The sequence below is a fragment of the Helianthus annuus genome, chromosome 5 (assembly GCF_002127325.2).
Source record: "Helianthus annuus cultivar XRQ/B chromosome 5, HanXRQr2.0-SUNRISE, whole genome shotgun sequence".
NCBI classification, from domain to species: domain Eukaryota; kingdom Viridiplantae; phylum Streptophyta; class Magnoliopsida; order Asterales; family Asteraceae; genus Helianthus; species Helianthus annuus.
This window is the reverse complement of record NC_035437.2, coordinates 27,323,327-27,395,415: the sequence shown is the minus strand read 5'-3', so window position 1 is coordinate 27,395,415 and position 72,089 is coordinate 27,323,327. Positions and strand designations below refer to the sequence as shown.

At 39.3% G+C, this 72,089-nt stretch overlaps 1 protein-coding gene across 2 annotated transcripts; it reads right to left on the bottom strand.

Moving 5' to 3' along the window:
- Positions 1–22,036: 22,036 nt before the first annotated feature.
- LOC110938841 (G-type lectin S-receptor-like serine/threonine-protein kinase SD2-5) lies at positions 22,037–43,905 on the bottom strand. 2 transcript variants are annotated; one of them, XM_022180877.2, is made up of 3 exons: positions 43,628–43,905; positions 42,977–43,521; positions 22,037–22,812 (listed from the first exon to the last, which is right to left on the bottom strand). In XM_022180877.2, the coding sequence occupies exons 1-3, from the start codon at positions 43,749–43,751 to the stop codon at positions 22,699–22,701; spliced, it is 783 nt and encodes a 260-aa protein (XP_022036569.2). In that variant the 5' UTR covers positions 43,752–43,905; the 3' UTR covers positions 22,037–22,698. The 2 variants fall into 2 exon arrangements, with proteins under 2 accessions (XP_022036569.2, XP_035846141.1); XM_035990248.1 differs by lacking the exon at positions 22,037–22,812 and adding an exon at positions 41,596–41,881 and having other exon boundaries at positions 43,187–43,521.
- Between the last annotated feature and the right edge of the window lie 28,184 nt (positions 43,906–72,089).

The following is a 72,089-nucleotide window of genomic DNA, read 5'->3' as shown; positions in this document are numbered from 1 at the left end:
ACTACAAGCACATCATATAAAACTCAGACACTTAATACCTCATTAAAAGTCGGACTACCATGATATAATAAAACTCGGACAATTACACTCATTCACAAACCTCAGACAAACATTCAACCACGCGTTCTTTGTGATTCCAACAGTTACACTTTACACATTCATCAGTTACGTTCTATAATTCATACGATCTGGAAACCCTAGTTCGTGTATTACATGGCAGAAACCAATTCAACAATTAACATCATCATACAACGAATGATTTCACGACTAATCATCATCATAACACGATAATCAAGAATCAATCAAGGCACAGAACCATTATATCAAAGCTAGGGTTTACAAGTATTCTAATAATCAAGGATTGATACAATCAAACAATCAATAAACAATAATCAGTTACCTTGTGTTGATTCTAGAGAAAATGTGGAAATCGAAAGTGATGGATAGCTTGCCAATGATGATGTGATGATTGCCAGAGAATGTGAAGTACGTGCTTTAGATTTTTGTGAGAATGATTAGTGAAAAAGGGATTAGGGTTAAGTATCTCTAAGATTTCACTAATTACCCTCTACCTCCCTAAGTATCATATTTTACACATGCACACCATCTCATAACAATTTCATAGTTTCACCACCAAGTTCATATATTTACCAAGTCTTTCACAATTAACAAACAACCATGCACAATCACACAATACAATTCCTTGCATCAAAATGTATACAATTCCAACGCAATCAATTGTGCAAATAAACAACTAAATAATAAATGAACGTGCAATAAATGCTAAATAGGAAATCTTGGAAATTCGAGTTGTCACATTATCCCCAACTTGAAAGAAATTTCGTCCCGAAATTTAGCATGCGGTTACTGAGGAAGCTAGGTAAGTTGTATCGTTTACTGGTTTTCCTGGGGTGTCACATCATCCCCCCGTTGATTTGGAATTTCGTCCCGAAATTCCGCAGTAGTAGCTTCAGTCTCAGTAGTGGTTGCATTGGTTTCGAATAACTGGGGGTACTTTTCTTTCATTTGATCTTCGCGTTCCCAGGTGTACTCTGGGCAACGTTTGGAGTTCCAACGAACTCGGACAAGAGGGATTCTCTTGTGTTTGAGGACCTTAACATCCCGGTCCGTGATTTCAACTGGTTCCTCGACGAACTGCAACCGCTCGTCGATAGTGAGTTCCTTAAAAGGAACTATGAGGGTCTCATCTGACAGGCACTTCTTCAGATTCGACACGTGGGTTGCCCGCTCGATCGGCCAGCCTGTCCAGCTGTTTTTGATGATTTTTCAAGTGTTCTTCGGTGTTTTTGGTCGAGACGTTGTTGTGACACGTTGAACACTGAAATTCCATCAATTCTGACCTGTTCTATCGGCCGGGAATCACCCCGTTCCATCAGAACTGGCCGTTCTTGGCCGTTTTTCCGTGTTTAACCTGAAATTGGTCGTCTCTTCGGTAGGAATCAGATCCCTGACCAACACGACACTAAGAATGAGAAGAAGGTCGGTCTAAGCTCTGTTTCTACCATTTTTGTGTATAGATCGGATATGAAAACCTTGATTATTCTTGGAAATCCCTGGGTTCTGAGTTGTTCTTGGTGGAATGAGGCCAACACTTGAAGTTCGTAAGAACCTTGTGATGACATCACTCTGAACATCTCAATCCATGGCTTTTTGATTAGAAAACATAGATTTGGGCGAGATTCATGAAGAATCGTATGGAAACCATTCGGATCTGAGCTGTTCTTCATGGGTTGACATCACCTTTGAAGAACTCCATGGTGACATCACCCTAGAACACTCCGAATCCGTTGATTTCATGGTTAAAAGTCGGATTTTGAAAGATAGAAAGATGAAGGATTGCATTTAGATCAAGGAAGTACTAGATTTGAGTTGAAAACTTACAAGAATAGCGAGAAATCGGAAGATTTAGGGGCTGGAACGTCTTGGTCGAGTAACAGCAGCAACAAGTGTTTGAGGGTGATAGAGGGGTATTTATAGGCAAGGGAGGAGGAAAAAGGAGGAAAGGTGGGCCAGATCGGCTGGCCCGTTCGGTCGGCCGGCCCAGCCGATCGGTTGGCCTGTCCGATCGGACGGCCCAGCCGATCGGCCGGTCCGTTCGATCAGATGGGCCCCACCGATTGGCTGTCTGTCCGATCGGCTGGCCCGTTCGATCAGGCGGCCCAGCCGATCGGCTGGCCCGTCCGATCGACTGGCCAGCCGTTTGGCTGGCCCGTCCGTACGGAAGCCCTGGGTCCTCGTTTTTGGCGCGATTTCAACTGTTTGGTCCGTATTTTCATATACTTAAATAATTATTTAATTATTTATTATAATTAATCACAAAAGGGCCGTATATACGTATCTATATATCCAATATTCGGTGCGATGATCGATTTACGCGTGCCTTAGAGTGCGTTCTTCGATGTGATGTGCCACAATGATTATCGGGGAACTACTTGCTCGTGTTGCCGTCATCGTCATGATGGCTGGAGACATGGTACTCACCCGATAGTCGTTGTTAGCATTGCTTGTTTACATTCTTAATGAATGTTATTTAATATATATTCATCATGTTTAGCCTAGGTCACGAAAGACCATCAATGGCATTTAAGGTTTGGACCTAATCCATCATCTTTTTGACAGGGGATCAAAATGTCACATCTGTCTTTATTATATTGATGAATTTTTGGATAGCTTGAAAGCTTGTCATAAGGATATCAGAAAAGAAAGATTCCTAATAGATACAAAATATTAATCTAAGATTTGTTGGAGCGTTTTCTCGAGTATCATCGGCCAATTTCCACCTCGCATTTAAATGACCGGAGTCCTAAACAGGCGGAGACAACAGTTCTCAACATTTATCATTCATTATGGAATCTTATGTGCCAGCATCAAATAAATTTCTGCATAAACTGCTTGATAAGGAAAGGTACCTGCTATATATTTATCATTCTGCACCATCTCCCGGGCGTTCATCCTGAAGACTCATGCGTTTGTTCTCTTGGCCTCTTCGGGCTTCTTCTGATTTCTAGGGCAGTTAGTCTTGATATGCCCCTTTTCGTTGCAACCGTAGCAGGTTGCGTCCTTCAACTTCTTGCATTCCAAGGTTTTATGTTCCTTAGACTTGCAAATCCCACAAGGTAGAGGCTGAGATTCAAATCTGCATTTCCCGAGGTGGTATTTCCTACAGGTTTCGCACCTGGTCTTCTCACCCGACTGCTAGCTGTCTTTCTTAAACCCGGAACTCTTCTTATCCTCAGAGTTCCTCTTTGTCTTCTTATCAAAGCGATGAGAATCCTCACCCTCCCTTTTATGCTTTCCATCTTCAGAGGCTTCGGCAGCCTTGTTTCTGACTACATCGAGTGTAAGAGATAGCGACAGGTCTGCCGCTGACCTGAACGTAGTAGGTCTCGATGCTTTCACACTTGCCTTTATTTATGGGGCTAGACCCCCAATAAAGCGAGCTATACGCTTTGGTTCCGGCGTGATTAAGTAAGGAACCAATCGAGACATAGCATTGAAACTTGTAAGGTATGCTTGACAATTTAAGTTCTCCATGACTAATGTCAAGAATTCAGTCTCAATTTTCTCAACTTCATGTTGAGGACAGTAACTTTCTTTGATAAGAGCAACGAACTGACCCCAAGCCATGTCGTACAAAGGGATCTTCCCTGCAGTTTGGATCAGTGATCTCCACCATGCTAGAGCTTCTCCTTTAAAAGATTGTGAAACAAACTTCGCAATATCTTGCTCTGCACATCCACTGATGTCAACGACAGTGTCCATCTCATCGAGCCACGTCATGCAGTCGATGGCTCCTTCTTCTCCTGTGAAGTCTCTGGGCTTGCAGGAGACAAAATATTTATATGAGCATGTCTTAACTGGTGCCTCTTGATGAAGCACCACCTGTCTAGACGGGACACTCCTTTGATTTGACGAGTTATGAACATCGTCCTCCCTTGACTCATGTGATTTAGATGGGGGCTTACTACGAGCCATAGATAGAGTCTTAGAGTGTGTACCACTTGATTCATCATACTGTCTGTCGAGAGCTCGTGTAACGGCATTATCTATTAATGACTGCAGTTCCGCACCAGTTATATTAACTCTGGTAGCGTCATTATTCTCCCTCGGGTGGCTGTTGACCTCATCCGATCCAGCCATGTAGCTTGATTGCTACATAAATATTGACGATGATTCATTCAGAGGTTATTATGGATTCATCGTTTTCGACGATTCATCAACCATGGTAATATAAACCATATTGGTTAATTTGTTAGTTATATTTAATTAGTATTTTCATTATAATTTATCCTAGTTATAAAACATTAAGGATATTAAAGTGGCGCAAAAGGCCTAGTCACAAGGACTGTTTTAATTTATAAGCCATGATTTTACAGAATCGAGGCATTAAGGTTTGAACATATTTCATTATCTTTTCTTGACAGAGAGTCAAAGACTTCAACTGTCTTTTGTCCCTTAGGATAATAAGTATGGCCCGTAGGCATTTCATCACTTATGGATGTTTATAATATGATCATCTTCATTTGATGATATTAGTCAAGATGGCACTGATCATACAAACTATTATGCTTGGACGTAGTCCAACATCTTTAGACGGGGGTCAAAGACCACCACTGACGTTGTCTTATCGGACAACAAGTTTGGCCCGTAGGCACTTCATCACTAATGGATGTTTATAGTATGATCATCTTCATTTGATGATTTAAGCCATGATTTCTAAATCACTAGGCGAGATAAGGGTTTGGAATTTCCCAATATAAAGATGACAAGTGTGATTTTATCGCATCACTGTTGTCAGGAGTGTTGACATGTTTACGGATGTTAACAAGAATCTGAATCTCTTTTAAACAGGTTTTACCATCATAGCTAGGTCTTTAATGACATTCAAGCTAGGTTTTAACCTTTAAAGATTCTTTCAATATATATACCCGTAGATCAATTATGAAAAGGAATAATAATTTGATTTATTCCATATATTATTTTCATAAAATGATAAAAATGGAATTCAGATAAAGTATTCAAATGATTTTAAAAGGAGTATATAATTGCCCTAAACGGGACTTGAAAGGAATGACGTTGTCCCCGAAGGGACTAAAAGATAGATACGTCCTTATAAGGACTATTAAGGAAACGATCTTCAGCAAAATGAGTTTTCTTCTTTACTTTATTTCTGAATGTTTTCTCCCTGGATGCACGTTTCATCCTAGCCGCGGTACGAAGCTCAGCATTTCAAGGCTCTGGGTGTGGAGAATTTCTAATACGGCTTCTTCGCTTGGCGACGTATCCAATAAAAAAAATTGGAATCAATAATTTCCAAATTAGGATTAAGAGTATTCCTATGTTAAGTCTAGACTCAGAAGGTCAAGGAATGTGCTACTGTGTCATTGAGATTAAACACTAAGGGCTAGTGTTTAATTCACTCAATGTTGGCTCTGATACCAACCTGTCACACCCCGATATTTCCACATTTTACCGGTGGGCCCGGTGGGGAGTATCGTGACGTAATTGATATCATCATAGTCAAACAACACAATATATAAATGCACAGCGGAAGCCAAAGATAAAAATATTACAATCCGAATATAAAGTAATATCAAGTATTACAACGGGAGGTAAAGGATCCACAGGCGAATCAAATAAAAGGAGTAACAGTTCAACAGACTTTAGACGCCTAGAACTTGCAAGATTCCTTATTAACGCCCTGAGCTTCCAGCCAATTTCGTTCAGTACCTGTCACTTAACCTTTTTGGAAAATATGTCAGTTTACACTTGTAAATACAATTAACTGACTCATTTGAAAAGGTTTAATAAAATTGATTTGAATGCACAAGGCACAACATATCTTTTATAACTTGGGACAATTATATAAAAATCTTGTATACAGATTTACATGTTCGTTGTACGTTCAGGGCCCGATGTAGAAACCGAGTCAAGATTAACAGACACGCCATAAGTATAGGCCCACAAGAGAGTGAGATACCGTTTCCCTTATGCACTGTCAGGGGTATGCCTACACCTCGTGTATAAGACGTGGCCATTTTATAATACAATGATGTCAAGGATATCCGGGACATGGTCATTAACCCCTAAAGGCTTTTATTTCAAACAATACAGATTAAAGCGGGTTACCTCAATAATTTAATCACAATACGACTAAACATTCAATACCCGACCAAGCGGTATTATTATAATACAGTATCCCAAGCCCGTATAGGGAAAATAAGTTAAAAGTATTTACCTGAGCTAGCAATGCAATTTATACTCAGCCGTATATCCTAATCAGCAAGCACAAGTACTTCTACTTGGGCTCACAATCTGGAACGAAGGTTTTATTAACCTATTAGATTCCTAACGGGTCTTATTTAAGTCGTAACTTAGACCGGTTAGTTTTAAGGAACGGTTCACGGTTCATAACGCATGATTAAGCGAAGACCGGAATAGAATGTGATTTAGACCCGACAAGTTTAGGGGCTTGTATAATATGGGTACACTAAACACATTCTGGATTTTAAGATAAAAATGTAAACGTTTGACCCGTTTCGGCTAATTTATGCAAACTAGTTACATAAACCGAACCGAACGCGCAAGAAGCGTAACGGGTGACCATAAGGGTCCTAAACAGGTTTCCTAAGTTAATATGCCTTAAATATGTTGTGATATCAGTAGGATATCTTCCATTATGCCCAAAACGAGTTTAATCTCAATATAAGCCCCGTAGGGGTATTTTGGTCATTTTAAAGATTATAAAAGTGATTAAATATGATTCTGAGGTTCAGGTCTGAATTAATTAGTAAAACAACTTAATTTAATAGGTTATATCAGTTGGTGATAAGTCTTATGTGACAAAATGGTTTTAAACCCAAACTATGCGTTTAATACGAGTAAAAAGTCATTTTAAGCGATTTCCGGGTTATACCGGAAATCTGAGTTTTCTGATTAGGCTATTAAATTCAAAATACTCCATTTATTATATAAAATTAGTAGCAATTGGATTTGGTGTCAAAAAATTGGGTTTAGATAGGCTTTATGCTAATTGCGTCGTTTAATTAACAAAAAGCTTTTTAAGTGCGCTATTGAGCATAACTCCTATTCTGGACCTCAAACTGATGTGAAAATTTAGGGACATCTTTATAAATCAGTAATAAGGATTATTGTCCTTTCACATTTCCAAAATTATCGTTTTATGGTCAAAAGGGCATTATGGTCAACATTAAGCAATTAACGGAAACGCGTAAACGAAAGGGGCAATCAACGAACCAACCACAGAGGGTTATACCATCCTGTAACCTGGTCCTTAGGAAGTATTAAGGCATTTCTAAACCCATCTAAATTGGGTCAGAACCGAAGTCAAAGCAAAAGTCAAAGTTTTGCGACTTTCGGTTCCGAACCGGGTCTAAACAGAAAATTGTCTGATCAAACAAGCTTAGACCAGTTATTAATCTTATTACCAAGTTATAAGAGTGATAAAATAGCTTACAAGCCTTCTATATCGCTAATTATGCGTTAATTCGAAAATTAAGCTTCTGTTGACTTTTTATAAACAACTTTGACCCGACATTTGATCTAGTTAGAGTGGGAACCTGAGGGTGCCCTTTTAAGGGTTTTATGCCCACATAATTACCAACTTATAACAACCTTCAATTCGACTAATCACTGGACCATTAATGATTAATCGTTAAGTCAACCGTTGATTATGACGATTTGACTTTTAAGCTATAAACTAAGCAAAACTCAACTAAGGAAGGTCAAGAATACTTACCAAGGTGCTATGAACGACTAAGGATCACAAGGAAGGGGCTTGAGCTCCAGGGGGACTCCAAGAAGTGAGGATGGAATGAATGATAAAAAAATTGGAAAAAATGTGGGTTCTTATATAGTGATCTTGATCCATCAAGATCATGACAAACAAGGCTATACATGATCCTTGATGATTAACAAGTGTCCCTAAGGCCTAAGAATTAATTTAGGCAGCTCTTGGTGGTGATAAAGGGCATATATGACGTTTACATGGGCTGAACAGGCAATAGAAACGAGTTTCTGCATCTAGGCATGCTCACGCGGGCCGCGTAAACTCTTAAGGAGTCTTACGCGGGCCGCCTAGCCCCGGCTGACCTGAAATCCAACTTTCAATAATTGCCATTTTGGTCCCTGGTCCTTCTACACTTGATCTTAACATGATTTCTTGCACTTTGAGCCCTCTAACTTGACTTTTAAGGGCCTTAAGACATAACCAAACTTTGTTAAGTCCTTGGATAACTTAATGGTTACCCGAAAAGTCATAAATTTCAACGTTGACGCTTTTAAGCCCTCGTATACGAATATTGTCATAACTTTCTCATATGATAACGAAACTTGGTGAAATTTTTATCATTTATTCTAGTAAGCATAAATAATCGTTACAAAGCTTCGGGTTTGCTAAAAGGTCACTCAGAGGTATACTTTAAACATGCTGACACATTTAACCCCTGTAGTTTGTAATCTCTCACTTTCTTTCACAATTAGCTTCGTATGATCCATGAATCATTCGTTTAAAGGGTATAAACATCATGTGGGGATATTGTAGGGTATATTTATCCATTATTAACATTTTGAACCCTTATATTCACATATTTTCCATGTTTGTCAACTTTAGTCTTTCTAGAGTATTCTTTCACACGTTCAAGCTCATGACACGTGTCAATACATTATATGGCGTGAATTTTCGAGGTGTTACATCCTCACCCCCTTAAAAGAAATATCGACCTCGAGATTTGTTAAAATAAAGGACGTATTTTCTGTCTTATATTGGGCTTAATCTTCCCCAGTACCTTTGAGCCTCTAAGGCACTCCAATTGACCTTTATAATAGGTACATGTATCTTTTTGGAGCTTCTAATCCTGTCGATCCTTAATCGACACAGGTTGCTCATCATATCATAAATCTGTATATCATTATGTGATAGTGCTCTTCGACTTATTGGTGACACGTCCTTAAATCATCAGTGTGGGGCACATTGCGCGTTCTACCAAGCTCCTTAATTAGGTCTTAGCTCGTAAGTTATTTAATCTTGATACATTCGAATCTTTCGAATGACTTTATATATTCAGAGCTTAACTAACCTGATAATTACAACTTGGCACACCCTTCCTGGGTGATATCTTTTGTTGAACCTTATTCCTTAACAAGAATTTAGGAGGTTTGATATTTTCATTAATCCTTGATTTTCTGTCGAATACTGGCATCTTACAGATGATTAGGGATTTGTATGATCTTATTTGTTGTTTCCAATGCAACTTTCAGATCCTGAATATTGGACTTACCAATCTATTGTCCTAACAATAGATGTTTAACATTCCATCTATACAAGGTCTCCAAAGGAGCAGCCTTGATGCTTATATATCAACCATTATAGAAAAGCTTATCTTCAGGTGAGATGATTATTCCAACCACTGCTTAATTAATTTTAAGGAATAGCTAATCCTTGTCGTTAGTTGAACAAATCGACGATCCTGGGCAGCTGATGGCAAATTCTTAATTGTTGCCTAAATGGGGTTGCGGTAATCATTACATAAGCAAAATGATCCGCCTTTCTTAATTAATTATACCAAACTCTCAGAATGTTGAGTTAGGCTACATGAATCCTCTGTTTTAAAACTTATCCTCTGTTTCAAAACTTACTTAATCAGGGTTTTCGAATCCTCTGTTTCAAAACTTACTTAATCAGGGTTTTCGACTCTTCCAATAATGGTACTAGCTGTCTTGGAGATTTCATAATAATGCAGCCCTAAATGGGATATAAATATTAACTCTACTCGCCTCTCGGGAGGTAAACAGGGTAGTCTTAGGAGAAGATAATCAAGATACAAGAAGATTACAGAGATTTTCCAAATCTCAGGCTCCAGTTCATCCCTCCTTGCTTGTGTCAAATGAGTGACACATTTACGAGTCCACAGATTTAATCAAAGACACTTACTTGGAAAATTCCATTCTGGATATCTTCTTTGAATATCACTAGTTGACTTTGAGTACCATATGACCATTTGAATATCCTTGTGGTTCCATGCATTAAACCTCCATACTGATCAGGCATGGAAGCAATCTATGGAACATATTAAGATACACCAATCCTCATATGGCGCTTTTGTCATACCATTTGGTATTCGAAATCAATAGAGATCAAAGGGATATCAATTTCATATGACGGTGTACTTTATCTGGAGAGAGGGTACATTAGGACTTTATGATTGAAGATTTCTGACAGAAAATAGTTCCTGTGAATTTTCTACCTGTAAGTTTTACCTTACACTTAATATATAGGGTTTTTATGGAACGTTTTAAAAACTTGCTATACTTATAGTTTATGAAGGATTTATTGGTATCCGAACCAAAATAAAAACTCTTAGCATGTAAATCTCCGATAAAATGTTAAGGAATGTACCTGAGGCCATTATTTATGAACTAACTCAGGTATTTTAGGCGCTTTCATTCTTAGGCTTTCCTTCCTTAGCCGCATTTCCTTTGACAGATTTAGGGCACGTGGTCTTGATGTGGCCTTTCTCATTACAGCCGAAGCAGACTGCATTCTTCATGTCCTTGCAGTCCAACGTTTTATGTTCCCTTGATTTGCAGATCCCACAAGCCCTTGGCTACGATTGGGATTTTGGTTCGAACCTGCACTTCCCATAATGGCGCTTCTTGCAGGTCTTGCATACTGGTTTCTGGTTGGACTTTTGTTTGATCTTCTTCATAGAGCTCTGGGAGTTATTTTCCTCCCTTTTCCTTTTTAGCTCATCTTTTGCATTTGAGGCATGAACAAGATCCTCCTTATGAGTAGGGAAATGTGGTCCTAGATAAAATTTGGAGCGAGTAGCATGGGGCTCCTCTAACTTTTTCACAGCCTTCTTCACAACCTTCCCAACAGCTGTGTCTATCATAGTTTGAAGAACATCTTCGGAAATTCTAAGGTTCACAATCGTAGCGTCATTGGCATGTGTCGCATCATTCATAACACGATCAACGGCTGTTTTATCTGGGTTTGCCATACACGATATTGGTTCCTAACACCAATAAAACAATTTCTTAGTTGCAATCCAACAACTGCTATTCTTCATCCTGGTGGCCTTAACATATACTAACCATGGTATCTATAGACCATACAGGCTAATGCAGTACTAACATTCTTAATGAATGTTATTTAATATATATTCATCATGTTTAGCCTAGGTCACGAAAGACCATCAATGGCATTTAAGGTTTGGACCTAATCCATCATCTTTTTGACAGGGGATCAAAATGTCACATCTGTCTTTATTATATTGATGAATTTTTGGATAGCTTGAAAGCTTGTCATAAGGATATCAGAAAAGAGTGATTCCTAATAGATACAAAATATCAATCTAAGATTTGTTGGAGCGTTTTCTCGAGTATCATCGGCCAATTTCCACCTCGCATTTAAATGACCGGAGTCCTAAACAGGCGGAGACAACAGTTCTCAACATTTATCATTCATTATGGAAGCTTATGTGCCAGCATTAAATAAATTTCTGCATAAACTGCTTGATAAGGAAAGGTACCTGCTATATATTTATCATTCTGCACCATCTCCCGGGCGTTCATCCTGAAGACTCATGCGTTTGTTCTCTTGGCCTCTTCGGGCTTCTTCTGATTTCTAGGGCAGTTAGTCTTGATATGCCCCTTTTCGTTGCAACCGTAGCAGGTTGCGTCCTTCAACTTCTTGCATTCCAAGGTTTTATGTTCCTTAGACTTGCAAATCCCACAAGGTAGAGGCTGAGATTCAAATCTGCATTTCCCGAGGTGGTATTTCCTACAGGTTTCGCACCTGGTCTTCTCACCCGACTGCTAGCTGTCTTTCTTAAACCCGGAACTCTTCTTATCCTCAGAGTTCCTCTTTGTCTTCTTATCAAAGTGATGAGAATCCTCACCCTCCCTTTTACGCTTTCCATCTTTAGAGGCTTCGGCAGCCTTGTTTCTGACTACATCGAGTGTAAGAGATAGCAACAGGTCTGCCGCTGACCTGAACGTAGTAGGTCTCGATGCTTTCACACTTGCCTTTATTTATGGGGCTAGACCCCCAATAAAGCGAGCTATACGCTTTGGTTCCGGCGTGATTAAGTAAGGAACCAATCGAGACATAGTATTGAACTTGTAAGGTATGCTTGACAATCTAAGTTCTCCATGACTAATGTCAAGAATTCAGTCTCAATTTTCTCAACTTCATGGGGACAGTAACTTTCTTTGATAAGAGCAACGAACTGACCCTAAGCCATGTCGTACAAAGGGATCTTCCCTGCAGTTTGGATCAGTGATCTCCACCATGCTAGAGCTTCTCCTTTAAAAGATTGTGAAACAAACTTCACAATATCTTGCTCTGCACATCCACTGATGTCAACGACAGTGTCCATCTCATCGAGCCACGTCATGCAGTCGATGGCTCCTTCTTCTCCTGTGAAGTCTCTGGGCTTGCAGGAGACAAAATATTTATATGAGCATGTCTTAACTGGTGCCTCTTGATGAAGCACCACCTGTCTAGACGGGACACTCCTTTGATTTGACGAGTTATGAACATCGTCCTCCCTTGACTCATGTGATTTAGAAGGGGGCTTACTACGAGCCATAGATAGAGTCTTAGAGTGTGTACCACTTGATTCATCATACTGTCTGTCGAGAGCTCGTGTAACGGCATTATCTATTAATGACTGCAGTTCCGCACCAGTTATATTAACTCTGGTAGCGTCATTATTCTCCCTCGGGTGGCTGTTGACCTCATCCGATCCAGCCATGTAGCTTGATTGCTACATAAATATTGACGATGATTCATTCAGAGGTTATTATGGATTCATCGTTTTCGACGATTCATCAACCATGGTAATATAAACCATATTGGTTAATTTGTTAGTTATATTTAATTAGTATTTTCATTATAATTTATCCTAGTTATAAAACATTAAGGATATTAAAGTGGCGCAAAAGGCCTAGTCACAAGGATTGTTTTAATTTATAAGCCATGATTTTAGAGAATCGAGGCATTAAGGTTTGAACATATTTCATTATCTTTTCTTGACAGAGAGTCAAAGACTTCAACTGTCTTTTGTCCCTTAGGATAATAAGTATGGCCCGTAGGCATTTCATCACTTATGGATGTTTATAATATGATCATCTTCATTTGATGATATTAGTCAAGATCGCACTAATCATACAAACTATTATGCTTGGACGTAGTCCAACATCTTTAGACGGAGGTCAAAGACCACCACTGACGTTGTCTTATCGGACAACAAGTTTGGCCCGTAGGCACTTCATCACTAATGGATGTTTATAATATGATCATCTTCATTTGATGATTTAATCCATGATTTCTAAATCACTAGGCGAGATAAGGGTTTGGAATTTCCCAATATAAAGATGACAAGTGTGATTTTATCGCATCACTGTTGTCAGGAGTGTTGACATGTTTACGGATGTTAACAAGAATCTGAATCTCTTTTAAACAGGTTTTACCATCATAGCTAGGTCTTTAATGACATTCAAGCTAGGTTTTACCCTTTAAGATTCTTTCAATATATATACCGATAGATCAATTATGAAAAGGAATAATAATTTGATTTATTTCATATATTATTTTCATAAAATGATAAAAATGGAATTCAGATAAAATATTCAAATGATTTTAAAAGGAGTATATAATTGCCCTAAACGGGACTTGAAAGGAATGACGTTGTCCCCGAAGGGACTAAAAGATAGATACGTCCTTATAAGGACTACTAAGGAAACGATCTTCAGCAAAAGGAGTTTTCTTCTTTACTTTATTTCTGAATGTTTTCTCCCTGGATGCACGTTTCATCCTAGCCGCGGTACGAAGCTCAGCATTTCAAGGCTCCGGGTGTGGAGAATTTCTAGTAGGGCTTCTTCGCTTGGCGACGTATCCAATAAAAAATTGGAATCAATAATTTCCAGATTAGGATTAAGAGTATTCCTATGTTAAGTCTAGACTCAGAAGGTCAAGGAATGTGCTACTGTGTCATTGAGATTAAACACTAAGGGCTAGTGTTTAATTCACTCAATGTTGGCTCTGATACCAACCTGTCACACCCCGATATTTCCACATTTTACCGGTGGGCCCGGTGGGGAGTATCGTGACGTAATTGATATCATCACAGTCAAACAACGCAATATATAAATGCACAGCGGAAGCAAAAGATAAAAATATTACAATCCGAATATAAAGTAATATCAAGTATTACAACGGGAGGTAAAGGATCCACAGGCGGATCAAATAAAATGAGCAACTGTTCAACAGACTTTAGACGCCTAGAACTTGCAAGATTCCTTATTAACGCCCTCAGCTTCCAGCCAATTTCGTTCAGTAGCTGTCACTTAACCTTTTTGGAAAATACGTCAGTTTACACTAGTAAATACAATTAACCGACTCATTTGAAAAGGTTTAATAAAATTGATTTGAATGCACAAGGCACAACATATCTTTTATAACTTGGGACAATTATATAAAAATCTTGTATACAAATTTAGATGTTCGTTGTACGTTCAGGGCCCGATGTAGAAACCGAGTCTAGATTAACAGACACGCCACAAGTATAGGCCCACAAGAGAGTGAGATACCGTTTCCCTTATGCACTGTCAGGGGTATGCCTACACCTCGTGCATAAGACGTGGCCATTTTATAATACAATGATGTCAAGGATATCCGGGACATGGTCATTAACCCCTAAAGGCTTTTATTTCAAACAATACAGATTAAAGCGGGTTACCTCAATAATTTAATCACAATACGACTAAACATTCAATACCCGACCAAGCGGTATTATTATAATACCGTATCCTAAGCCCGTATAGGGAAAATAAGTTAAAAGTATTTACCTGAGCTAGCAATGCAATTTATACTCAGTCGTATATCCTAATCAGCAAGCACAAGTACTTCTACTGGGGCTCACAATCTGGAATGAAGGTTTTATTAACCTATTAGATTCCTAACGGGTCTTATTTAAGTCGTAACTTAGACCGGTTAGTTTTAAGGAACGGTTCACGGTTCATAACGCATGATTAAGCGAAGACCGGAATAGAATGTGATTTAGACCCGACAAGTTTGGGGGCTTGTATAATATGGGTACACTAAACACATTCTAGATTTTAAGATAAAAATGTAAACGTTTGACCCGTTTCGGCTAATTTATGCAAACTAGTTATATAAACCGAACCGAACGCGCAAGAAGCGTAACGGGTGACCATAAGGGTCCTAAACAGGTTTCCTAAGTTAATATGCCTTAAATATGTTGTGATATCAGTAGGATATCTTCCATTATGCCCAAAACGAGTTTAATCTCAATATAAGCCCCGTAGGGGTATTTTGGTCATTTTAAAGATTATAAAAGTGATTAAATATGATTCTGAGGTTCGGGTCTGAATTAATCAGTAAAACAACTTAATTTAATAGGTTATATCAGTTGGTGATAAGTCTTATGTGACAAATTGGTTTTAAACCCAAACTATGCGTTTAATACGAGTAAAAAGTCATTTTAAGCGATTTCCGGGTTATACCGGAAATATGAGTTTTCTGATCAGGTTATTGAGTTCAAAATACTCCATTTATTATATAAAATCAGTAGCAATTGGATTTGGTGTCAAAAAATTGGGTTTAGATAGGCTTTATGCTAATTGCGTCGTTTACTTAACAAAAAGCTTTTTAAGTGCGCTATTGAGCATAACTCCTATTCTGGACCTCAAACTGATGTGAATATTTAGGGACATCTTTATAAATCAGTAATAAGGATTATTGTCCTTTCACATTTCCAAAATTATCGTTTTATGGTCAAAAGGGCATTATGGTCAACATTAAGCAATTAACGGAAACGCGTAAACGAAAGGGGCAATCAACGAACCAACCACAGAGGGTTATACCATCATGTAACCTGGTCCTTAGGAAGTCTTAAGGCATTTCTAAACCCATCTAAATCGGGTCAGAACCGAACTCAAAGCAAAAGTCAAAGTTTTGCGACTTTCGGTTCCGAACCGGGTCTAAACAGAAAATTGTCGGATCAAACAAGCTTAGACCAGTTATTATACTTATTACCAAGTTATAAGAGTGATAAAATAGCTTACAAGCCTTCTATATCGCTAATTATGCGTTAATTCGAAAATTAAGCTTCTGTTGACTTTTTATAAACAACGTTGACCCGACATTTGATCTAGTTAGAGTGGGAACCTGAGGGTGCCCTTTTAAGGGTTTTATGCCCACATAATTACCAACTTATAACTACCTTCAATTCGACTAACCACTGGACCATTAATGATTAATCGTTAAGTCAACCATTAATTACGACGGTTTGACTTTTAAGCTATAAACTAAGCAAAACTCAACTAAGGAAGGTCAAGAATACTTACCAAGGTCCTATGAACGACTAAGGATCACAAGGAAGGGGCTTAAGCTCCAGGGGACTCCAAGAAGTGAGGATGGAATGAATGATCAAAAAATTGGAAAAAATGTGGGTTCTTATATAGTGATCTTGATGCATCAAGATCATGACAAACAAGGCTATACATGATCCTTGATGATTAACAAGTGTCCCTAAGGCCTAAGAATTAATTTAGGCAGCTCTTGGTGGTGATAAAGGGCATATATGACGTTTACATGGGCTGAACAGGAAATAGAAACGAGTTTCTGCATCTGCGCATGCTCACGCGGGCCGCGTAGACTCTTAAGAAGTCTTACGCGAGCCGCCTAGCCCCGGCTGACCTGAAATCCAACTTTCAATAATTGACATTTTGGTCCCTGGTCCTTCTACACTTGATCTTAACATGATTTCTTGCACTTTGAGCCCTCTACTTGACTTTTAAGGGCCTTAAGACATAACCAAACTTTGTTAAGTCCTTGGGTAACTTTATGGTTACCCGAAAAGTCATAAATTTCAACTTTGACGCTTTTAACCCCTCGTATACGAATATTGTCATAACTTTCTCATATGATAACGAAACTTGGTGAAATTTTTATCATGTATTCTAATGAGCATAAATAATCATTACAAAGCTTCGGGTTTGCTAAAAGGTCACTCAGAGGTATACTTTAAACATGCTGACACATTTAACCCCTGTAGTTTGTAATCTCTCACTTTCTTTCACAATTAGCTTCGTATGATCCATGAATCATTCGTTTAAAGGGGTATAAACATCATGTAGGGATATTGTAGGGTATATTTATCCATTGTTGACATTTTGAACCCTTATATTCACATATTTTCCATGTTTGTCAACTTTAGTCTTTCTAGAGTATTCTTTCACACGTTCAAGCTCATGACACGTGTCAATACATTATAGGGCGTGAATTTTCGAGGTATTACATGGCAAGATACCAAGGTCGTCTAAGGACAAGAGCTTTTAATACCGGCTTATTGTTAACGTCTAATCTAACCAAATTTTGATAAAAAAGTTTTAAAGCTATAAAAAGATAAACTAAAGAAAATAAAATGTAAGGAAAAATACATAGACAAGAAGGAATCACTTGGTTCCAACTCCTCTTTTATGTATCCTTTTAATAATTTCCGCACTTTGGGCATTTTAAGAGATTATCTTTAAGTTATAGTAGTAGGCCCCCTTCCAGGCAGCGTTACCCTCAGCCTATTGGTCTGAGTCAGCAGGGATACAGTCCCGCAAGGTCGGATTATGAAAGATAATTAAGTAAGTTATTAATGCGAAAAGTGGTAGGCCCCATTCTAGGCAGCGTTACTCTCAACCCTTTGGTCTGAGTCAGCAAGGATACAGTCCTCGCAGGGTTGGTTTAATGTTTTAATAGTAGTTTATAGATAAGGGATTCAAGCGGTTTCTTACTCTCAGTCGGGCCAGTCATTCCCGGCCAATCCATGGAGTAGTACTAAGCTTGAACCAGGTTCTCGCAGGATTTATACACTAAACGAGACATTGAATTACCCAACCACCCTTCTAACCCCCTTCCAAGTAGTTAATGCACTTTATATCGACCATAAAGACACGAATATGTGAATCAATGACATATGAAGAATGGTTAGATAAATTCGCCTTCAATATAAAAAAACTAGTTATTAAAGTCATTAATACATACCCAAATAAAAAGGAGCCAAAGATTGGAAATAAAAAAGTAATACATAAAAGATTTGTCTTCACCAAGTGATGTAAGAGTTTAGCCAAGCATGGCCTTTGTTTGACAAAGACTCTTACGATCGATCTTGGATCCCGAGACTACTAGTCTACTACACACTCTAAATGATGGAAGATGGATGATGGTGGCGGATGATGGTGTTGTAGTGGTGGTGGAGTGGTGGCAAGTTGAGTAAAGTGGTTTGCCAAGGGATGGATTTGAATGAAACCAAGCACCCCTATTTATAGCTGAAATCAGAACTTCCAACATGGCCCGTGCCCGCCTTGCACTGCCCCGTGGCCTTCAGTCTCTCTCCTCGTTAACTGTAGTGTCAGACCCTGTACTAACACGACCCCATGTGTCAACGGCACGCCCCGAGTTGCCTTAGCACGGCCCCGTGTTGAGCTTCAGATTTGTCATTTGTTGTTGTCTTTTCTTCTGCAGAGAATCCTCACTGAGCACGGCCCATGCCTGGTGGGCACGACCCCATGTCAGGTATTCTGATCTTGTTATTTCCTTGGTTTGGATGTAGATAAGGGTTTGGCGAGTTGTGTCAATCCTCCTTCATTGTATTTTATATTGGTTTTTGCTGTTATTTTGCTCCTTTCGTGCAATTGAGCTATTTTTGTCACACTCCAACCGATGGCGGAAACATCGGGGCGCGGCACTAGGCGAACCAGATTGCTAAAGAGAATCCATAACAACTATTAAATGAAATATTTAAAAGGTTCATTGTCCCATACCAATAAACAAACATTCCACAAACAGTTATCACAGAGTCACATCTCTTAAACAAAACAAGGCCGACAACCTAGATTTTTATTAGATGAGTTTCTAGACTGCCTATCTTGATTTCTGCATAACATTCCATCAACCTGCCACATACGTTAAAATAAAAGTCAGTACATAATATAAAGGTGACTACACAAGTTTGCATAACTAATAGTATAAAAAGTGTTTACGCATAACCAACATGTAACTCGTAACGGGCGAAGCATGTAACTATCAACAATGATACAACCTAACCACAAGACTGCGTTGTAGAGTATGCGCGAAACATGTTCACCGAAGCGAACACGTGAAGTAAAATAATGTGATCCATAGAAACCCCTGTCACACAGGTGCTGAGTCCATACTATAGTACTATCGTTGCTAGAGGCGGTCTAGTGTAACACTGTATAAGCATAGTAACAAGCATTCAACAAATCACGTATAGCATGCGGGAGCGATTAGCGTTTATAAAGTGTTTGCATTGAGTGTTGTGTTTTGATATAGAACATATGTAACACCCAAAAGTGCGTTAAACGAAAATGGGTTCGAGTATACTCACAGTGTGTGTTTATCAAGTAAACATAAGATGGATTGGATTGAAGGGAACGCGTCGGGTTAGCCTGTGCATGGAAACAGAAGCATAAGTCTTCCTCAGGGCTGAATGGTTGCAAACAAAATGTAGGCCGGGTTAAGTGTTCAACAGTCTATCCGAATGGATGAGTCCCATCCGAACGGATGGTCATTCGGATGGATGGTCATCCGGGCGGATGGCCATTCGGATGGATGGCCATTCGAACAGGCTGTGGTTGTTTGTGAACCGTTTAAAATTCGAAGTTTGACTTTTTAAGCAATGGAGTTTATAAGGGTCAGGTCATCCGAATGGTCATTCGAAATATAATGTACGTGTGCGTTAGTTTACATAACATGATTTTGGAAGATGAGAGACGTGCAATTTGCAAATACTATAAGGAGGAGAGTCAAGCAAATACTATAGAAATAAATGATAAAGAGAGAGAAGCGAACTCAAACGAAATTTATGAAATATAAAACATCACAACTTTCAAGTAGATTTGGTTCAACGTATTTAGAGCGTTCTAATAAACAACCCGACGAAGACGATGATTAAAGTTTATGTAAAATTTTAATTTTAAGTTTATGTATTTTTATTTTATGTCTATGTAATTTTTTTTAATTTATGTTAAGTCTATGTAATTTTTTAATTTATGCAATTAATATTAATGTTTTGTATTTAAATTTATTAGATTTATATAATTTTAATGTATAAAATAATAATAATAAGTGTGTGTCATGTTTCGAATAACGCCACCCTTTCACGCCTCGTCTCACTTTCCTTTTTTTGCACCACACCACTTTTCTGACACGTGCTGATATGGATGTCACATGTCACATAACACCCACTTTTCAAGCCCCTCCACTTCGAATGGTCTTAGAACATTCATGATGGATCCTCTATATTTATGTTAGTGAATTCTCTATATTATATAAGAGTGGTTGTGAGTGAAGGAGAGAAAAAGAATTACAGTTCATCAATAAATTTGGAGAAAACTCTATTCATCCTCTATAATTTTTTAATATTTTTAAAAATGATTGTGGGTGGGGAAGAGAAAAAAGGTAATGAAGAAATTATAAAAATATATTATTTAATTAAAAAGAAAAAAGAAAAAAATTGTGTTTTTAATGTAATTATAGGGATGAAATACGAGAATCCATAGTAAATGCTCTTGTAAAAGCATTCATAAAAATATGTTTTTAATGTAATTATAAAGATAGAATAAGAGAATCCGTAAATGACCTCTAGCTCAAGTGGTAGGAGAACTTGAGTTCTTCTTTGAAGACTCAAGTTTAATTTCCATTTGGTGCAAAAAAGGAGTGAGGCACTGGTGGGCAGTGATAGGAGACCCAGGAAAACCTGGGTTTGATCCTTGAGCCAAATGGGTTTTATTGGTAATTTACCGTCGTGTCTACGAGCGGGTGGGTTACCGGGTTTTCCCCGGAATTGGTGGTGGACCACTCGAGTTACCATCGGAGTACTCCGTTTGTCTAGTGGGTGTCCCGAGAGTGCTCGGGTTTGATTTGTTGCCCGTTCAAAAAAAAAAAGAGAATCCATTGTAAATGTAAGAGCATTCAGAATCAAATGACTTATTCTATCTCTATAATTACACTAAAAACACTATTTTTTCTCCTCCATTTTCAATTAAATAAATTTTTTATACTTTTATTATTACATTTTCTCTCTCTTCCACTCACAACTAATTTCAAAAAATATTAAAAAATTATAGAAGTGAACAGTATCTCCTCCAAATTTATTGATGAACAGTAACTTTTTCTCCTTTTTTTTCTCATACACACAACAATTTACAACTACTCTCACAAATATAGAGGTCACACTCATATAAACATGGAGGATCCATTGAGAATTCCCTATAAAATCTTTTTCTCTATCTCTATAATTACAATAAAAAAAAGTACATTATCTCATTCATTTTCAATTAAATAATATTTTTTTATATTGAGTTAATTACTCTTTTCGTCCCTATGGTTTGCCAAAATTAATATTTCAGTCCATTTGTTTAAAAATTGCGATTTCAATCCCTGTGGTTTCATTTTCGTAACCATTTCAATCTATTTATTTTGTTAGTATAGGGACTGAAATGGTTACGAGGTGGACTGTAATGGTTACGAAAGTGAAACCACGGGGACTGAAATCGTAATTTTAAACTAATAGACTGAAATAGTGATTTTTGACAAACCCACAGGGACGAAAACAGTAATTAACTCTTTTATATTTTTATCATTACCCTTTCTATCTTCTCCACTCACAACCACTTTCAGAAAAAATATTAAAAAATTATAGAGGTGAACAATATTTTCTTCAAATTTACTGATGAACAATAAATTTTTTTTCCTTCTGCACTCACAATAATTTACAGTCATTCTCACAAGTATAGAGGTTACATATACATAATTATGGAGAATCCATTGTGAACGCTCTAAGGAATATAAACGGGCAGAAGAAACTTTTATATAGAAAAGTAATATGTCAACACAAACAAAATTTAATAAATTTTAAAACAAGATGTAAAGTTATCGAAGCTTAAAAAATACTACTATGCAAAGAGCTAATTTCATTGAAACTATATCATCCGAAATAAAATATTATGGATTCAAACGAAGAGAGAAGTAGTTTGACTCTAAAAAGAAAATATGCAATGTAACACTTGATACAACTAACCATGTGACTAGAGCATATCTTGTTACAACTTCAGAGAGATGAAGACCAATTTGAACCATAGAAATTCCACGGCATTCGAGTAAAAGATAAATTAGGTTGATTACTACTCCTTGAAAACAAATGTGTAAAAGGATTTAAAGGCTTAGGTACCTCTATGACACCTTCCAACATTTTAACAACTGTGCTCATCATTGGCCTAGTCTCGGCCCTATACTGAACACAACAAAGAGCCACCTTTAGCAATCTCTCCACAACCTCATGATCCTTCTCTTCAATCTCACAAGCTATCATCAAATCTCTCATTTGGTTTGTTTCGTACTTGTCCCAAGCCCATACCGGGAACCACTGTCGGATATCACTAGAGTTATTAATGTCAGTATTCCTCCTCCTCCGGCCAATGATCTCAAAAAGTAACATTCCGAAACTATAAACATCACATTTGTGTATCGGGAAGAGGCAACCAGAGCTCAGGAGCTGCGTAGCCTGGGGTACCTCGTCCCCCTGTCATGGTTATATGGGTGTTTTCCCTGTTTCAAAGTTTAGCTAAACCGAAATCGGCCACCTTTGCACAAAAATTTGAATCCAAAAGTATGTTCCCTAGTTTAATATCATAGTGAACTATTCTTTGAGCGCATTCTTCATGTAAGTATTGTTATGGGTGAAATTCTGAGCCCATATCCTCACTTTGTATCTTGATTTTTTATTAGTTGTATATGATCAGGATACCGGGCCAGGATATTGGTAATATCCTGAGGCAGTATCCTGACTATTACTAACGATTGGCTTGTAAAACGTTGGTTGCAAGGTACCAACGTTAAAAGACTTGATCTACCTGAAGATTCGCTCAAGGTGGTTGAAAAATGGACGTTGATGGTGGAAGAATGGGTCTTGTAACGGTCAGAAAGGCATATTCCGCGAGAATATCGGATGTTGGTCAATGTTATTGACATTGTAACGGTTATATGAGCTAAAGACCCGGTTTTGTAGTCAATAAGCACGTGGAAAACGAGTAGAAGCAGCCCCCAACGTTCAGAATGGAATATTCCAAAGTATCCCGGAATAATAGGATAGTTTGTTGGTTTCTTTTACTATAAATATGGATGGCCAGATCTCGTAGGACACTTCACTTCAACTCACTCCACTTCTAACTCTCGAATTCATACACAATTCACTTGTAATCGCACACTAACACTCATCACTTGCAATCATTGTAACACTTAGTAGAGATCTGAGCTTTATCCTGCACTGTATCCTGGTTATTCAAGCAATAAGAAGAACAAGGCAGCTGCGATTGTCAGCTCCCGAGGTTTTATGCCGGCGATCTAGATTGATCAAGGGCTTTCCTCGTACATCTCGTGTCATTTACTTTACTTTTTTGCTCATTGTTTGATCGTAGATACAGCTCAATATCCTGAGCCGTATCCTGAAACTGTTTTAGCAAATAACTTAACTTGAATATTTTTCACACATATTTCTAGCACACTACCTCACTTAACTAATTTGATCACTTAATTACTTCGGTAATTTTTGACCAAAACAATTTGGCGCCCACCGTGGGGCAAGTGGTGCTCTCTTTACTAAAAATCTTTATGAAATCGTTAATCGGTTTTCTGTTTTCAAAACTTTTTGCCACATTGTTTACAATGGCCTCAAGATCAAACATGAGCTCTTCTACTGTGTCTGCTACAACTTCTGCAACAGTTGGTTCGGTGCCTCCCTCACCTTCACAAGTTCAGACTTTTCAAAGGAGAAATGAAAGCCACACACCGAGAGAAATTTCTGCTGCTCAGAATGTTTCTAGATCCGGAAATTCAGGGAGAACCCATATCCTTGCTTCTAATAACGAAATTCTGTCTTTGTTTGGTAGTATACAGGAACAAATGAAGAGGCAGCAAGAAACTAACCAGACAATCATGAAGGATATACAACTCTTGAAGTCAAACTCCAGGAAACCTATGGAGTATACAACTACTCCTCTATAGCCCAGGATGCTAATCTACAGTTCATCAACATTTACCGAGGATAATCAAGGCAACATGATACCGAGTCAGTCCCGGAGCAACATGCTGGAGATACCATCATCCGCCAGGATATCGACCGTGAGGGATCCAGGATATGGCCCAGGATATGGTCCAGGATATGGCGAAAGCCGACAGGCTGGTAACATGTTTGCCAATATCAGTATCCCTGCTACTAATAATTCTGATTCTTTGCAGGATATAGGTGTAACACCAGTATTAACCAGGGAACTTAAAAAATTGAAGGATATGATATCAAGTGTTCCTGGAGCAGTGCAGCCTATACCGAAAGTATCCCAGGATAGTCACAGGATATCCCGATTTGCTCATCCAATTTGTGATGCTGAAATTCCAAAAAGATTCCAGACTCCCAGCATAAAGTTGTATGATGGGACGACATATCCTGAGGAGCATATTGCCCAGTATAGGGAAAGGATGGAAACAAATCCAATCCTACCAGAACCTAAGGAAGCATGCTTATGCAAAGGCTTCGGTTCAATTTTAATAGGACCGGCCTTAAAATGGCTTTTAAACGTTCCACCTTATTCAATTACATCATTTTCTCATTTAGTTAATTTGTTTATCGGTTAATTTTCTTATAGCAGGAGCTTTGAGAAACTAACAAGTGATCTTTACAGGATAACACAAGGATCACAAAAATCCCTAAGGGATTACGTTAAAAAATTTAGTAGAGAATCCTTGGATATCCCGAATCTTGATATTGCTATGGCAGTACAAGCGTTCAAAATGGGGTTATAGAAGGATCGTCAATTTTATCAGGATCTTGTAATGAATCCTTGCAGAAACTTGGACGAAGCTCGAAACAGGGCCTTGAGATATATCAGGCTGAAAGATGATAAGAAAATGCAAGAGAGGATGAATGCATCCTCAACATATGAATCAACTAACAGGAAGTCAGAATCCTCGTACAAACCATACCGCTCTAAGCCATATGGTAGAAATGATAACAAGAAAGTGAATGCTGTCGAAGACGAGGATCCTGAGGAGTATCCTGAGTTATCTGAATATTGTTTTTCTGAACTAATGTATGCTATGCAGGGTTTAGGAGACAAAGCCAGGTGGCCTCGGAAGAATCAACAAAAGGCTGATTGGAAGGATAAGTCCAAGTGGTGTGCCTTCCACGAGGATTTCGGACATGTTACTGAGGATCGCATTGCTTTAAGGAAAGAAATAAGCTATCTCTTGAGCAAGGGATATCTGAAGGATCTCCCGGGAAGAAAGAAGAATAAGGGTCAGGATACTGAGAAGGATCCTGAACGAGCAGCGTCACCTCCTGCGGATGCCAAGATAATCAACTTCATTTCGGGAGGATCCGACATTTGTGGGACTTCGTATTCGGCAGCAAAGAGACATGCAAAGGAAGCTAAGGCCGAAAGGGGAGACAAACCTGTCAGGATGACTACCCTCACAACTGACAAAGTGATCACTTTTGATGCAGATGACAGGGATACTGTCCAGGATCCTCACCATGATGCTCTGGTAATAACGTTATTGTTTTGGTCAAAAATCACACAAGGATAATGTAACCAAACTTTATGAAAACGGGGTATGATGCTTGGTTAATTATGAAAGTAAAGGATCACTTCTGTGATAAAGATGCAAAGACACAATGATTTATACGAGGAAAAAGCCCTTGATCAATGTATGATCTCCGGCATAAAAAACCTCGGGTGATGGCAACTACCGATCACCAACTTCAATATAAGAAAAATATGATTACAACGTTGGATGATAATGAGCTGAGTACAAGGATCACTGAGTGTCTAAGTGTTTGAGAGTTGTGTCGTATGCCGTGTGTGTTCTTCCGAATGAGGAAGAGTGGTATTTATACATGTGTAGGTGACCTATTTTAGGTAAAATGACTAATTATCAGCTCATTACCCCTTTAGAAATAAAGACAATCTAGCCTAAATTGCTGCCCATGAATCAAGCCATGTTTCCATATCCTGTGCAACGTCTTTCTTCAATTAAGCTCTTGCCATAATTGTGAAGACGCGTCCCTGGATCATGACGTTAAGAGCATATCCTGCTAGATGTTCCTGCAAAATAATGTTGTATTACACGAAGGTAACTATTAGCATGAGGATCCTTCCAATGGTCCATGATCCTGATCCTGAAGTCCTGCTGAGGATCACTGTCTGCCAAAGAAACAAGGATCACTGGTTAGGATCACGTGTAAGGATCACATATGATAAAAATCCAGCCCTAACAATTGCCCCCAAAATATAAGGAGTTAATTGTAAATAGACGAGTTATGTTTTGTTTTGATCTTATCTCTAACGGGCGATTCCGAATAACTAGCCGTTACACATGGACTAGCCGTTGTGATAATTACGTCACAGATGTGACAATCCCTGCAAATCATCATTATAAATAGGAGATAGGGTTAGGATCATTCTGTATTTAAATTCGAGGTATCTTCCCTTTATAATCACTACCGAAGACTTGATCAGGTATCCTCTTCTTCTCTCTTTCCCTTCTTACTTCTCTTTGCTCTTTTTTTTGCTTCTACTCTGTTTCCGTCTTGTCATAAACATGCAGCTCCGGAATTCTCCACACAAGGATTCTAAGAAGGATAGTCCCTTAAAAAGCCAGGGGATTATCAAGGATTCTCCTACGGAGAGGTGTTGCTTTAGTGATGCTCACGTAGACAAAATTCGTCATTGCTTTCCGGCGAATGCCGTTTTTAAATCCTTTGATCCTACTGCCTTGAGCGACTTTGTCTCGGATGTCTGGGTGGCTTTTCCTGCTACCCTGTTTGCTATAGGGTACTCGTATCCTTTTCCAGACTTTACCCAGTCTTTCTTTTCCTTAACCGGCATCTCTTACATCCAAGCTATGCCGATGATCTGGAGGGTTCTTTATACCTTCGAGAGGATCATCGAGCAGGAAGGGATTGATCTGGGGATGGCGGAGTTAGCTGAGTTTTACGATCTCACCACCTTCGGTTCTCACCGATATTTGTTGAAACGGAAAGCTGGGGAGGATCACCCAATCTTCAAAGTTACTAAGAATGATACAAACTGGAAACGTCGGTTTTTCTTTGTTAAGAGGGATTCCATCCCGGATGGGAAGGATCTGCCCAAGGAATGGGCCACTCATGGTAGGGTAGAGGATCCTCGAAGGATCACTATCAGTCCTGTCTCATATGATGAGGATCACTGATGTCTTTTTTCCTTTGTCTTTTATGCAGCTATTTCCATTGCTCGTCTGAAATTAACCCCCGCTGCAAAAGAGAGAGTGTTAGCTTTTAAAAAGCTTGATCCTGAAGTTAGAAGCTTCCAAATCACTATCCAAGATTCTCAAGAGATATCCTCTGCATCTGCCACAATGTCAAGTAAGTATCCTTACAGAAAATAAATTATATGTAGGATTGTTTGATTAATAAAGCAACTTATCTTGTTTTTTGATTGTGTAGGTGCCGGAAAGTCTGCCAGGTCTGTCAAATCTGCCTCTAAATTTGGGTTAAGTGATCTTGCCAATGTTACGTCTTCAAAGAAGAAGGCTCCTGCTGCCAGTCCTTCAGCATCAGCTCCCAAAGCGTCTATCCGGGGCAAGGGAAAAAAGAGGAAAACCTCTGAAGATCTCCAAGGATTTCCCCTCCTCCGTCAGCAATTCCTTGACTACGTGAATGAGGTAAGGATCACTGCCCCTGTTGGTCATCCGTTTCGAATATCCTGTTTGTGTATCCTGTTTCTTCGAGGATCATCCGGTTCTGAACTTACCTTATTTCCCTCTTTGCAGAAACTTGCCGAGATCGAGACCTATCTTGGCCATGTTGAGGATCAAGAGAGCCAGATTGCTGACCTTCAACAAATGGGCGTGCTTAAGGATCTCAAGATAGCAGATCTTGAGAAGGAACTCCGGGCCACGAAGGCTGAGGCTGCTCAGAGGTTGATTGATATGGATAACGAGAAGCAGGAGATCACCCAAGATGCTAAGGTCTCCGCGGCAATTGCTATGTATAAGATACAACTTCAGATGGCCGAGGAGGCTCAGGATCCTACCTTTGACAAAAACTCGTGGGATGTTGAAGGTTGGAAGGCAAGGCTGGCAGACCTGGAGGACGAGGATGAGGCTGAGGAGATCCCCATGCTGGAAGGTGGTGGTGCTGAGAAGGATCAAGGTGGAGATGCTGGTGGTGACGAAGCAGCGAAGGAGTAGGCTGCATGATTGGGCGATGATGGATATTGTTGACTAGGCCGGAGCCCAATTTTTTAGGTTTGGTAGTGGTTTTTTGTGGTTGTTGATGGTTTGAAACAATTATGGTCTGTAATCTCTGAACAATAGTTTCTTAGGGTTAAGGATCCTGGATCCTTTGAACAATAGGTAGGATTGCAAAAGGTGGAGGGATCCTCTGTTTGGGGGATGAAGCCTTTGTGATCCTGCCGCTTTAATTTTCCTGCACAATGCTAAGACCGCATAGACAATGGACACCCTTTGCCAACCCATGTGGACGGGCCACGTTTTGCTGGTAGAAATGTGGGTTGGCAATTTTGACAACTTTTTGAAAGGGTTAATGATCCTTTTGTTTAATAATATAACTTAACTTTTCTGGCTTATCTCGTGTTGTTATCCTTATCTTCTTGTTTCTTAGTTGTCTTTGTAATATATTTGCAAGAGTTGAAAATATATTTAATAAATTTAGGATATGATCCTAGATCAAATATCCTGATATTGAAAATATTCAAAGTATTTTAGTTCAAGGATCATAGGTTTGGTTGTCAAAGTATAAGGGTCGGTTAGGATAATGAATATAATCAAAATAGTCAAGGATCATACCTGAGGATCCAAGTCAGGATCCTAACCTTCAATCGAGACAATCGTGGATAAGACTTTGATGGATAATAAGGATTAAGGATCCTTATGTGTTTTACCTTTGACAAACCCGAAAAACGAAGCACAACTTGGGACTAAGCCAATGTAAGAAGTAAATTAGTAACTGGGGTCATGCCCAAAGGATAACTGAGAATGATCCCAGAGGATCACTGGGGACAAGCCCAAAGGATAACTGGGGACAAGCCCAAAGGATCGTATGTAAACTGGAGTATGGCCCTTTCTGGCGACTATCCAAACTTAGTGACATGAAAATGTCAAAACCTTAGCTAACGTGAAAACGTTAGAAACCTTAGGAACGGATGTATGGTACGTCTACCATTATACGTAGGATCCTAAGTATAGCCAGTACGATGAGGTTGTCAGCCCCGAAAGTGGGTACTGGTCCCAAAGACGTGAACTATACCAGGATCATCGTGCGCTGCTGGCGGAAACTGGGGATAATCCCAAGGATAACTGGGGTTGGACCCAAGGATCTGTGGTGCTTTTGGAGATCTTTGACGATTTGCTGAAGATACCTGAACTATCATAACTCAAATGGTTTGTGAGTAGAGGATGAAGGATACATGATCCTTATCCTTAGGTAAAAAGTAAGAAAATGCAATAGTTTTAGGGTAAGCATATTACCAGAGTAAGGATCACTGATATCTCCGGGATCCTTCAAGGATACTTCAATGTAAGGATCACATGCATGAAGGATCATGTTCACATGAAATATTTCTTTAAGTGAACAGCATTCCAGGCTCTTGGTAACAAGTTTCCTTCCATGGTTAGCAACCTGTATGCCCCCTTTCCTGCTTCAGCTTCAATCAAGTAGGGACCTTCCCATTTTGGTGCTAGCTTCCCGTTAGCAGGATTGATAGTATTTTGAAATGCTTTTCTCAACACCATATCTCCGACTTGGAACTTCCTTATCCTGACATTTTTGTTGTAGGTACCAGCCATTCTTTGTTGGTAGCTTGCCATCCTTATTCTAGCTAGATCCCTGATTTCCTCAATAGTATCCAAATCCTGAGCTAGGATTGCAGCATTTTCTTCAGGATCACGAGCAATTGTTCTAGCAGTTGGGATCACCATCTCTGTTGGGATCACTGCTTCTGCCCCAAATACTAAAGAGAAAGGTGTTTGACCAGTGGCATTCTTGGGAGTTGTCCTATCAGCCCATAGCACATAAGGTAACTCCTCTGCCCATTTTCCTTTCTTGGATCCTAGCTTCTTCTTCAGATTGTTGATGATGATCTTGTTGGATGATTCTGCTTGACCGTTGGCTTGTGGGTGAACTGGTGTTGATGTTATCATCTTGATTCCCCAACTGTCACAAAAGTTAGTGGTTCTGCTTCCAATGAATTGGGAGCCATTATCACATACAATTTCAGAGGGAATGCCAAATCTAGTTATAATGTTTCTTTTAATGAAGGATATGACTTCCTTTTCTCTGACTTGAGCGAAGGCTTCAGCTTCTATCCACTTGGAAAAATAGTCAGTCATGGCAAGCATAAATACTTTTCCACCAGGTGCTTTAGGGAGCTTGCCAACTATATCCATTCCCCATCTCATGAATGGCCAAGAGGATGGTATGGGGTGTAGTAATTCAGCTGGTTGGTGAAGGATATTGCTATGTCTTTGGCAAGGATCACACCTCTTAGCATACTCTATAGCATCCCTTTTCATGGTTGGCCAGTAGTATCCTGTTCTAAGGATCCTTGAGAATAATGCCCTGCCCCCAGTGTGGTTTCTACAATCTCCTTCATGGAAATCTTTCAACACTTCCTCGATTTCAGGATCCTCGATACATCTCAAATATGGTCCTGCAAGAGATCGCTTATATAATACATTATTCAAAGTTGTAAATTGAGATACCTTAATCCTGAAAGCTCTAGGATTTTCTCCCGTCGGAATCTCCCCATGTTGCAAGTATCTCATGATTGGTGAGATCCATGATCCTGAATAAGATTGGGCTTCTTCACTAGGGATCATTGCAGTATCCTCTTCTATTTCCATGGCCACCTGATTTTCAATAGCAGGAGCCAGGATATGGATGATAGGGATACTTATGTCTTCTGGAATTTTTAAGGATGATCCTAGGTTGGCCAATGCATCAGCTTCCGTGTTATCCTCCCTTGGTACCTGTGTCAAGCTGAAAGAAACAAAAGAGAGTGCCAATTCTTTGACTATCTCTAAATATTTGGTTAGTTTTTCACCTTTAACAGCATAGGATCCGTTAAAGTGATTAGTGATCAATAATGAGTCTACATATACTTTAAGATACTTTACCCCCATATCCTTAGCAATTTGTAAGCCAGCAATTAAGGCTTCATATTCAGCCTCATTGTTAGTTGCTTGGAACTCACAGGCTATGGAGTGGGGTATTATGTCCCCCTGTGGCGATTTTAGTAGGATCCCTAGCCCTGTGCCTTTGATATTTGAGGATCCGTCAGTGTGTAGTATCCAAGGATCCTTGGTCTCATCCAGCTGCTGAACCTCCAATTCTGCTTCTTTTTGTAGATCACTACTGAAATCAGCCACAAAGTCAGCCAGTGCTTGAGATTTAATAGCTGTTCTTGGTTCGTATCTTATATCATGGGCACTAAGCTTTACTGCCCACTTAGCCATTCTCCCTGACATATCTGGTTTCCTGAGGACATTCTTAATTGGAAAATTAGTTCTAACAACAATAGTATGGGTTTCAAAATAATGTCTTAACTTAGTCGATGCCATGATTAATGCAAGGATAAGTTTTTCGAGGTGTGAGTACCTGGATTCGGCATCAAGTAGACTTTTACTTACATAGTAGATAGGATATTGTGTACCTTCGTGATCCTTAACAAGGACAGCACTTACAGCGGTTGAGGATACCGCCAGATATAAGGATAACACATCTCCTTTTTCCGGTTTTGCTAATGCTGGTGCTGAGGACATATACTCTTTTAGGGCTTGTAAAGCATTCTCATGCTTCTCAGTCCATTCGAACTTCTTATTCTTCCTTAGGATATCGTAAAATTCTCTGCATTTCTCTGAGGATTTCGATATGAACCTGTTCAAAGCTGCTATCCTGCCTGTCAGTCTTTGAACATCCTTAGCATTGGCAGGAGATTTGATATTTATTAATGCTTTGATTTGTTCCGGGCTTGCTTCAATGCCCCTCTGGGTTACCATGTATCCTAAGAACTTTCCTGCCTTAACACCAAAATGGCATTTTGAAGGATTAAGTTTCATGTTGTAACTATCAAGGATATCGAATGCTTCTTCCAAGTCCCTTAGGTGATCCTCAGCTTTCTTTGACTTGACCACCATATCATCTATGTACACCTCCATAGTTTTTCCAATTTGATCCTTGAACATCATATTTACCAGCCTTTGATATGTTGCACCTGCATTTCTTAGTCCAAAAGGCATGGCGATATAACAATATAAACCGGTTGGGGTCATAAAGGCTGTATCCTCTTGGTCAGATGGTTCCATCTGGATTTGTTGGAACCCAGACGATGCATCCATAAAGGTTAACAGTTCATGCCCCGCTGTTGCATCCACCATGGAGTCAATGTGGGGTAATGGGAAAGGATCCTTGGGACATGCCTTGTTCAGATCAGTGAAGTCGACACATACCCTCCACTTTCCGTTTTTCTTTTGGACAACAACCACATTGGCTAACCATTTTGGATACTTTACCTCTCTGATCATACCTGCTCGAAGTAGTCTCTCTACTTCTTCTTGGATAATGGCATTCCTTTCTGGTGCAAACTTCCTCCTTTTTTGATGGATTGGTTTGATAGACCTGTCAATGCCAAGTTTGTGAGTAATAATATCCTTAGATATACCTGTCATATCTTCATGTTTCCAAGCAAAGGTAGATTTTCTTCTTTTGAGGAAGGATATTAAGTCTTCTTTCATCTTGCCAAGGATCCCTAATCCGATATAGATTTTTGATTCAGGATCACTAGGATCCAAGAGGATTTCGTCCACATCTTGTTCTCTTGCCTCCAAGATATTCCTCGGAGGATACTGTAATTGCTATTGCTCCCTTGGCTTCGAGGTTGGCTTCATGGATGAGGTATAGCAATCCTTAGCCTCTTGCTGATCACTGTCGATCTTGATTATTCCCCATGGGCTAGGGAGCTTCACACATTGATGGTAGGTAGATGGAACTGCTTTCATGTCATGTATCCAAGGCCTGCCAAGGATAACGTTGCAACAAGATAAACAGTCAATAACACAAAATTTTTGGTAATTATGTAATCCTTCCACGTAGATTGGGAGTTTGATGTCCCCCAGAGTTTTCTTCGTTTCCCCACTGAATCCTACAAGCACGGAGGATCTCGGTGTGATGTCTGATTCTGGGATTCCCATCTTCTTCAGGACATCAAGCTGGATAATGTTCACTGAGCTCCCTCCGTCAATAAGGATCCTGCGGACAAAATGGTTAGAGATAAAGAGAGTGATAATTAAACTATCATGGTGAGGATCCTGAATGTTAATGCGATCATCCTCATCAAAAGTTATCATCTTCCCTTCTGAGACACTTGAGGTTCTAATAGGCCTTTCTCCATTATCCATTTTTGATTCTTTTGCATGTCTTTTGGCCGCTGAAAAGGATGTACCACAAATATCTGATCCTCCGGATATAAAGTTAATCACTTGTGCGTTTGCCGGAGGTGCTGGAGCCTTTTCAGGGATCCTTTCAGGATCCTGGGTCCTTTGCTTTTTTCTCCCCAACAATTCTTTTAGATGCCCCTTGCTTAGCAGGTATCCAATTTCTTTTCTTAAGGCTATGCAATCTTCAGTTAAATGCCCGAAATCCTCATGGTATGCACACCATTTGGACTTATCTTTAGTCCCAGATGGTTTATCATTCTTCCTGGGCCATCTAGCTTTTTCACCTAGATTCTGCATTGCAAGGATTAGTTCATGATTATCAACGGAGAAACAATATTCTGAGATTGGAGGATAATCTTCATCATCCTCTTCCTGGTCAACAGCATGCACATTCTTGTTCTCATTCCTATGGTAGGATTTGAATTTGTTGCTCTTGAAGGAGGATCCTTGCTTCTCCGGTTTTGAGGATCCCACCTGTCTCTCCTGGATCCTCTTGTCATCCTCTAGCCGGATAAACCTGAGTGCTCGAGTTCTTACTTCATCTAAATTCCTGCATGGTGTCATAACAAGATCATCATAGAATAATGAATCCTTAAGCAGTCCCATTTTGAAGGCTTCAACAGCCGTAGCCATATCCAAGTTGGGAATGTCCAAGGATTCTTTACTAAATTTAGTTATATAATCCCTTAATGATTCATTATGATTTTGAGTTATCCTGTACAAATCACTAGTTAATTTTTCAAATTTTCTGCTACAAGAGAATTGGTTATTGAATAAATTAACTAAATTAGCAAATGAAGTAATAGAGTAGGGGGGAAGACTTAGCAGCCACTTAAGAGCTGATCCAGTTAGAGTGGATCCAAATCCTTTACATAGGCATGCTTCCTTCAACTTTTCTGGGATAGGATTGATTTCCATCCTTTCCCTGTATTGTGCTATATGCTCCTCTGGATCCGTTGTGCCATCATACAGCTTCATGGTAGGGATATGGAACCTTTTGGGTACCTCTGCATCACAAATTGGTGGTGCAAAACGGGATACCTTGTGGCTTCCATCCGCAATCTCTGGGATAGGCTTGACTACCCCCGGGACACTTGAGATCATGTCCTTTAGTTTCTGTAATTCCCTGGCCATAGCATGATTGGTACCTGTATCCTGCATGAATCCAAGGTTAGTAGTAGGATAATTATTTAAAGTGTTACCTCCCATTGGGTTCAAGTTAGGGAATCCATATTGCTGGGATTCTGGAACAACGGAGGGACCAGTGGAAGCAATGGTCTGCATTGGAATGAAGTCCCCTTGATGGACATCTAGACTTCCTGTTTGCAGACTTTTTAGGGATCCTGGCATTTGTAAGGATCCTGGTGTCTGGGATGATCCTGGAACAAAGGAGGATCCGTGAACCTGGGATGATCCTGGAACAAAGGAGGATCCTTGGCCTTGGAATGATCCTGGAACAAAGTAGGATCCTTGAAACTGCTGTGCCCCCGGATAGGCTCCCGGATTCATGAAGGATCCCATGTATTGAGGATAGGATCCTATTGGCTGAAAATGTGAATCTGATGTCTGAGTCATTGCTGCCGAGTTGAGACGTGATCCACTTGACTCCCCTATGATTTGCACGTCGGGGATCCCTGATGGCTGGGAAGTGATTATTGGAGTATCGAAGCTCAAGGATTTGGGCATCAGTGGAGAATGATCCTCTGCCGCTTTCTTTTGTCTTTTGAGATCTCCAATTTCCCTGAGGATCCTTTCGTTAGTTTCATCTTGCCGCTGTATACGATCCTTCATCTGCAAAATTAAAGCAAATACTTCACTAGTACTGGGAATAGAAGAATTCATAGCAGAAGAAGATAGAGGTTTAGAGAAAGTGGGTGTTGATCTCTTCTCAGTATTTTTCTGAGATCCTGCCGGTGGAGGAGGCAAGGTGATCTGTGATGAGGTGACCGCAGACATCGCCGTGGACGTGTTCTTCAATGATGAAGCCATGTAACTCTTTGAAATGATTTCGAACAAAAGATTTTCTTATGAATGAAGCACCAATTGCCCCACGGTGGGCGCCAAACTGTTTTGGTCAAAAATCACACAAGGATAATGTAACCAAACTTTATGAAAACGGGGTATGATGCTTGGTTAATTATGAAAGTAAAGGATCACTTCTGTGATAAAGATGCAAAGACACAATGATTTATACGAGGAAAAAGCCCTTGATCAATGTATGATCTCCGGCATAAAAAACCTCGGGTGATGGCAACTACCGATCACCAACTTCAATATAAGAAAAATATGATTACAACGTTGGATGATAATGAGCTGAGTACAAGGATCACTGAGTGTCTAAGTGTTTGAGAGTTGTGTCGTATGCCGTGTGTGTTCTTCCGAATGAGGAAGAGTGGTATTTATACATGTGTAGGTGACCTATTTTAGGTAAAATGACTAATTATCAGCTCATTACCCCTTTAGAAATAAAGACAATCTAGCCTAAATTGCTGCCCATGAATCAAGCCATGTTTCCATATCCTGTGCAACGTCTTTCTTCAATTAAGCTCTTGCCATAATTGTGAAGACGCGTCCCTGGATCATGACGTTAAGAGCATATCCTGCTAGATGTTCCTGCAAAATAATGTTGTATTACACGAAGGTAACTATTAGCATGAGGATCCTTCCAATGGTCCATGATCCTGATCCTGAAGTCCTGCTGAGGATCACTGTCTGCCAAAGAAACAAGGATCACTGGTTAGGATCACGTGTAAGGATCACATATGATAAAAATCCAGCCCTAACAGTTATATGTGGCTAACCATTTTGTACGCAGGATACTGGTTGATAATGGCAGCTCCGTCAACATAATCCAACTAGAAACTCTGAAGAGAATGAATGTATCTCCAATGGATATCACTTCAAAGTCTACCGTGCTTGTTGGGTTCAGTGGAGAGGCTAGAAACACAGTGGGAGAGATAAAGTTGCCAGTATACGTTGAAGGAGTCAACTCGATACAACGTTTCTGTGTGATGGATTCTCTATCCTGCTATAACATCATACTGGGAAGACCGTGGATTCACGATATGAAGGCCGTGTCATCAACATATCACCAATGCATCAAGATACCTACCCCTTGGGGAGTTGTCAAAGTTGATAGTGATCAGCAAGAGGCGAAAGAATGCTACTCATCCTCGATGAAATCCTCAACCAAACCTAGTGCAGCATAGCAATTAAAGACGCGGGCCCAGGATATCGTGGAGGATCCGGAGCAGGATGTGAAGAAAATTATCCTAGACCAGGATAATCCTGATATTTCGGTGCTCGTGGGAACCAATATCCCTCAGGATATTGAAGAACAATTAATTAACTTTTTGAAATGCAGGATGTCAACGTTTGCATGGAAGCATGAGGATATGACAGGCATATCCAAAGATATTATCACTCACAAGCTTGGAATTGACAGGTCATACAAGCCTATACAACAAAAGAGAAGGAAATTCGCCCCTGAACGGAATGCAATTATCCAAGAGGAAGTTGAAAGATTATTGAAGTCTAGAATGATTAGAGAAGTCAAATTCCCTAGATGGCTAGCGAATGTGGTAGTGGTTCAAAAGAAGAATGGGAAGTGGAGAGTTTGTGTAGACTACACAGACCTGAACAAAGCTTGTCCAAAAGACCCATTCCTTCTGCCTCATATAGACTCGATGGTGGACGCCACTGCCGGCCATGAAATGTTAACCTTCATGGATGCATCCTCAGGATTCCAGCAGATTCAAATGGAACCTTCAGACCAGGAGGATACTGCTTTCATGACACCAACAGGTATTTACTGTTATACTGCTATGTCCTTTGGTTTAAAAAATACAGGTGCCACGTACCAGAGATTGGTGAATATGATGTTCAAAGACAAACTGGGGGACACCATGGAAGTCTATATCGATGATATGGTGGTGAAATGTAAAAAGGCCGAGGATCACCTCCGGGATATCAAGGGAGCATTTGATATCCTGGATCAATACAACATGAAGCTGAACCCTGCTAAATGCCATTTCGGAGTGGGGGCAGGAAAGTTTCTTGGATACATGGTGACAAAAAGAGGGATAGAGGCGAGCCCGGAGCAGATTAAAGTTATCTTGAATATAAAGTCACCCTCGAATATGAAGGATGTTCAGCGGCTAACAGGACGAGTGGCAGCCTTGAATAGGTTTATTTCAAGATCCTCGGAAAAGTGTAAAGAATTCTATGATATCCTGAAAAAGAATAAGAAATTTGAATGGGGCGAGAAGCATGAAGCAGCCCTACAGGATTTGAAGCAGTATCTCTCAACCGCGCCTCTATTGATGAAGCCTGAAGATGGTGAACCATTATCCCTGTATCTTGCAGTATCGGGGAATGCAGTAAGTGCAGTACTCGTAAAAGATCATGAAGGTCAGCATTATCCTATTTATTATGTTAGCAAAAGTTTGTTAAATGCTGAAACTAGCTATTCTCACCTAGAAAAGCTAATATTGGCTCTAGTAATGGCATCAACAAAGCTTAGACATTATTTCGAGACACATAGGATACATGTTAAGACAAATTATCCTGTCAAAAATGTGCTTAGGAAACCAGAAATGTCGGGCAGGATGGCCAAGTGGTCAGTAAAGTTGAGTGCTTATGATTTAGTATATGAACCTAGAAATGCCATAAAGTCTCAGGCTTTAGCTGACTTTGTGGCTGATTTTAGTAGTGACATTCAGGACGAGGTAGACCTAGAAGTTCAACAGTTAGGAGAATCCTCAGGATCCTGGACATTATATACTGATGGTGCATCTAATGTAAGAGGAGTAGGATTAGGAATACTACTAAAATCGCCACAGGGGGACATATTACCCCAGGCTATTAGGTGTGAATTTCCTGCTACTAACAATAAGGCAGAACATGAAGCTTTAATTGCAGGATTAGAATTGGCTAAGAGTATGAGTATCAAAACTTTGCAAGTATATGTTGACTCTTTGTTAATTACTAACCATTTTAATGGATCCTATGCAGTTAAGGGTGAGAAATTAATCGAATATCTCGATATTCTAAAAAAATTAGCAGGATATTTCGATGTTTTTATACTTGAACAGGTACCAAGGGAGGATAATGCTGAAGCGGGTGCCTTAGCAAATTTGGGATCATCGATCAGGATACCTGAAGGGACCCAAATACCAATATTACATGTCTTATATCCTGCAACGAATCCTCAGGATAAAGAAGTAGTGGATATTCAGGATCCTGGAGCAGAGCATCCTAAAGAAGATCCTATATCCTGGACGGCTCCAATCATGAGATATCTCAAAGAAGGACACATCCCTGGAGATGAAAATCCTAAGGCATTTAGGATGAAGGTATCATGATTCACTATTATAAATAATATTTTATACAAGAAATCTCTTGCAGGACCGTATTTGAGGTGCTTGGAGGATCCTGAAGCCAAAGAAGTACTTCAGGATATACATGAAGGGGATTGTGGTAACCATACTGGGGGCAGGTCGTTATTCTCAAAAGTATTAAGGACAGGATATTATCGGCCAACAATGAGAAAAGATGCCGCAGAATATGCTCGAAGATGCGACGCATGTCAGAGACATAGTAACATACTACATCAACCAGCTGAACCACTATATCCTGTAGCGTCCCCTTGGCCGTTCATGAAATGGGAGATGGATATAGTAGGGAAGTTACCAAAAGCTCCGGGAGGAAAAGTCTTTATGCTGGCAATGACGGATTATTTCTCTAAGTGGGTTGAAGCTGAAGCATTTGTTCAAGTTAGAGACCAAGAAGTAGTATCCTTCATAAAGAGGAATACCCTGACCAGGTTTGGAGTACCAGCTGAAATTATTTGTGACAATGGATCTCAGTTTATAAGCAAGAGGACTACTGACTTTTGCAAGAGTTGGGGAATCAAAATGATCAAGTCTACTCCGGTACATCCTCAAGCAAATGGACAAGCAGAATCCTCAAACAAGATAATTGTCAATAACTTAAAGAAGAGACTTGGAGCCAAAAAAGGAAGATGGGCAGAAGAATTACCCTTTGTTTTGTGGGCCGATAGAACAACAATAAAGAGTGCAACTGGCCAAACCCCTTTCTCCTTAGTATTTGGAGCAGAAGTTGTGATCCCAACAGAAATGGTGATACCTACAGCAAGATCCAATCTTCAGGATCCTGGGCAGAATCCTGAAGCAATGTGTGAAGAATTAGATACTGTGGATGAAACAAGGGATGCAGCAAAGCTAAGGATGGCAGCATATCAACAGTGGATATCCAGGGCATATAACAAGAATCTAAGGACTAGAAGGTTCCAATTCGGAGATTGGGTGTTAAGGAAAGCTTTTCAGAATACTACGAATCCTGCTGATGGAAAGTTGGCTCCAAAGTGGGAAGGACCCTATGAGATTGAATCAGAATCCGGAAAAGGAGCATACCAGCTTAAGAATATGGAGGGGGATATACTATAAAGATCCTGGAATGTTATACATCTCAAAGCCTATTTCAAGTGAGTTTAGAATTTAATTTCTAACTCGGGATGGTATGAATTCTATCTCTTTTAGATATAATTCTATTGTATTTGAACCCAACACTGACTTAAGCATCGGAGAGGTGCTAGCCAGGCTAACACCCACTTTAGTTTAAAGTTGTTTTGCAGTATATGCCTCGGGATATAGCTCCAGGATACACACTCAGGATACTTCGGAAGATTAGAGGATTGGCCCCCTCTCTCACGTTTAAGGGATCCTGATCCCTTCAAAGGTTTAAAGGTATTCACCTTTCTCACGAATTGGGTTTAAACACCCCGCCTGGAGCGCAAGTTATCCAGGGATAGTTCAAGGTGGCGGGACCAGTTCATGTAAAAGTGGCTGACAATTTCGTTACTGTTGGCTATACCCTGGATCCTCAAGGTATATGAGGATTGATCACCCTCTCTCACGAAAGGGTATTTTCATACTCTCTAAGGTTTAAAGGTTTTACCTTTCTAAGTCTTGGAGTTTATACACTCCCGCCTGTAGCGCACGGAAACAAGAGTGTTTTCACACTCTTCCAAGGTTTAAAGGTTTTCACCTTTCTAAGTTTTGGGGTTTCCACACCCTCGCCTGTAGCGCACGAAACGTGGGTAAAATCCCCAGTAAAACTCAAAGACTTAAAGGTTTTCACCTTTTCAAGTCTTGAGGTTCTTATACTCCGGCTTAAATGCGTGGAAAATGGGTTTAGTCCCAATAAAATACAAAGTTTTTGGATAAACCCAAAGTATATTTTCAAAAAAAAAACATAATCATTTACGAGTCTACATAAATTTTTGAAAAAAGATTACTAAGTTTAAACAACTGGTTGAAGAATTGCTAAAGGATCATATCCCGGTACAACATACTAGTCTTGCACAGACAGGGGACATCCGTGATGGAACATGACGTATGCTGATACTATATCCTACTGGGGACATTTATGCTGGAGCGAGAAGGAAACCTATGCCAACATTATATCCCACTGGGGACATTGCGAATGATTCAAAGGTTTAAGAATGAAGATTATTGCCTAGGTGTTTCTGGTATGGATTCTTACTGTTCCTAAGTTTGAAGGCCTTATCTAAGTAAGTTAAGTTTTTATGAAAATTTGTATTTAACTAAGTTTTTGTCAAACATTTTGAACAAAGGTGACAAAGCAATTAAGTGTCATACCAGTATCCTGATCAGGATATTCAGCACAAATTTTTCAAAATAACATATAACACGGAGATAAGGTCGAAAAGGTTAGTTTATTGTTATTGGTCCAAAAAATTGTATTCTTGGTTTCGTCTCAAAAAGCGACCCATTCACCAAGAACACAATAAGTTTTTAAAACATATTTACATAAACAGTTGAAGGCTTCGTCCTGAAAATACAGGATCCCTCCACCTTCAACTGTCAAACTATTCTACTTGCAGGAAATTAGAATTGTTCTAAGTGCAGGACGACCAGATAATTTAGACCCTACAAAATATAAGTATCACTAAAGACAAACTAACCAGGATACATGTTCAGTATATGTGTACGGGATACAGGATCTGGATACTTACCTTATTAGGGAAGGAGATCATGGGCTCGATGGATTCCATGAAGCCAAGGTCACCATTAGAGAAACCTTCGGCAGCAGCAGCAGAGGGCTTAGAGCTGATGGCAACATGTGGCTCCTTTTTCACCAAGGCAGGCTTAGAAAAGCTGCCAAGCTCCTCTGGATCAAAAGTAGCAGGGTCCTTGATGGAATCTGCGTAAAAGGGAGTAATTCTAATTCCATTACATGATAGTATTCTGAAGTAACCAAACCTATGCAGGAATATTTAAAACAGATATCCTTACCAGACATGTTGGAATGACTAAAAAATATACCCGTTGGAATCAGGATATCCAACAGTTATATTTTTGGGGACAATTGTTATGGGTGAAATTCTGAGCCCATATCCTCACTTTGTATCTTGATTTTTTATTAGTTGTATATGATCAGGATACCGGATCAGGATACCGGATCAGGATACCGTATCAGGATACCGGGCCAGGATATTGGTAATATCCTGAGGCAGTATCCTGACTATTACTAACGATTGGCTTGTAAAACGTCGGTTGCAAGGTACCAACGTTAAAAGACTTGATCTACCTGAAGATTCGCTCAAGGTGGTTGAAAAATGGACGTTGATGGTGGAAGAATGGGTCTTGTAACGGTCAGAAAGGCATATTCCGCGAGAATATCGGATGTTGGTCAATGTTATTGACATTGTAACGGTTATATGAGCTAAAGACCCGGTTTTGTAGTCAATAAGCAGGTGGAAAACGAGTAGAAGCAGCCCCCAACATTCAGAATGGAATATTCCAAAGTATCCCGGAATAATAGGATAGTTTGTTGGTTTCTTTTACTATAAATATGGATGGCCAGATCTCGTAGGACACTTCACTTCAACTCACTCCACTTCTAACTCTCGAATTCATACACAATTCACTTGTAATCGCACACTAACACTCATCACTTGCAATCATTGTAACACTCAGTAGAGATCTGAGCTTTATCCTGCACTGTATCCTGGTTATTCAAGCAATAAGAAGAACAAGGCAGCTGCGATTGTCAGCTCCCGAGGTTTTATGCCGGCGATCTAGATTGATCAAGGGCTTTCCTCGTACATCTCGTGTCATTTACTTTACTTTTTTGCTCATTGTTTGATCGTAGATACAGCTCAATATCCTGAGCCGTATCCTGAAACTGTTTTAGCAAATAACTTAACTTGAATATTTTTCACACATATTTCTAGCACACTACCTCACTTAACTAATTTGATCACTTAATTACTTCGGTAATTTTTTACCAAAACAAGTATCTGATGGCTCTTGCGGTTCCCATTGCAATCTCGTGAAGCTTGTCAAACCCTATCAAATCCCCTTTGCTTTTGCTTGCTTTAAACAAGTGATTATCTAATGATCCATTGGCCATGAACTCATATACAAGAGCTATTAAATTGGATTCAAAGCAAAACCCATAAAGCCTAACAAGATTAAAGTGATGGGTTCTTCCTATAGTACTTACTTCGGCCATGAATTGCTCCTTTATCCGCTTGCTAGAGGTCCCATTTAATACTTTCACGGCTACAGACTTGTTGTTGCTGATGAGTCCCTTGTAAACTTTTCCAAAGCCGCCTGAACCTAATAAGATACTGAAATTGTCTGTGGCTATTCTTAGTGTCCGAGACGTGAATCGGATGGGCTTTTCCCTTTCCATGTCATCGAGGAATTGGACCATGGCTAGGGGAATAAGCTGAGAGTCGTCATCCTCAGATGCCTCAGCCTTCTTTACATCAACCTTTTCTTCATCCTCTTTCTTTGCAATATATTTTTGATATCTATACGTTCCCACACAAATTACTGCAAAACGAGAAAGTATTAATATCTAGAATCCGTTGGAAGTTAAATTATAAATGGTATATGGTTGCCTCAAGATCTTTTTACTTGATGGTTCAATACAACTTACCAATTAGAATAACAATAGCACCAACCACAAAAAGAATAATGAGGCCAGCACTAGGAGAAGCAAAAACAATGATAAATGGGAGAAGAAAAAGAAAGAAAATAAGGAGGGTGATAATGAAAATCATCAGGAGAATGAGCCAAAATAACGAGGAGGAAAAGAATCAGGGAAAGGAGAAGCAAAATTAACAAGACATAAATGGAGAAGTTTTAATTATTGAACATTAAAGTCTAGCACATAAAATTCACTGATTGGAGACCATGCATTGCCAAGAACCATAGACTTTTTGATAATCTTTTAATTCATTAATTAAGACGCGTTCACTTGTTGGACACTGGAATAATGCCAAAACTTATCCACAACTTGGTAGAATGATTCAAATCGAAGGAGCGCATTTAGCACGCTATAAACATATCACAATCTATAGTATAGGGTTGAGTTATAATAAAAAAGATTTTAAAATAAGAAGGGTAATTTTGTCCAAGAGAATAAAAAAATATGCATATGCAAATCGCATGCTATTCCTCCTCCCCATTTTTAAAAGTCCGTAACTTTTTTATACGTAACTTGTTTAAAAAAAAAATTATACCATAAAATCGAGTGTTTTTATCTTTAATATGAGTACTCTATTGTTATAATTTCAAAAAAAAATTCGAAAACCCAGTTGCGTATTACACAATGAACATAACGTAAAACACAATGAAAAGTAAAACAAAAACACTATCGATGACAACAGATAAAAGACACAATGGATAATAGACATTACATAAAACACAATGAGTATCAAACTAAAAAACCATGAAAGCAGACTAAAAACACAATGAAAAAAGTAATAACAAAAAATATTATTTGTCAAAGTAAAAAATAACTAGAAATATATGTTATTATTAGCATGGGTATGACTTACTTTAGAATGAATATTCTACCACATGTTAGTATAAATACTATAACAAACCTTCTATCAAAAAGGGTGGCAAAAAACTAAGTGAAAAATAATTTTTAAAATTTATAAAGTATAGTGCTTTACCCTAAAAGTACATGGTAATGTACATCTATATTGCTAAATTATGTTAGGCAAGGACCCGAATTAAATTCAAATATTGAAGCTTCTAAGGTTAGTTCTTTTGTTAGTTTATGGTTTTTCATGTCCATTTTATAGATGATGTTTTTATATTCATATGTAAACGTCCACATATTTTGTTATGCTGATTCATTCGGATAATAAATATACTGATCTAATAAATCAATAACTCTACAAGTGTCTAAAGTTGCGTCTAAGGTTGTATTTTTTAAGGTGTGACATTTTTTTTTATATATTTTTATATTAGCATGCGTGATATGTTATATGGTTATTGCAAGATGATGGTGATATAGTGTTGAGGGGTAAATTACACTTTTCGTCCTTCATGTTTGTATCGAATTGCAATGGATAGCCTTTAACTTCAATAACTACAGTCACAATCCTTTATTTATAAAACTTGTTACACCTTAGCTCCTTTGACCCTAACCTGGTTAATTTTTTTAGAAGTAAATTACAAGTTTTGTCCTTTATGTTTACACCAAATTGCAGGCGCTGTCCTTTAGCGCAAAAGTTGACATGTTTTGTACTTAATGTTCCAAAATCTTGCACGTTACGTCCTTTAGACCAAACCCAATTAATTTTTTTGGTTAAATCTAGTCACTCAAGGGCATTTTTGTCTTTTTACCTATATATTTAATATTATTATTATTATTACAAAAATACTATTACTATTACTATTATATTTATATATAAATCATACATACATCAGATTCTCCTCTCTCTCTCTCTCTCTCTCTCTCTCTCTGCAACACTCTCTAGCTCTCTGCTTCTCTATCTCTACCACCGTCAACCACCGCCTCAGCCACTATCCACAACTGCAACCACCATCCCCACCGGCCAACCCTGCAACCACCATCCACCACCCCACTCTATCTCTCTCTCTCTCTCTCTATACCCAACCATCACCGGCGCCACCACCGCCCCCACCTACCACCGCCACTTCAACACCAGCCACCACCGCCCCCACCTACCACCGCCACTTCAACACCACCATATGCTGCCACAACCACCACCATTTTCACCTCCTCCCCTATAATTTACTCTTGATTTAATCAAAAGGAACCATTTTGTGTCAAATCCTGCCTATCAAATCTGCAACAACCAAAAAGAAAAAAAATGGGGAGATGGTTCGAGGATCAATCGGGATGCTAGGTATTACCTAATTGATTCTGGGAACAAAGGGAACAACCTTGCATCTATCGATGTTGATAAAGATACCAAATTGACAGGAACAAGAGGGCAAAGTATAGCCAAAGCCCCAAAATTGTTCAAGATGGGGTCATGGGAATTGATAGCGAAGATAAAGGCGAGCAATGATTAAATCTGAAGTAACAACCCAATGTTAGTTCGAATCCAAGCAGCAGTGCATTTTATTTTTTCATTTTTTTAATTGGCCAGCCCCCAATGTTGGTTCGAATCCAAGCAGCAGTGGGGAATCTTTATTTTCCTTCATGTTTGATGCCCAGTTTGGATATGAAATTTGGATATGAAATTGGAGAGAGAGTGTGTAGACATAAGTAATTTGTTGGTTGGACATTGTGAATGATGATGTCTTGTGTTTTGTGTGCATCAGTTTTTTGTGTGATGATGATGAGGGTGGTGGCTTGTGGTGGTTGTTAGCACTAGGGAGAGAGGGACTTCAACTTGGTTACTGGTTATGTTAGAGAGAGAGAGAAGAAGAGATAGATGATATATTATATATTTTTTATTTTTTAATTTATTGCAAACTAGTCCCTAAACATATGTTTTTTACACAATAGTCCCTGAAGAAATGAAATGACAACAATACCCTCATATGCATTGCACATGACCAGATTTAACTAAAAAATCTAACTGAGTTTGGCCTAAAGGACAAAACGTGCAAGATTTTGAAAACACAAAGGACACCGCCTGTCAAGTTTTGGTTTAAAGGACAGCGCCTGCAATTTGGGACATACATAAAGGACAAAACTTGTAATTTACTCTTTTTTTAGTTAAGTATGGCATGTTCCTTGCACATGAGGGTAAATTAGTAATTTTACTAATATATTTAAATTAAACAAATAAACAAAAAAAAAATCTCTTTGTCTCATATCTCTCTCTCCCCTCTCTATCTCCCCCGAACCAATCCCCACCCCCACCATCACTGTGAGAGCTACCACCACCGTTTTCGGCAAGGTTCACCACGCTCACCATCAACAACCCACAACCACCACTCACCACACAGCTTTAGATTCACATGTTGCTTGTTATGGGTGTGCAATAACTGAACCGTTAACCGAACCGAAAACCGACAAAACCGAACCGAAATTAACTGAAACCGAATTAACCGGAAGTCGGTTAACGGATATTTTTTTTACCATTGGTTAACCAAAATTAACCGAATCGAATCATTTATTTCTTTATATATTTCTAACTTTTATACCTCTATTTCATGTTTTATACTTTCATTTCATGTAATAATATCTCTATTTCATTTATATATGCCTTCATTTCATTTATTTATACCTCCATTTTATGTATTTAAACATCTATTCATGCATTTATACCTCCATTTCATTTATTTATACATCCATTTCATGTATTTATACATATATATTTCATATATTTATACCTCCATTACATGTATTTCTAACAAAAAATAGCCCTTGTTTGAATTGGTTATTAACCGAAAATTAACCGAACCGAACTGAAAACCGACAAATTAACCGAATTAACCGAACCGATTAACCGATGACTTCGGTTACGGTTACGGATAATGCTAATAACCGAACCGTGCACACCCCTATTGCTTGTGTCTAATCAAACGCGTTGTTTACATTCGAATCCACTTCTCAGAAATTCACCTGTTGCAGCTTTAGAATCACCTGAAACGCACTGTTTACATATACCGTCTCATCCGTGGCAGGAGTGGTCCAGACTACTTGAAAGTTTATCTATTGCAGGTTATTTTAACGGAAACAGTAATATTGAGGATGAATTTGTGGAGTGAAAAGTTATTGAAGGAGTTTGTGGTTGCTGTGAATTCATGTTTGGCGTTTACTCGTGATAGATAACATTATTTAAATTTAATGGAATTATAAACCCTAGATTACTAGTTCATTTGTTACTCTGTAAATTGCAAAAACTGAATTAATCAGATTTACAATGAGGTCCTAAGGATGGCAAAGAGATTTGTTTTGTTTATTTGTTTAATTTAAATATATTAGTAAAATTACTAATTTACCCTCATGTGCAAGACACATGTCATATTTAACTAAAAAGTTTAACCAGGTTAGGGTCAAAGGACCTAAGATGTAACGAGTTTTACAAATAAAGAATTGTGACTGTAATTATTGAAGTTAAAGGCTATCCATTGCAATCCGATACAAACATAAAGGACGAAAAATGTAATTTATCCTAGTGTTTAAATTATTTATTGCAATGTTTAATCCTACAAGTCGAATCATTACTGTAAATTTAGTTAAGAGGTAATAATAATGTTTATTACATCTTTTTTAACTTGTGTTGATGTTTTGCACTTTTTTTTAAAGATCGGATGTTTGAAACTCTAAGAAAGAGATCCAAGAAACTCTATGAATGGAAATGGGGTCGATTTATTGATCTTGACGGTTCTAATGATAACAAGAAAGAAGATGTCCTTGAAGATACCTCAGATTCAAGCACAAATTTGAAAATTCAATTTAAGATACCTCGGGTGTCAATTAAAAAACGCAACAGATTTCATGCAGTTTAATTTTTAGATTTTTTTGAACGTTGTTTTTTTTTCAATCATATTTTAACTAGTTCATTTTAATAACTATTAGTCTCATGTGTACCAGGTATTTATATCAAATCATCCAAAATGCATAATCTGAATTCTTATTATCAAAACTTCTTAACATTGCACACAACAACGAATTAATGAAGATGATAACAATTTTAAACGGAAAAAAAATTATTTACTGGTTTGAAAGTAAAACATGTCTTTGAAAAGTCAAAGATTCTAATGTTTGAAAGTAAAAAAGTCAAAGATTCTAATAAAAGCATTTTTATAGGATGTTCTATTTTCACACCCGTATAATCTTATTTTCACACCCTTATTTGTATACGGGCTGTATAGAATGTTTATGCGTAGAATTTAATGCGGTGGAATGTTTTTTTTGTTTTTATATGTATACGGGTCGTATAGTTATATACGAGCCGTATAAATATTTGTATAATTTTGTTTCGAAGGTTTGATAAGGGTTATTAGTTTTGAAATCTGTATACGAGCCGTATAATGTTATACGGCCCGTATAGAAAAGTTAATTTTTTGTTGTAATCGGGAAACCGTTTAATAAATTTTGTAAATTTTAAAATAGTGTTGTGTATATCGGATTATGTTACGAGTTTGTAGTTAAACACTTAAACGTATTTATTATGTTTTATAAGTTTCCACTTTGTAAAACGATAAATATGTATAGAAAAGTTAATTTTTTGTTGTAATCGGGAAACCGTTTAATAAGTTTTGTAAATTTTAAAATAGTGTTGTATATACGGATTATGTTACGAGTTTGTTATTAAACGTATTTATTATTTTTAATAAGTTTCCACTTTTTTAAAACGATAAATATGTATGTATAGAAAAGTTAATTTTTTGTTGCAATCGGGAAACCGTTTAATAAGTTTTGTAAATTTAAAATAGTGTTGTATATATCGGATTATGTTACGAGTTTGTAATTAAACGTATTTATTATTTTTAATAAGTTTCCACTTTTTAAAACGATAAATATGTATGTATAGAAAAGTTAATTTTTTGTTGCAATCGGGAAACCGTTTAATAAGTTTTGTAAATTTTAAAATAGTGTTGTATATATCGGATTATGTTACGAGTTTGTAATTAAACGTATTTATTATTTTTAATAAGTTTCCACTTTTTAAAACGATAAATATGTATGTATAGAAAAGTTAATTTTTTGTTGCAATCGGGAAATCGTTTAATAAGTTTTGTAAATTTTAAAATAATGTTGTATATATCAGATTATGTTATGAGTTTGTAGTTAAACGTATTTATAATGTTTAATAAGTTTCCACTTTGTAAAACGATAAATATGTGATATGATTATGATAAACTACGACAACAGTTATCAAACAAACAACATAACATCTAAACATAAGATTAATATTTAGAATGTTTACATCTAAAACAAATAAAAATATAAAGTTTTACAATGTTTCAAACGTAAAATAAGAAAAAAAATACAATAAGCAGCTACGGCGGTGGTGGTGGTGCAGCGCCAGCTCGTGGAGGTAGGGACGCGCCAGAATGCATAGCCAGAATCGCCTCGACCATCCACTGTACATCCCCTCTCACTGCAGCTAAATCCCCTCTGACTGCAGCTACATCCGACTCGACCAGACCGAGTCTCGACTCGATCTGAACGAGTCTCTCCTCCATCTGAACGGCTCTCTCCTCCACCCCTGGTGCAGGCATCACACGCTGTCTCACGCTCCGTCGAATGTACGGCCGATCACCCTGTAAATCCGTCACAGCTACCTGTGATCGATCGACAGTATGATCGCCTCCCTCTCCCTCGCCCTCGCCTCCCTCTCCCTCGCCCTCGCCTCCCTCTCCCTCGCCCTCCCTCCCCCTCGCCTCCCTCTCCACGGGGTCCCTCACCCACACCATACGCCCAAACCAGCCGCCCTCCCTCTCCCTCGCGAGCCAAACCCATCGATTGGGCTTTGTCCCTCCCAACCCTGTCAAGCTGGAGTGTCAGAGTCATACCACTTGCCACCTGCGGGGACAAGAGGCGAAAGAAATGCTTCGCCAGACGGGTGGCCCCACAGCTGATGTGGGTAGAGGTACGCTTAAAAGCGTACTCGGCGAGATATGCGGCCAACCTGTACGCCAAGTTGGCCCCCCTGCCGGTAAGTAAGTCGTGCAAGTAGAATAGGTCATTTTGGGTGACCCATTCCCTGCTATCATGACGACCGGCGATCGTCATGGCGATACACCGATGTAGGTATCGGTGTAACGGGTCGAAAAGATCAGTCGCTCGTGCCTTCAGGGATCGCTGGTTCGGTTTCGCGACCTCCCCGAACCCAATAGTGCCCCACCAAGGCCACAACACGTCATTGGACGTGGTGATGTGCGCATCATAAAATGCCTGGGACACTGAGTACTCCTGTGAGTACAGACCCAAGGCAACGGCGAACTGAGGAAGTGTCATCCTCTGAGTCTTGCCGCAAATAGTAAAAGCTACGGCGTCTGTCGTCAAAAAATGCTGAAAACCCCCACCCCGGGTGTCCGTAAATGAAAAAGTAGATAAAAAATCTAAAGTAATCTCCCTGTGGGCCCGCTCTGCGACGGCATGAAATAAGCGGTCCCACGCGGAGTTAACTGGCATAAGCTCCCGGACCCGATCGATCGCTCCAATATCGGTCAAAAACTGAATATCAATGGTCCGAGGCGCATCCAGCACCATCTCTCGTAATCTGCCCAAAATCTTATAGGCAGCCGTACCTCGGGGGATATCTCTAAGAAACTGCGTCGTCTCAGTAAAATCGGGCACAATCTCCTCCGCCTGTCCACGTCCACGTCCCCGTCCCCGTCCCCGTCCGCGTCCACGTCCATGGCCCCGATCCTGACCCTGACCTCGACCTCTACGGGCCGCACCAACTGCTGATGACTCAGCCATATCGTCTGTAAAAATAACAATTACCACTTAGCAATCACTATACGTTCATGTACGCTCTGTACATATCATATACGCTTTGTACACATCAAGTATAGGTTTCGTATAATCACGTGTTATACATCTCGTACACGATATGTAAACATGAAGTATACGATCGTACGCGCAAGTATTATACGCACGTATACGCTACATACACCTTAGATATACGTTTCTTATACACACGTATTATACGTCGCAGATACGCAAACAATATCACAAATTGGGAATAACATATAAGTTCATAAGATCGTATACAACGTTTATGATCGTATACAGCTTGAACATTTAACCAGTATACGACCGTATATACCGTATACGATCGTATATAGGTTGAATATTCAAACACTATACGAGCGTATATAGTGTATACGATCGTATACAGTTTGAATATTCATTTGCTATGCGAGCGTATATAGTGTATATGCTCGTATAACATTTGAATATTCAAGTGTATACAATCGTATAAAATGTATACAACCGTATACATTTAAATAATCAGTTACAATTTTCAGTTTCAATTTTTTTTTCAAATTCAATTATACAATCATAATCGTTACGCCTATCTACGATATTCGATCCTTTACTATACAAGACCATAATCTAACATGTTACGGAATTTGAAATTTTACTATACGAAACGTACCGTGTAGGAAGAACGAGAAGAAAACGCCAAAAACGCCGAAGAACGCTATCCAAGAATGATCCGAGAGAAAACTGAGAGAATTTTTGATGTAATATTGAGGCCGTATGGTGGAAATGAGGTCGTATAAAGCTTATATGATCTTTTTTTCCTTTGTATACGGGCCGTATAATTGTATACGACCCGTATACAATAATTTAATGTCTTTTAATTCCCTTGTATACTTAATATACGATCACTGTATACGAGGCGTATACGTTTATACGGCCCGTATACAATTGAGTATTTTTCATTTTTCTTAAATTACTATATGCGGAAGTGACGAAGATACAGTCGGTATGTGTTAACGTTGATTCGTTTAAACGTTTTTTCAAATTCAATTTCAACAAGTTGGCAAAACATTTATATAACGCATATGTTCATCATTAAAAATTGTTAAAACATGCAAATTGATTCGTTTAAACGTTTTTTCAATTTCAAAAAGTTGGCAAAACATTTATATAACGTGTATGTTCATCATTACAAATTGTCAAAACATGCAAATAACATTTTATATTCATAGGGAACCTAAATCCACGTAATCCCTGGTCCTGTATTCATCAACGATCCTATTATATTGGTCAATACGTTCCTTGTAATAGTGATACCAACTTTCTGCTGGCGTATTCCATGTCGATTGTCGCCAGTATCCTGATGGGGTTGGCATTGGATATTCCCCTTCTAATCTGACGTGAATAAAATGGTTCCTGTTTACATGTACAAGCGCGACTGTTCGATGCGGAATACTTTCTTCGGCTGTTCTGAACATGGGAAAAAATGAAGCACAACCAAGGTCACTTAATAAGAGACAAACGACATTCCATCGGTTTGCTATCAGAAGCCCCGTGAAAGGCATTTGTAGCCACTTATGTTCAGGTGCTCCGCTTATACCATTCCAATCTAATGAATCCAGAACATTTTGATAACCAGGTCCATTTATCCTTTTCCATAATTCGTGGAACCGGTTGCACTCATCATGAAGTTGCGCCCGTATGAACGACCAGTCCCACTCTTTAAGCGATAAGCCGACCGCTATAGATCGAAACCCATAATTACCACCACCCTGCACATTTTGTATGTGACTGAGGTGTGGATAGAAGCAAGGTGGAATGAACTTTTTGAAGTGCATGAACATATTAACTAGTCCGACAGGCAGCAAAGGTAAGTCTGGTTGCTCGTCCTTTGATTTTGCGACCTTCTTTTTCGTTTTCGATTTCTTAGCGCCTTTCGCAATCTCGCCGAAGAACATAGGTGTTTCAGCACAATAACTTTGTGACTCGACAAACGAGTTGTGCCTGGAAGGTTCGATGATTGACTCTTGTGTGCCTAACCCAACGGGTGAATCACTATACTCGCCCTGCGTTGTAAACAAGTTGTGTCTTGAAGGCTCCGTAAACGAATCATCATTCCTTTGTTGCTGAGCTTTTAAAGTTGGACGACCCTGTGTGTTTTTTTGCACAACTGGTTGTTTGAGCTTCGTCTTATTGAGTTGTACCAAGTCCTTCATCTTTTGAAGCAGGTTTTTCTTGACTTCTCTCGGCTGGGCACTTAAATGTTGTTTGAGAAGCACAAATTCGTCGTCTAAGTCGAAAGAGTCCACCTCGCTCAGTTTCAGTATGGGGTCCAAATTTGACTTTCTCCAAAAAGGGTCTATCAACTCCAACGGGATCATTTGACCTAAGAAACATATCAACAAACAACATAAAACGTCAATAAGATTTTGCGTGATGAAATGCTATGATTATAAAATGTGGTTGGTCGAATAATCTATTACCATTTGTTGTATACGGTTCCAACCGACATGCGCACGGCAACCCAGAGCTTGTATACAAACGGCACGCGCATGTACTGTTATATAACTTTAATTTTTCTATTTTATTTAATTCGTCGGATATCAACTCTAGGCAGGTATGAGAAACCTTCTTTCGTAGGAGATTAAATATTGGTTTGTTATGTTGACCAATGTTCGGCTCCTGCTTGTTTCAATGCTGCCTTTGATTTCTGTCACCTGGTTTCTTATGAGCTTATCAATAAGTGGTACCACTTTCTCCAGGGTGTAATTAGAGTCGCCTAGGTATTGCTTCAAAAGGGCATGTTGACCCTCTGCCCTGTTCGTTGTACGTTGACCGAAGTTCAGATGTTGGTCGCTCCAGAACGAAACAAACCGGTCTCTATATGGTTGTAACCAAATTGAATCCAAATAGTCCATAATCTCTGTAATCAAAGTAAAGTGCAGTTAAGACAAGTCAAATAAATACGATTATTAAACAAAAATAATATAAAACTTACCGTCGGTTTTTTTGCGTGGCAACCTTTATCGTATTCGCTCGTACCAGTAGTTGTAGTCATGATCGGTCGTTGAGTTAATTAGCTCGCCCCACTTGTAAAGAAACCTGCTCCAGCTATCATCTGTTTGAAAGCTTTGCCTGCAATGTTTGAATATGTTTTGCTGTATGTGCCATCTACACAATGAATGTTTAGCCTTGGGAAACACGGTTGCACATGCGTTCATTAGGGCGCGATCTCTATCGGTTACTATTACACGGGGTTCCATAACACTGTCTAATGAGTGTTTCAACCTCTGTAGAACCCATGTGAAGTTTTCCTGTTTCTCGTTGCTTACGAACGCATGAGCAATGCAAAACGACATCAACGTGGATGTAACACCGATAATCTGGACTAGCGGCATTTTGTACCGATTCGTCTTGTAGGTGGAGTCTATAAGCAACACATGCGGGAAGGCGCGCCACAACATGTTCGACTTCGGGTGGATGAAGAAAACATCCTCGACCCATTCGCCGTTTTGAGATGTTCTATGGTAAAAAACAAACCCAACCTTCTCCAACCGGTCGAAAAGTATCTGCATTGGAGTCTCGCCGACTTGTTCCATTCGACCCAATTTGGCCCGAGCATTGTATATGGTGTTTCTTGTTGAGACATTATGGGGGTTCTGTTCTTTAATGGCAGCAAGAATGTCGTGAGGTTTTATGTTCTGATGCGTCATTTGCTCCACCGTCCTCTCTTCCGATGGAGTCAGCCTCATTAGGGACGGATGACCCTCTGGATACAGAAATGGTTCGTGGTTATGTTTAACTTCCTCAACCCTTAGATCCCAATAACCTAACCTCTTTTTGTATGCCCCGATCAGTTGGAACTTGCAACCGGTTTTCCTGGTCCCGCTGCGTCTGACCGTGGCTGTTGATTTGTACTCGCCGGCACAATCGCACGTAAGCCAAATTTTTAACGGCTGACCGCTGCCCTGTTTATCGTAGATGGTGCGTTTGGTGATGAAGGCGTAGCCATTTACGCGTCCAATGTCTCTACACCACTCTACCAATTCATCCATGCTAGCGAATTTCTAACGAAAACACTTATATGTGTCAATTAATGATTAACTCAAATGATTAACCCATCGGTTTAGTTTTAGTATAAACGGGTTCGGGTCAGTTTTAGGTTGAACCTACGAACCCGTTTGGGTTAACGGGTCGAGTTCGAGTCAACATGGTCGGGTTGGCGGGTTGGCCCGTTACAATATATTTTACGTCATAAATTAAATGGAGTGCGTATAAGTTAAAAAGAGAAATTAACATAGATTTCATAATTTAAATATGATATTATATATATATATATATATATTTGTGTTTTTTAAGTAAATTTTAACTTTAATATATTAATTTCAGTAAAAAATAAAAAAAATCGGGTTTAATGGGTCGTGTTCGGGTCAACCCATGAAACTTCGGGTCATGTTCGGGTTCTTATGTATGATACGATTTTCGGGTTCGGGTCGAGTTCGGGTTTATGTAAAATTTTCAGGTTCAGGTCGGGTTGAACCCACCAACCCGCGAACACGACCCGTTGAGCAACCCTAATCTAAGATTTTAATAAAAACAACATCAAACGTAAAAACACTAAAATAGTTAACGTACAACAAATAAACGTATAATTAAATGTTATACCTGCTTGTTTTGAAACTCACTACGTTCCTGGTCAGCATTTGGACCCTCCGGCGGTCCATCACTTATGGAAGGAGAATGAGAACTATCAGTCGGCGGTCCAACACTAACAGGAGGGGCTTCAAAATTAACCGGGTGTTGCGATAGATAATAACCAGCATAATTAGGCTGAAAGGCATCCAAACCCCAAGTATCCTGACCTGCATCAGACGCAAGAATGGGATCAAACGGAGCATTCAGATCAAACATGCCCGCTTTGTTATCTTCATTGTTATCATAACTCCCTTGATTCCCCTCGTTATCAAACACATTAAAAAAGTTACCCCATTCCGACATTATAGCGTAAGTAATTTGAATACAGGGAAAAATAGAAGAAACGAATATAAGTTGAATGAAAATGAATGAAATTAGTATCGTTTATATATAATATTACAGCGTTTCAAATGATTAACATGCGAATCGAGGAATCTAACGTCGAATCAAATAACTCACACGAATATCGAGGAATCTAACGTCTAATCACATAACTCGCATGAGAATCGAGGAATATAACATTGAATCTTACGTCTACTCGCACGTGAATCGAGGAATAATACGTCACGTCAAATAGTAATAAAACATTAAAATAAACGTTGTATACGGGCCGTATAGGTATATACGACCCGTATAACGTAGTCGTATAATATATATACGACCACTGTATAATCTTATTCTAACATGGTTGATACGGGCCGTATAAGGTTATACAGCCCGTATAGAATAAAGTAAATTGACAAAGGCTGCTGGCACAGCCTTTGTCGGTTCACTTTATTCTATACGGGCCGTATAACCTTATACGACCCGTATCAACCATGTTAAAATAAGATGATATCATGTGGATTTATTAGGACCCTTTTTATACTACTTTAAATTTAGTTTGTATGTGTGTGAAACTTAAAGAATTTTGGATTTTCTTATATGAAAAAAGAATCATGCATGTTTATTATTTAATCAGTAATGAAATTAGATTTCCTATAATAATAAAACATATACGCAACATATAGAACCCAAAGTTTCAAAACTTAATTGTTTTTGTTTTTTAAATATACTTCAATATCAAATATATTATTTATAATGTTAACATGATTTTTTTCAGTGCTCGAACCTGTCCCAACTACTGATGTGTGAGTTAAAGAGAAGATAGAAGATATCCGCCCTCCAAAAGATGCTACAGCCAAACTAGAAGAGATAAAAATAAATCCTGGGATCCCTCTTGATGACGCCGAATGATAGCATAATAATATAGATGAGATAATTAAGATGCATAATGCGTATGTCTAAATTGATCATCATGATCCAAGTAGTTCACATTTGAACTTTTAGTTTTCAACTTTTATGCTTAAGACTTATTTTTTTCTTATTATTTGTGTGTTACTTTTACAATACTGGTTTCATAAAGTACTTATTTTCCCTTATTCGTTAGTTCTCATTTGAGCTATATTTTAATTGTATGACGTATATCCACCACAATAATGTTACAATATATATATATATAGGTACGAGATCAGGAGAAAACGCCGTAAAGTGTGAGAACGGTGAGAACGGATCCTAGCGTAACACTTGTCATGCGACATAGTGAAGGGCGGAGGGACTTTTTTGTCCTTTTATATTCTTTTTTTAAACGCGTCTCACAACACCTCTCCATGTTTTGGCGTTTAACAAATATGTGGCGTTTTTATTGTTTTTTTAGATCAGGAGCATAGTAAATATTTTGGCGTTTTAACTAAGTATGGCTTTGATTGTTTTGACTTTCACCCTTCTTCTGTCAGAGAACTTAATGACGAAACGTCCTCTGACCTCTCAAACCTCCATGCAATAACATGTACCATTTTTTAAATTATATGGCGTTTTAGACAAGATGTGGCGTTTTTTAGTGAATGTGTGGTGTGTGAAGCTTTTGTTTAGCTGTTGTACTTATATAATGAATTTTTTTTTTTGGGGGGGGGGCAGGTAGATATTTGTTTTTGGGTATTGGAATCGATCAAGGGAAACACCAATTGCAAGATCTAAGCAACAAAACAAGATGGAATGGTGTTTTGATGGCACAAATTTTGAGATATGGTAGGGGTGGAGGTTTTCGTACGCACAAGGGGGTTTAGGGTTGGGATATAATTTCTTTTATATAAAAATTTTAAAATAAAAATCAAGGGTGGGCTTTCTAATGGGTTTTGCAACTTTTTAAATGAACTTTCAATTTAAAACGAGCCCACTATAACACTTTTCTTGTAACACCCCGTGTTACGAAAGTCAAAGTCAAAGTCAAGGTTAAAGTCAAAGGAAGAAAAGATTGCTAATTGCGATCTGTCACTCCTTGCTTAACTACTGATTTGACTTCATTGACTTGTAATTGAATTTTTTATTTTAATCGCTTTAGTTGTATTATGTGGAGTATCTGTGAATAATCGAGGTTTAATTGATGTTTATCGCATGCTTTATCGCTTTATCGTTTAATCTCATCGCATTCGCAACTCGAATTATGCATTCTGGATATTGTTTTACGTGTGTTTGTTATTTATGTGTTACTTGTGCATGTTTACTTTATGTTCTGTGGTGATTAATCGAGACACAATCGCAACTCTATCGCAATCTAATCACAAACGCGAAACGCAAGTTAATTATGATGATTGTATGTTAGATATAGTATTTGTGTAGTTATTATTAATCTATCGCATCGCTCAATCTACGTTCGCTTAAACGCATCGCAAAACCCAACACGCAAAACGAAACACCAAAAACGCAACCCATCGGAGCCACTTGATCGAATGGCCAATTGATCGAATGGCCATCCTATCGGATTGCTGACCGATCGGATTGCCATCCGATCGAGGTGCTATCCGATCGAGATGCTATCTGACACCTGCACCTCACCTTTCCCTTTTTGGCAACCTATAAATACCCCCTGTTGACAGCTCCCTCATTCGACCAGCAGCGTTCCGGACCATCTTTCTCTCGATTTCTCGCGATTCTTATAAGTTTTCAACTCAAATCTTGTACATCTATGATCTACACACACTTCTTCATCATTTTCACCTTCGAATCTTAACTTTTAACCATGAAATCAGTGGATTTGAGGTGTTCTAGGGTGATGCCATCATGGAGTTCTTAAGAACTTCAAGTTTTGGTCTCATTCCACCAAGAACAACCCAGATCTGAAGGATTTCCACATGATTAAGCAATGTTTTCGCATAGATCTAAACATTTTCGAAGTTAAGAGGATTGAAAGATACTTTTCCAACTTTCTTTCAACTCTTTTACACTCAATTCACTCAAAACCGATAGAATCAGAGTCATTCAGGCCTTCTACTCTTCTCTAGTGATGTGTCGGTTTGAGGTCTGATTTCAAATAGACAACCGATTTCGGGTTAAACATGAACAACCGTCCAGAACAGTTGACTAGTCGGATTTGGGTGATTCCTGTTCGATCGGACGACTTGGACTTGACGAGGTTCCGTTGTTCAAACATGTTGTAATACCGTCTCTATCAAACTGCAAAACTTTCAAAAATAATCAAGTTTAAGACGATCAGGTTCGTTGGGACGGATTGTCGTCTGATCGGATTGCCATCCGATCGAACAGCTATCCGATCGGATTACACTTTAGTTTCCACACTTAACATTTTCAATCGAATGGATTGCCGTTCGATCGGATTGACATCCGATCGAACGACCATCCGATCAACTGGCATTTGGAACTTCGACACTTAAACATTTTCATGATTTTCAAGGATCATCAGTTTCTAACGGATTGCCATCCTGTCGGATTGCCATCCGGTCGGATTGCTATCCGATCGGATTGCTATCCGATCGAGTGACAATCCTGCTGTGAACTTGTTCTCACTAAGTGTCCTGCCAATCGGATCGCTATCCGATCGAACGACCGTTCGATCGACGAACTGAAAGGTAGAGATACTTCTCTGTTTTCAAAATGCTACAACGAAAACTTCAAAGCCATCATACACAAACACATCCTTACTAAATGATGCGTGGTTGTAAACCGGTGCTTGTTATTGTTTAACTTAACGTTTTTACGTAAGTTTTAGTTTCGAATAGCCTACTTTTAATCAATAATGTGTTGTGCAGGTTTGATGGAGTTTAAGGAGCTTTTCGGGAGCTTTATGGGTCATCGGGTCGAAAACCGGAGCACCGGGATGCGTTATGGGTCAACCAGGAACTCAAGAAGCGAAAATTGGAAAAACATAATAGGGCAAGCCGTCGGCGACGGGCATAGGCCGTCCCCGACGGGCTCAGGAAATGCCCGTAAGCAAAAAGTCCCGTATCCAGTCAATTAATCCGTCGGCTGCATATCGAATTTTGGGGACCCGTCGGCGACGGGGTCAGGCCCGTCGGCGACGGGCTTTGGTTTTCACAAACGCGAATTTTATGAGATTGAGTGCCAAGATCGATTTTTAGGGGGTTTCTTTGATGGATTACGGGAGTTACACTTTTTTGGGGAGTTTGAATCTTGACTTTGGAGCCTAATTCACCAAGGATTCACCTACCATTCCATCTATCAACATCTCCTACCCGAATCAAGAATCATCCATCATCATTCAAGGCAATCTTGATTCCTAACCCTAGTTCACCCAATCATTCACCATTCCACCATCACCAACCTTCATCATTCATCAATCATCCAATCAAGCTTCAAGATGACTCCATTCGCATTCCAAACATCCGGTGATCAAGTTGCATCAACCATGAGCGGCTAATCATCTCGGTTTCACCCCGGTGTAGGTAGTTGTTAATTCTAGGGTTTCGAATTGTTCTTGTTTTAACTTAGTGACGATTTGTATTTGGTTTTTGAAATTCTTGACAATAGTATTACATTTGTTACGAATTCGTAAATTTTCGAGCGATGTTAAAAGTTATGACTTTGCGAAACGGTGATATGTAATTGTACATTGTCATTGTTAGGATTTACTTGTGTTGAATACAAAGTGTCTTTTTGTCCGTTCTTCGGGGCGTTGATAGTTAGTAGCACCTAAGTCACGGTACACTAAATCCGTTAATCAAATGCATTTGAGTTGAAACTAGAACTTGTAGAAATCCTAGGTTAATAATTACCGAAACCGGGTGTGATTCCCTTTTAATATCATTGTTCTCGTATCCAGAAATTCTTGCAATCGTTAAGTAGTAGTTGTTAATTAAGTAATTCAATTTCAGTAGTCCAAATTCACATCTTTCTTCTAAACAAAAATATAAAAATATCTGGCAAGCTTCATAATTGTGACAAGTTTTTATAATTCAGTCAAATCCATACACAAACCACATACTCTTTGTGGATCGACCCCTTACTACCACTAACACATTGTTAAGGGTAATTTGGGCTTATAAATATTATCTTTGATCAGAGCGCGACACTCCGATCAAATTTTGGCGCCGTTGCCGGGGAGTGCGTGCGCTTTGTGTTTGGATATTGTTTGAATTTTTTTGTGATTAACTGTTTAACTTGTTTAGGTTTCTTTTTGTATTGTCTTTTTCCTTGTTACGCGGGGTGTGTTATTTGTGCAGGTTACAGGTAGTGCATGCGTACACGCAATTCCGGGAGGACTTCACCTTTAGTCTACGAACCGGAAATCGAAAGACTCGCAAGAAGGAACCTAGCAAGCCGGTTAGAAGCAACTCTTGCTTCTAATCAAACCAACCAAACACCACCACTCACACCGACCATTGAAACCGATTCAATGGCAAACCACAACTCCAACCAAGACTTCAATCTCAACCAAAACCTCAACCCAACCCAACCCAAATCAATTCCAATCCCGAGGAACTTTTTATCCCGCTCAAAACACCCAACCTATACCTCAAGAACAACCGGGTGGTAACACTAACGCAAGACCACCCACTCCACCTTTCCGAAACCAAAATACCAACAACACCCAACGAACACCTCAACAACAACCCCTTCACCGACAAGCATCGTTACCTATCAACCTTGATGATCGGAATGTCAACTCCGATCGTAGAGGTAACCGTGATCGCGGCAATCCCGCAAATGAAGACCCGTTTTTCAACATCGACGATTTAAGGAATGCAATCCCCAATGATGAACCGTATAGTGTTCCCGGTTATCAATCGCCGAAACATGTAAGCATTCATACGGAAAATTCGGACGATGGGGGGTACTACGATGATCGGGTTCATGATGATGAAGATTGGGGCTTCGTGAACAGGGGAAACATTTACAATGCTAGAAGGTATGATGATGAGGAATTTGGCTACCAAAATGCCAATTATGTTGGAGACGATGAATACGATTACGGAGGTGGAAGAAATGATGGTTATGGGAATAACTGTCAACCACGAAACAACAACCAACGGAACCGGAATGATGGGTTTTATAACAATAACAACAATGCAAACCCTAACCGGATTCCTCGTTTCGTGGGAGGTGGTAACCCAAGGGATAATCGAAGGGAGGATCGAAGAGGTGAAAGACGGGATAATCGAAGACCGGTCGATCAAGAAGTTAATGGTCCACCACGTCGTCAACAACCTCCACGGGGAGTAAATGACCGTTTCCGCCCGATAGTGACCGAGAATAATTCTCCGATAGTATGCGAAAGGAGGATGTTTGATTGTAAACCGCATTACATCAACATACTTCCTCACTTCAATGGGAGGTCCAATGATGAGCCGTACACACATTTAACGGAGTTCTCTTCCATTTGTGATACTATTGGGGGGCACAATTTCGCACTAGAGGAAGTTAAGCTTCGGTTATTTCAATTTTCGTTGAAAGACAAGGCAAAACAGTGGTTCCTCACACTTCCGGCCAACAGTATTCGAACTTGGGAACAAATGCAACAAGCATTTTTGGACGAATACTATTCTATGGCAAAGACCAACGATGCTAGAGATGAAATTCGGTCGTTTCGTCAACTTTTGTTGGTGCACTTGTGTCTGTACTTTGTATTTTGTAATGTTATAAAACGATGACTTTTGTTAGTCTTGTTTACGTCTTGTGTTGTTAATATGTGTTTTGATGTAAGTTTGACCAAGTCAACCATCCTCCTGGTTTGACTTGGCCAAACAGTTAACACATGGATTGTAAGTTTGTTGTGTCGAAGGATGTCATCGAAGGATTGTTTATATCCTTCGATGAGCCCGAAAGATAACCTTCGATGGATGCAGATGGACCTCGAAGGATATACCATCCTTCGAGGTATATGTGGATCCTTCGGTAGGTATCTGGTCGATAGATAATCTTTCGGTCAGTCTTTCTGATCCTTCGACCAGACTAACTGTTATGGGTATATATAGTCATGTAATGTGTTCACCTCAAAGTGTGAGTGAACTTAGTCTTGTAGAGAGCGTATTTTCAGTTTGGTCAAGGGCTGTAACCGTGTCCACTGAAATACAAGAGAAAACTTTGATATCTCGTGTGTCTATCTTTCTCTTTGTAGCTTGTGTTCTCATATAAACTACCGGTTTGCATTCTAGCTTGGATTCTGCACTTGCTAGTGTGTTAAACATAACAAGGATAAGGTTTAACCTCGACCTCCGGGGACCTACAAGTGGTATCAGAGCCGTGGCTCTTTTCCTTGTTAAAAACCGAGTTTATACAAGACTTTGGAGTGTTTGGACAAAACTCACTTGGTTTAGCACCCGTTTTTAGTGTTTTTCTTGGATTTCTTGACGTAAAAACGTGTTCTAAACTAACCGGGTGTGTTAAAGGAAGGTTTGGGTAACTTAAAATCTTGTTTTAAAAGGTTTGGTAATTTCCGGCCAAAATTCCGGCTTACTCCGGTGACCGGTTTCTGGATAAGAACCTTCTATTTTAGGCAATATTTTATTAGTCAAATCTGAGTTGGTGAAAAGGTAAGGTCTGAACATACCTTTCTGCCGAAAGTTGTCTACCAACCAATCACCTTTTTCACCAACCTGTCACCTTTGTGTCAGCTGTGTCAGTTCACATCGAAAGATATCCTTCGAAGTCGAAAGATCATCTTTCGATCAAAGGAGGTTCGACAGATATTGATCCTTCGAACATCCTTCGAAGTCTGTGATTTATCTTTCGAGCCAAGGAATCTTTCCGAAGGATATATCTTACAATCTACAGTTTCTTATTCGAAAGATAAGGATCCTTCGTTTGGAGAATCTTTCGAAAACATTTTTCGAAATTCAACAGTGATCTTTCGAACACTGTTGATCCTTCGAACAAGTAGTATCTTTCGATTCCAGTATGTTTAAGTTTAACAAGTTTGTGTTTTTCAGGTCTTTCGATCAAGGATCTTTCGGCTGTCTGTTCTCATTCAAGATATTAACATAGTTTGTGAAAATTAAATTTTTAAAAAAAGGGGAAAACTTGTTTTTCAAATTTTAAATCAATTTTCACTTAATATATTAATTGTTATAAAATGGGAACAAATGGTCAGTGGGATCCATCCGCGTGGACTACAACAACTTTGACTCCACAATCATCAGCTACGCAATCATCAGCCACGCAATCTGCGTCAGAGTTCAACAAAACTGCATAGATGCAGGCTATTGCCCCACCTCAAGCTGCAATGATAACTGCAAATCAATGGGCATTGGTCACAAATCAAAGCAGCAGCATTCAAGCAATGATGCAGAACGACAGTGAAACTGGTACAAGCACAAAACCGCCAAAGCTAAATCACATCAATGATTGGGGATGGTGGAAAGAAAGGCTGAGAACTTATGTTCAGGGGTAAGGTCAAGATCTATGGATGTGTTTCTTCACCCCATTTGAAAATGAGTTGGAAGTTGCAGGATCTAATCCAGAAACTTACAGCACTATGTCTGATGATGATAAGAAGAAATTTGAGTTAGAAAAGAAAGCATTCATGATTCTCACACAAGCTCTTCACAGAGACATTTACCACCAGTTTGTTTACTGCACGACTACTAAAAGCTTGTGGGATATGCTCACGTTACGATGTGAAGGAAATGCTCAATCTAGAAAGATCAAGCAAGAATTACTGAAGAAAGAGTTTGAAGGATTCACGTGTATGGAGAATGAGACTTTGGCAGAGTTATCTACAAGGTTCCATCACTTGTTGAGCGAGATGTTTGCTTTTAGAGTCACTGCCACTCCACAAGAAATGGTGAAGAGATTCGCTGATAGCTTACCAGCAAAGTGGAGCAGTTTTCTTGAAATTCTTAAAGAAAATGGTATTCTAGATACAATCACCGTCTATGAGTTAATTCAAAGATTGGAGAACAAGGATGTAGAAGAAAAGCTTAAAGCAAAAAGAACACTAACTCCTCAAAATCCAGAGATGTATTATGGGATTGCAGGAGGTATCAGTGGAGAAAAACCAGCCTCTCAACACGCGAAGCTTCAAACAGCTTTCATCTCAAACACCGGACCTTCCACAACAAATCAGTTTGATCCTTCAGCATACACGATGATGTATTCAAGACCAGATTCTTCTTCTCAACAACAGTATGTACAACCGACAGCTCAGCAATTCACACCACCGCCTTTCTTAGACCCAAGCAGAGCTCAGCAGCAACAACCGCAACAGCAAGGGTTTTATGGAAGCTCTTCAAACGTTCAAGCCACTTCCAATCCGAACACAGTCAGATTAGACACTTCCAACTTTTCTAAAGTCACTGTTGAAATAGCCAAGGAGCATATGGAGATGTTGAATACCTTGGTTAGTGCTTATTGTGGATTGGTCGCAGGTCAGATTGGGAATATCAATCTAACCAATGAAGATTATCAGCAAGTGGATAAAGAAGAGTTTGAAATGATGGATATCAAATGGGCTCTTGCTAGTGCGATTCAAAGAGCAAAGGAGTTTATGGAAAGGACGGGGAGAACCAACTTGGAAAGCAACAACAACACCAAGTATGGTTTTGATAAGAATGCTGTCACTTGCTTTAATTGTGGTGAAAAGGGTCACTTCAAGCGGGAGTGTCAGAAGCCACCTAAGCAAGGAAATCAGAATCCATTCAGGAATCAAGGACAGCCACAACAGCAACAGAACAACAATTCTGTCAGATCAATAGTTCCTGTTGGAGGAAATGCATCTGGATCCACAAACACTAATCCCCACAGAGGATTGGTTGTTCAAGCTGATGAAATCTGCAACTGGAACCTTCAGCTTGGAGAAGGAGGAAATGGTGGAACAGCATGTTATGCTAAAGTGATTGAGAAGGTTATAGAACCCGTGTCTGCTGGTGAATCTTCAGAAGATGAAGATAGTTCGGGTTATAGTGGGAGCATGGATGGAGAATCACTTGATGCTGGTGATTTATCAAGTGATGCTTTAGATTTGGAAGTTGATGAGCTTTTGGCTGAAGCTGAAGCATTATGCAAGAGGAGATCTATTCTCTGCCAGAAATCGGCTGGAACTTCCGAGAAGCTTGCTCAGTTTTTCTCTGAAGATGGATCTTTTTCTTTTCATACAGCCTTTATGGCTCACGTAGAAGGTCAAACTTCTCAGGTATGTGATACTAATTCTGACTCTATTTCTGTTCCTATTGAATGTGCAAAGTGTTTAAAATATGCAGAAAAGGAAAGTCAGTTTGAAATCACACACAAACACAATCAAGAATTGATTGTAGATCTTTCTAAAGCAACCGAAGCTAACTTGTTTTTAACCAGAAATGAAAAGGAATTTAAAGCAACAATTGCGTCATTAAGACATGATGTTTCAAAATTACAAAAGGCTGTTTTGCGAAAACAACATGCTAACAATAATCTTATTGACACAATTGAAAAGCAAATGGTAGAGTTAGCAACAGCTCGATGTGAATGTGAGACAATCAAGCAGAAATTGGAAAGCTATTCCAATTCCCGCTATGTTTTGGATCACATCATTGACGTTCAAAAGAAAAAGGGGGATGCAAAATGTATTGGATTCAAATCATGTCCTCCCCCAATGAATCACAATTACTCCAAATTGCCTGATGACGAGGATATGCCCTGTTTTGAACCTACTGTGCCACTCGGTCTAGATGACTTTGTAGCAGGCCTCGGGTTCACAACTGGTACATCATCCTCGGGTCAATCAGAATCTGAGAACGTGACAAATACATCGTGTGTTAAGGAACAGAGTCCTCCCATTATTGAGGATGCTGATTCTTCGGACGATGAATCTGAAGAAACTGTGAAACAACAGTCTAACTCGGTTACAACAGATATTCCAATCGAGAATCACATCCTGTGTGATCCACCAGTGAAACCGAGTAAGACTGAAATGTCAAAAGCAATGGAGTCCCTTGTAGTTAGCCCTGAAGGGAATAACTTGTTGTATACGCTCAAAGGAGATAGCAAAATCTACTCTAACAAAGATTTTCCAATTAAAAATGTAAATCAAGATTTAATTGAGCAAATTTTTGAATGATGCACTGATAAGTTTTTGGGGAACAAAAGTGGCAAAGTTACCGTCACTCAATGTGATCCAATTCCGTGTGAACAAATTAGAAAACAATACGGAAACCAAAAACTACCAATTGAGCGAAAACAACAAGTCAACTCCGGAAAGGGTAAGGTACAGGGAAAGAAGGCTCAGAACAAGAATGTTCAAGCACCTAAAGTTCAGCAGCCTAAGACTGAACAACCAAAGGTTCAACAACCTAAAGTTGAACAGTCTAAGGCTACTCAACCTAAGGCTGCACAACCTAAAATTCAACAATCAAGGGTTGAGCAACCTAGGGTTCAACAACAAAAGGTGCAAAACAAAAGAGCTCCTGTTAAGAAACAAGAACCAAAAATGAACTTTGTTGGATCCACTGGTTCAGACAAACTAGAAACATTTCAGGATAAATCTAAAGTTGATTTTGTAAAACAAGTTAGAATTTTAAAACGAAATGATCAGAATAATTACACCCAACACACCAACGGATGTGATTTAGGTCCTAGTACGTCTAGATCACAAAGTTCATTGTCTGGTTCTTTGTCTGGTCATCAACATGTTTCTCCGAGGTTTGTAGAGCGGAGAATGTGCTTTGAATGTGGCACAGTTGGGCATATTGTAAGATATTGCCCATACGTGCAAAAGCTGAAGTCAAAAACGAGTGCTCCCCAAGAAATCAATTACCAAAAACGACCAGTTTCCCCGAAACAGGACCCACGTGTCTTGAAAGAAAAGGAAAAGAAGCTAAAGCAAAAGAATCAAAAGGTAATTGAAAAGGCCTTAAAATCAGAGGTCAAAGAAGAAAAACCTGTACAAGCAAAACCTGAAACTGTAAAACCAGTAAATGCTAAAACAATAAATTCAAATACTGGTAAAAGACAAACAGCTTGGAAGCAAAAGCAGGTAATTCAATCAGGGGGAGCACCACAGGTTCTTTTTCCTAATCATCAAGTGACTGAAATCACCTTCCTTGATGATCAAGGACGACCCAAGTCCACAAAGGCTTGGGTCCCCCTCTCAAACTGATAAGTTAGTTGCATGTGCAGGCGGCTCCAGGAGGAACTATTAATAGTCATTGGATTGTTGATAGTGGGGCTTCCAGGCACATGACGGGCGACTATCGTCTTCTTTTCGATGTGCGAAGTATAAGAGGAGGTTATGTCGCGTTTGCTGGAGACAAAGGAGGGTATATCACCGGCGAGGGAATGATCTCAAATGGAGTTGTGAGTTTCGACAAAATCAATTATGTGCAACAGTTGGATCACAATCTCCTGAGTGTTTCTCAGATCTGCGACAAGAAGTTCACCGTGCATTTTGATGATGCCGGTTGTTATGTGCTGAAGCCAGGATTCAAGATTCCCGAAGAATGGATTCTCTTATCAGCACCAAGAATTAATGATTTGTATGTCCTTGATATGAGCCAAGCAATAACTAAGTCCAAACAAGTTACTTGCTTTATTTCAAAAGCCACTGAAAAGGAGACGATCTCTTGGCACAGACGAATGGGTCATATTCACCTCAGAAAAATGAATCACCTTGTCAAAAACAATCTGGTGAGAGGTGTCAATGTGAAGAATTTTCAACTTCAAGATGTCTGTGTGCCGTGTCAGAAAGGGAAGCAGATCAAGAAATCACATCCATTGAAGAAGGTTAACACTGTAAACATGCCACTCGAACGTCTGCATATGGACCTTTTCGGCCCAGTCAAACACAAGAGTGTGCACGGGGAGGTTTTCTGCTTGGTAGTCACTGATGACTATTCAAGATTTTCATGGGTTGACTTCATGGTCCACAAGAGCGAGACTCCAGAAATTCTAAAGAATTTGATCACCTTGTTGGAAAATCTTTATAATCTAAAGGTGAGGCGAATTCGAAGCGACAACGGAACCGAGTTCAAAAACAGGGTTATGGATGAATTTTGCACTGCAAAAGGAATCCTTCATGAATACAGCTCTCGGTACACGCCACAACAAAACGGAGTCGCTGAAAGAAAGAACAGAACCTTAATTGAGACTGCAAGAACCATGTTGGTTGAGTCTCAGCTTCCAGTTCGATTCTGGACTGAAGCTGTTGCCTCGGCTTGCTACACGTTAAACAGGGTTCTCACAGTGAAAAGACATGGCAAAACGTGCTTCGAACTCCTACACAAGAAGACTCCTGACTTGGAATATCTAGAACCTTTTGGTGCACCATGTACCATGATTGAGCCTGACGGGAAGTTTGGTGCCAAAGCTATCGAAGGTTACTTCCTTGGGTATGCTACTCCTAATCTGCGAGTATGGAACCTGACTACCAAGAAGATTGAAGAATGGGGTGAAGTAAGAGTTCAAAGATATTCTAATCCACCGAAGCCTTTTGGAGATCCATGGATGTTCGATTATGATGGTCTTTTCGACTCATTCAATCTGCCGACATTTGATGATGACAATGCAATTGCTCAAATGTTGTCTGAAAGCGAGAATGCGACTGGCTCTCAGTTAGCTCGCCCAATCATTGTTGACTCACAAGCATCTTCTTCTGTCAACAATCTCGTTTCAAATGAGGTGTTTAATGATGCTGTTGACTACAATTTGTCATCGGAAGATGAGGAGTATGTTGATGCAAATGATGGTGAAGCACCGTGTCCGGTTCAAGGTACTTCAGAAGCAACAGATCCAGTGTCTGCGCCAATTGTCCAAGAAGAAAATGCATCATCTTCTACAACTCAACAGCTTTAGAATGATATCGGGAATTTAAATATCAATAAATTGAGGTCAAATGTTGAAATTCCTCCAGTTTCTGAAACCCGAATTCATAACATTCATCCTCAGCAGAATATTATAGGTGATGTTCTCAGTGGTGTAAGGACAAGGAATCAAATCAGAAATAACGAAAATGCTGGCTTGTATGCTGAGATACGAGAATCGGGACAACAAAATGATTGGTCTTTCGCCTGCTATGTTAGCCAAGAAGAGCCTAGATCTTGGAAGGAGGCATTGAAAGATGATTCCTGGGTGGAAGCCATGCAAGAAGAACTTCAGCAGTTCGAGAAGTTGGGCGTATGGAAATTGGTTGATAGGCCCGACAACTACAAGAAGATCGGAACTCGTTGGGTGTATAAGTGCAAGAAGGACGACCGTGGGATTGTTGTCCGAAACAAAGCAAGGTTAGTTGTTCAAGGCTTCAGTCAGATAGAAGGTATTAACTACAATGAAGTGTACGCACCTGTTGCCCGTCTGGAGGCTATTAGAATCTTTCTAGCCTACGCATCCTTCAAGAAATTCAAGGTGTACCAGATGGATGTTAAAAGTGCTTTTCTTCACGGAGTAGTCGAAGAGGAAGTATATGTCGAGCAACCACCGGGGTTTGAAGATCCATTACATCCTGACAGGGTTTTACTACTTAACAAGGCGCTATATGGTCTTCATCAAGCACCTCGAGCCTGGTATGAGACACTGTCTACCTACCTACTGAACAACGGGTTTAGACGGGGTTTGATCGATTGTACCCTCTTCATCAAAGAAAAAGGTGAAGATCTTCTGTTGGTACAAGTGTATGTCGATGACATTATCTTTGGTTCTACTGATGATAAGTTATGTAAGGAATTTGAGAAGGTGATGCAAGATCGATTCGAGATGAGTGCGATGGGTGAAATGACGTTCTTCTTGGGTTTGCAAGTTAATCAGTCCGAATCTGGCATTTTTATCCATCAAACCAAGTATGTCGGAGACATCTTGAGCCGGTTCCAGATGTCCGATTCGAAGCCAATTTCTACTCCTCTTCCGCAGAATCACGGGATTACTCCGGATGAAAAAGGGGAAGCTGTGGACTCTTCACTTTATCATGCTATGATTGGATCCTTAATGTATCTCACCGCATCAAGACCCGACATTATGTATCCAACGTGCCTTCTCGCCAGATACCAAGCAAATCCGAAGGTCTCTCACTATGCTGCTGTCAAAAGGATTTTTCGTTATCTTAAGGGTTGCCCTGACACCGGGTTATGGTACCCTAAGGATGATAACTTCGATCTCAAGGCTTACAGTGATTCTGATTTCGGCGGCTGCAAGAAAGATGGCAAATCAACTACAGCAGGATGTCAGTTCTTAGGCAATCGCCTAGTCACTTGGCAGTGCAAGAAGCAGACATGTGTGGCTACGTCTACATGTGAAGCGGAATACATTGCTGCGTCTAGTTGTTGCTCCCAGGTTCTATGGATCCAACAACAGATGCGGGACTACGGTTTTGAATTCCTAACTACTCCTATTTATGTTGATAATGAAGCTGCTTTACAGATCACTAGAAATCCTGTACAGCACTCAAAAACGAAGCACATCGATATTAAATATCACTTCATACGTGATTGCTTTGAAAACAGACTTATCGATGTGGTTCACATTCATACCGATCACCAACGTGCCGACCTTTTTACCAAAGCATTTGATAAATCAAGATTCGATTATTTACTTTTGGTAAACGGCATAAAGGTGAAGCAGGAGTAACCGACATCGGGAAATCGTTTTTGTAAATATTTTTCTAAAACCAAAAATCCAAAAATATGTTTTTACTTTATTTTATTTTTGAATTTTAGGGGGAGAAAGTTTCAAGAAAAATACAAAAACATTGAAAAACCACAAAAATACAAAAATATGTCTTTAATTTATTTACTTTCTGCATTTAAGGGGGAGAAAATTCAGAAAAACACAAAAACAATAGAAAATC

Bases quoted from the DNA above. Each gene is read 5' to 3' on its own strand.
- LOC110938841 (XM_022180877.2), bottom strand. From the start codon at position 43,751: ATGATTTTCATTATCACCCTCCTTATTTTCTTTCTTTTTCTTCTCCCA. The intron at 43,522-43,627 runs GTAAGTTGTATT...CTCGTTTTGCAG, and splicing joins TGCTATTGTTATTCTAATTG to TAATTTGTGTGGGAACGTAT. The intron at 22,813-42,976 runs TTGTTTTGGTAA...CCATAACAATAC, and splicing joins CCGCAAGAGCCATCAGATAC to TTACATGAAGAATGCGCTCA.